Below are 72,089 nucleotides of genomic sequence, written 5' to 3'. Positions count from 1 at the left end.
CAAATTTTTCCCAATTTTTGGCAAATTTCGTATTTTTTTATAAATAAAAATGATTTTTTTTTACTCCATTTTACCAGTGTCATGAAGTACAATATGTGATGAAAAAACAATCCCAGAATGGCCTGGATAAGTCAAAGCGTTTTAAAGTTATCACTACTTAAAGTGACATTGGTCAGATTTGCAAAAAATTGCCTGGTCCTTAAGGAGTTAAAGGGGTTGTCCGAGTTAGGAAAAATAAATATATAGCGCTGTAAATCTGATGGGCAGCAATATATAACTGAGCTAAGCATTTTTTAGGCAAAAAAAGATATATTTCCTAATTTCCCTGGTTCTCTTCTGGCCCTTTGTTTACCTGCAATAACAACAATCTCTGCCCCTACCCCTGCTCTTCTAAGGGAGTGAATACAAGTGCTGCCCTGAGTGACATGTCTGCCTGCTGGGAGACTCTGCAGCATGTTGTATTTATAGGACTACAAGTCCCAGCTGTACAACGACACTGCTGATATACACAGGATCTTCCCTCTACCAGTTCTTGTGCAATGCTCTGCAGAACTCCTCTGTCAGCTCCTGTGCCCATCATTTGTCTCCTCACTTCCTGCAGCTACTCAGTAAAGCCTTCAGCCCTAAGTCTGTGCAGCTGAAGGGGTTAATGTTTTTCCTCAAGAATTCAGGGAGAGAGCAATAAGCAGCAGCTCAGCCAGTGCAGGGGGGCACGGCCAGCCCAGTGACATCTGGTGTACAGACTCATATCTGCTCCGTCAGGCTTGTGCATGAAACATCATCAGAGCAGGGAGTGAGCCTGACATCACAGGTCATGTGACCCTCAGTGAAATCTGAGAAACCAGCAACTGGAGATTAAGTAAGTGAATTGTAAAGTCCTTTAATTTGTCTAGTTAGAAACATACAAAGAACAAAAAAATAACTCAAACAACCCCTTTAAAAGCCAGTGAGAAAAGAAAAGCTACCCAACAACAACGGTGTATTTCACATTTCCCACAGACTTTCAGCTAAGCTGGCCATACCAGCCGAACTGCGTATGAACGATCCCACCAGCATCATGCCAGATTAAACTCGCCGACCAAAACTAATTAACTCCCTGGTCCTTGAGCACAATGGCAAATGACCAGCTGAATTAAAATAATCATGCCATAAACATGCAGTTTTTGCTGACGGCGGCCAAACGTTTCCAGCATGGCAGATTACATTTTCGGTAAACAGGAGTCTCTGTCGGCCATCACGAATGATCGTTCACGCAAGTTTTTCTAAAGAAATGTGCCAACTTTTTTCTCATGTAACAAATTTTCAATAGGTCCAGCACCTTGGAATTTAGAATAAAATCTAACTGTTTATTACATGAAATAAAAAAACTCCATGGTGGCCTCGGGGGGATGAGTTTCGCGCTTCATAAAAAAAAAAAATCCTAACTTTTTACTCATGTACAGTACAGACCAAAAGTTTGGACACACCTTCTCATTCAAAGAGTTTTCTTTATTTTCATGACTATGAAAATTGTAGATTCACACTGAAGGCATCAAAACTATGAATTAACACATGTGGAATTATATACAACTGAAAATATGTCATATTCTAGGTTCTTCAAAGTAGCCACCTTTTGCTTTGATTACTCCTTTGCACACTCTTGGCATTCTCTTGATGAGCTTCAAGAGGTAGTCCCCTGAAATGGTTTTCACTTCACAGGTGTGCCCTGTCAGGTTTAATAAGTGGGATTTCTTGCCTTATAAATGGGGTTGGGACCATCAGTTGCGTTGAGGAGAAGTCAGGTGGATACACAGCTGATAGTCCTACTGAATAGACTGTTAGAATTTGTATTATGGCAAGAGAAAAGCAGCTAAGTAAAGAAAAACGAGTGGCCATCATTACTTTAAGAAATGAAGGTCAGTCAGTCAGCCAAAAAATTAGGAAAACTTTGAAAGTAAGGGCTATTTGACCATGAAAGAGAGTGATGGGGTGCTGCGCCAGATGACCTGGCCTCCACAGTCACCGGACCTGAACCCAATCGAGATGGTTTGGGGTGAGCTGGACTGCAGAGTGAAGGCAAAAGGGCCAACAAGTGCTAAGCATCTCTGGGAACTCCTTCAAGACTGTTGGAAGACCATTTCAGGGGACTACCTCTTGAAGCTCATCAAAAGAATGCCAAGAGTGTGCAAAGCAGTAATCAAAGCAAAAGGTGGATACTTTAAAGAACCTAGAATATGACATATTTTCAGTTGTTTCACACTTGTTTGTTATGTATATAATTCCACATGTGTTAATTCATAGTTTTGATGCCTTCATAGTCATGAAAATAAAGAAAACTCTTTGAATGAGAAGGTGTGTCCAAACTTTTGGTCTGTACTGTATATGGCTAGCATAACAGCTGGCATTTTTTCAGGTGCAAAGAAAAAAATCAAAAGACACCCTCAAAAGGGGGAAACTTGGGAGGTCTGTGTGAAGGTGTGTGTGTGCATGAATGTACAGTTAGAGCTCTTAAATAAATATAACACTGTCATGTGAAGGTCTGTGTGTATGTATAGTTAGAGATATCAGATAGATACAACACACTATGTCATGAAACTCCTACAAAAGCAAAACCAACCCGCGGTAATGTCCAAATAAATCTTTATTGAACAAATATGCACACATACAAGATAAATAATTAAAACCCAGTAGGGAAATGCAGAGAAGTGTGGATAACCCCCCCCCCCCCCCCCCCCCATGCCAGTACGTATGTCAATACATAATAGTTGCACAAAGTTACCGCTGCTTATGTGATACACCAAGAAATATCCAGAAAGGAATGAACCAATCAATATGCTATATGCCAGTCTCATCAATGAATGCATAAATATACCACAGGCCTATATAATTCAAACCAGGGTGGCTTGAAGAGACACACTGTATGAAGTACCACTAACACTCGGTACTAACACATAAGAAGCGATAATAGCATAATAAATCCATAGGAGATAACCAACCTGGCTGGAGGGACGGCCCGACGTCCGTTTCGCTCACTAGCTTTTTCACAGGGCACAATGAACCTGCCAAATGACCCACCCTATATACCCAGCCTACCTACGTAAGCCAATCAGAGATACAGCAATCAGATCACTCCCGTCCTACACCTGGAAAGCGCTACCATCTATCCCATTTCACGTGCAGAGCGGCCGTCATGCGTGATGACAAAACGCGCATGCACACGCGGCCAGACCACGCAATGATGGAACGCCCCAACCGCGCCCCAGGCCCAAGCCACACCAGCTCTCCGCAGCAGACCGGATGTGACATCAGGATCGGAAGCAAGGATGACGCGCCCCCAGCAATCACATGATCCAGCCGCCGGATGTAGCGTTACGGCCGCCTAGCAACAGCAACCACATAACCCGTAAGTATTGGAGATAAAAATTTTGATTTTTCTGAACCTTTTTGTCGGCGCTGAAAACAGGAGGCAGGATTCTTGCGTGATATTTTTAAAAGAAAGTAGATTTTTATTATTTTTGTTTCAAGGGCGCACAGCCCTCTTCATCAGGACAATAAAAGTATATGCTGAGAACTGACATAACATCGTCTTTTAAACAGTATTTTGGCGCGCAGGTCAGTTGTTTTGTGGGCGGGGAGCTAGTATCCATGACGCTACCCGTGATGTCAGGTAGAAACGCCCACATCTGCCTGACTGTCACCGGGAGTGAAGCGCTGATTGTTGTATGATAGCTAATTGCTATCTATACAGTTTGTGTATTTTTGTGGAGCTTTGTCTGTGCGTGCTGGCTATCTTTATGTATCACGGTGTTGTTCTGGCTATCATATTTTATCACGATCTCCTGTTGTATGTTTCTTGTGCTACTGCCAGCACGGTAAAGCAGGGGGGTTCAAGCTTGGGTAGCGCTGCAACCTGCTGCAGGTTGCAGGTTGTAGTCTGCTAGCGGGTCTAGATATGAATCGTATTATCATTTGTGCACCGATCTGGCACTAGCAGGCAGGGGGGGGGGAAAGAAAAGAAAAAGGCGCACCACCGATCGCAGCATTGTATGTGGACGCGGCAATATTCCAGTGCTTATCCTTGAGGGAAAAGAATAATGTATCCTTTGGGTTTGTTTTTTATAATTTATTTGTTTGATTTGGGCAGGGGTTACAGTAGGGGTTGTACATTTTGTCCCGTAGTATAGCGGCCGGCAATGGACTTGTATAGTATTTTCATTGCTGTGCAGATATGGCGCTGACAGATAGCGGGAGGGGGGGGGGGGGACTGCGTACATCAGGTCGCAGTGTTGGGCATGGACGTGACGATGTCCCGATGCTCATATCCTTGAAAGGAATGAAAGATGTATGCCTTGGGATCATTTTGGAGAACTGATAGGTTTTGGCAGAGGTTGTAGTGGCTAATTTGAGTAGGGGTGACATAGTTTTTTCTCTTTTAGCATGGCGCCGGCCTGGATCTCTTTGTAGGTATTAAAGTGGATGCTACCGGAGGGGTCCACGGAGGATGGTTTTGTTACTCGCATTCCGGTTTAACGGCAACAGGTAATGGGCCTGTAGTATACAGGCGGTGTCGATGTATTGCCGTTATTATGTTGCTACTGGGCAGAAGGGTTATATTCTGTTATATTATTCCGGCATTGCAACATTTTAGTTACAGCATGTTAATATGTTTTGATGTTAAATTGGGTGCCCTGTTGGTCTGATCGTAAGATTGAAAGATAAAATAAAATAAGGGAGAATAAAATAGAGAAGAATAAAAAATAATAAATAATAAAATTGACATGAAAAAGATATATATATATAAAACAGAAAAAAAGGCTTGATTAAAATGAGGACAATTGGTAGTTACTAATAATAGGAAATAATAGATGAAAGTTAAAATATGATTAATTGATTAATTAGGTAAAAAATTAATTAGATAAAAAATTTAATAAAATAAAAAGGTTTTTTATATATATTTTATGTTTATTTATATTTGTGGTCGGGGCTATATGTGGAAAGAACCTATCCCTCTAAGGTACGTCCCATCAGAACTAGCGGCTTGAGTTGTGCCATAACCGCTTTCGTCGAGAGTACACCTGAAAGAGGGCATACCCTATGGGAGAGTAAAAGGAAAAGGGCGGGCTGGGAGGGGAACACTGCTGCCGTCCGTCCCCTGGAGAGAGGTGCGTGCAAGATATAGGGCAGAGCGCCCCTCCCACAAATGCAGGCCAATGAATCGGCCTTAATACTTGTGGTCGGGGCTATATGTGGAAAGAACCTATCCCTCTAAGGTACGTCCCATCAGAACTAGCGGCTTGAGTTGTGCCATAACCGCTTTCGTCGAGAGTACACCTGAAAGAGGCCAAAAACCCAGCATGAGAATACAAAGCGTGTTTATTAAACAAATCACAACACCAAATTCTGAAAGGCACAATAAATCTCGCTAACGGGGTTTGGAACATATCGGCTGTAACAAGAGGAGCGCCATCGACCCAACTTACGTATGATGTGCGTGGGCACCTGATTCCTGGAAGCGGCCGAGGCCGCCCCTATCCTGAACGAATGTCCTGACACCGTGAGGGGGTCCAACCCTAGGTTGGCCGCGAGTATACGCGTGTGCGCTATGAATTGGGAGGTGGACAAAGCTGCTGACCCGAAGGGTAACAAGGGGGTATCAGCGCCGCGATCGGCCAGTGCCCCTGATAATTCCTGCAGGACGTGGACCGGACACCATTTGTGAGAAGTGGGGAAGAATTTGATTTGGACGGGGGGACCTGACTGGGAGGCCTTGGTCACAGGCAGGGACAAGACGAAGCCCTCCGGGCTAGGGGTCAGCTGACGGCGGGCTAGGAAGGGGCCACTAAGTGACAGTGACGTGAATTCCCCCGGCCTCATGAATCCATAAAAGGCAAGGTAGATGGCAGTTTTGAGCACTAAGCTTTGTAGACCTCCGAAGGGGCTTAGATCTAACAGATCGGACATGCTTCGGAACACTGGGCCGGAAATGGGCTGTCTACGGGGGCTTACCCCTGGGGTACATTTCTGTAGACCTCTCAGCGTGGCCTTGACCATGTGACTGGAAAATAACGATGTTCTTCCTGGATGGGAGAGGGACAAATGGTGTTGGACCCCCGACAGGTAGGTTTTGACGGTACTGTGAGACAGGTGCATGTGCTCATGACAGTAGCCGATAAATGCTAATATGAAATCAATATGGTCAAGGCCGCCTTGAGGGTGTTCTCGTTGGAATTTGCAGTACAACCGCCAGCCAGTGTTATATGCCCTGGCGGTATTAGCCGAGAGTGACCTGGCAAACAGCCCATGAGCCGTGGCCAAGAATTTGTTCAGCTGAGGATGAGCGCGGACGGATGAGGAGACGGGGTCCTCGACGTATCGGCTTCGGGGCAAACCTGAGAAAACAAAGAGTAATTCTGCTTAGCTAGCGCGTCGACTGCTACTACCTGCGCATCATGTACGAGGGAGCCACAGAACAAGAAATTGTGTAGGAGTGACAGCTGAACCAGACGTCTCATCAAGGACATGGCCAGTTGAGACCTGGATTTGCCGCTGTCAAGGATAGCCACGGTGGAGGGGCCATCCGAGACAAAGACCACGGTACGGCCTGACCAAAGGTTACCCCACACCTGCGCTGCTGCCACCACGGGATACAAGTCCCTGGCCTCTGTTGCCTGGGAAGTTCCAGCGGCTTCACAGAACTCCTCCGGCCACGCCCCATTCAGCCAGTGGGAGCCAAAAATAACAGCGAAACCAGTGCTGACCCCGCTGCTGGAGAATATGACGGGGGAGCTATGCGAGACCGCCGGGACAAACATGGACACGCCGTTCCAATGGCTCAAGAAATGGTCCCACATGCTCAAGTCTGCTTGCGCTTGACTGTCCAGGAATACTGGACTATCCTGACAGGGGGCTGCTGAGAGAAGTGGTAACAATCTGGCTACAAAAGACCTACCCTGAGGGATGACGCGCATCGCAAAATTCAACATGCCTAACAAGGACTGCAGTTCTACCTTGGTGGTGACCCTACCAGTGACGAAACCGTGAATGACTGCCCGGACCCTAACCAACTTATCTTCTGGCAACCTAGCTGACATGCTCTCTGTGTCTAAAACTATGCCCAGAAAGGTGATGGTGGTCGCAGGACCATCCACTTTTTTGGGGGAAACGAGGATCCCTAATTGAGCGAAGCATGCTAACAGGCTCTGGAGATCGCGCCGCGAGCCCTGTGGAGATTCGATCAGCAAAAAATCGTCCAAGTAATGGATGACATGTTCACAACCAAACCTGTTCTCAAGGATCCAATGCAAAGCTTTCGCCAGCTGATCGAAAATCCAAGGGCTGCTACGGGACCCGAAAGTCAGCTTAGTAGCGAAATAATAAAGGGAATTCCACTTGATCCCGTGCCACTGCCATAGCTCTGGCCTGATCGGCATCAACTTGAAAGCGTCGGATATGTCCGCTTTGGATAGGATCGCCCCAGGGCCTGTGGCAAGGATGAGTGCAATAGCCTGATCGATGGAGGCGTATACCATACTGACTTCCTCGGCTGGAATGAGCGAATTCAGACTTGGTGTAACTAACCCATGAGGCGCTGATAGGTCGAAAATCAACCTTTCTTTGTGGCTGAATTTTCCCGTGACTACCCCTATAGGGCTGACCCTCCAGCGTTCGAACGGGGAAGACGAAAAGGGGCCGATGACGTACCCTTTGTCTAACTCCAACTGGAGGAGTCTATCTATGGACCCTGGGTTATGTGATGCAGACTGCAGGTTTCTACACTCATAGGTGTCGTCCGGTAACGCTACAAGACCTGTATGAAAACCATTACTGAAGCCTGACACAAGAAAGTCGCGAAAGGAAGCATCCTCATGCTCCTGCAAGTAAAGTTCAAGGAGATCTACATTTACCACACTCATGTAACGTTTATCGGTTTTTAATGAGCACGCAACCTTCGGGTGGGCTCGGAAGCAGTTAACGCAAATGTGTAACAGACGGCACTGACTATAATTGCAAGTTGCGAAATTAAAGTTATTACAAATTTGTGACCTGCCCAGGTACTTAATTGGGCGGCCGAGTTTGTCTACCGTAGGATTCTGCTGGACGCCAGCCGATGGACCAGGGATAGGGGGAGAAGAGTTGGACCTCGGGGCACTCGCGGCATTATGACACCATTCTCCTGTGTGATAAATAGATTGGCACGAAGAACACGCTGGGGCTTTAAGGCCAGCGAAATGCCTGCAGAAAATTTCGGTGTCAATGTTCGCCCAGTTGGTAGTAAACTGGAACTGACAAAGTGCTGCTGCCGCCTTTGCGGAGAACGAGCAATGGTAGTCATAAAACCCGAAGCCTGCGTACTTGTAGCCCAACTCAGTGACCCTGAACAGATACAGGTCCAACTCCTCTCTCCTATCCGGCCGTACGGAACAGACGATATCTCGGTAGAGACTAAAGGCGAGTACAAACTCTGGAATTGTTAATTTCCTGCTGAGCCTGAGATCGCGTCCCTTCAGGACAACAGAAACATCGCCGCATGCGATGACCCTGTTGTCCGACAGGTCACGAGTGGCAATTAGGAGGGAGGCTAGGTTCACGTCTCTGCCATCGAGGATGTCTTTTTTGATGTTTGCCGGGATGAAATGGGCTGGAGTGACATTGGGCACTGTAACAAAGTTACCTGAGGTACTGGCAACAGGTGCCGTTGCTACCGGTAACAAAGTAGTGGGTGAAGATAAGGCAGTGACCCTAGTCTCAACCGACTCCAACCTGGATTGCACACCAGACATAGAGGAGGTGAGGCTGTTCAGCATGACATGGAGCTGCGTTAGGGAGGTCTGAACCGTGGCCATAGAGACCACCTGATGACTTGGCTCTGCAGGGGTGGACCCCAGGAGTCGGTACAACTCCGCCTTCCGTGCAGCGGCCGGAAAAGGAATGCCTCTTTTGTTTAGTTCAGACATGAGCTTGGGCACAGTCCAATTACGCAGAGATGGCATACTGCCGGATTCCGATGCCCTGGAATCCAAGTCTTCGCCAGAAGCATCCACGATATCTGAGACGTGGGACATGACCAGACTGAAAAACAAGCAAAATGACGGACCGTCACTAACACTGTCTGGCACCAATTAACTAACCCCGTGACTAGACACCACCACCGGTACCGCAGAAACCGTCATGCAAAGGCAACCAAACCTGGTGACCACCTGACAGCGGAGGTAAGGAGAAAGAGGAGACGTGAGAGTAAAATAATAGGAGCCAAAGAAGGAGGACCTTACCGAACCGGACACGATGCTGATACGAGAATAGCAACAAGGAATCAACCGTAGGAAAAGACCTGTTCGCATGAATTAAGCAGAATAAGTATAAAAATATACATATATATATTTTTTTTTTTTTTTTTTTTTTTTTTTTTTTTTTTTTTTTTTTTTTTTTTATATTAAAAACAGTGCTGGCGCTTGCGTTCAAAACGGTCTGAAACTGGACGACGAGACCTGAGAGTCAGATCACCGCGGTGCCGTGGCGTCGGCTGAAGGCTGACGGGCCAACATTCAAATAAAACTCAACTACCTAATTAGCAAGCAAATTGCAACAGGTGTATAGGTAACAAGAAAAAACTGCACACCTGAGACAAAAGCAACTGACGAAATGCCATGCAACGTGAGGGGTCTGGCGCGCCCCTACTAGCCAGACTTAGGGGCGCCTGTTACTGAGGGGCTACCACCACCAATTCCTCACCAACACATTGCATGGCATTACCCCCTACCTATGCGATAGCACGGCGGCCCGTGCCAGACTTTGCCTCATAACACTTATATGTGTATCCCCTAACGACCAGTTTCCCAGGCATCATTATTTCCAGTGAAGTACAATTATAAAAGAAAGGTAACAAACCAAAGAACACACCTCCGGCAGCCACGTGGCCTGCCGTCAAAGTACTATTTGGAGGCTGCGCCTGGTTAAAGCTTGGACTCGGGAAAATACCCCCAGCACCTCTGAGCTCACCGTGCCACCGATGACGTCACTGTCATCGGTGTACCACCTGGAGCATAGAAACTGGTGCGCTACTACTCCGCTGTAACAAAATAGCCCCCCACTCCCCCTTTTCTCATATAACTGCATTCATGAACTTAAACTCCTATTAACCCCCCTTTTGGTCCGATATACAACAATACTCCCCTATGTGACTAACATCATATGTGAATGAAAACGAGAACGGAGTGCCGCTGACTCCTGCTGCCTGCGTGCCAGTCACGTGGGAGCGGGCGTGCTGCCAGACGGTCGAGCCGGTGTGGGGATGTCCCTCTCTCACCTAAGAGAGACCGACCCCACCGACCGGCCTAGCGAGGCGACGTATGGAGAGGCTGAAGTCACTTACCCACCGCACGAGGAGCGAAACCGGACGCCGGAGCACGGACGAAGCGCTTGACCGGAAGTGACGCACTGTTGTCTGGGAAACGCGGACGCCGACAGCCGGAAACAGGAACACTGCTGCCGTCCGTCCCCTGGAGAGAGGTGCGTGCAAGATATAGGGCAGAGCGCCCCTCCCACAAATGCAGGCCAATGAATCGGCCTTAATACATGTAAGATTGTTTTGTATAGGAGGGAGTGTTGGTAGTAGTGAATGCTTGAAAATACCTATGTGAAAATTATGTACATAGAAGAGCGAAAGATAGGCGGGTCTATACATATTTATTGATTTATTGTGATGGAAGTAGTGGTGTGCATGATTTTTTATGTTATCGATGACGATTTATCGGTAATAAATATTGATGGTAGTGGGTGTGATTTGATTTATTTTGTTTATAATATGGTTTCTGAGATTTCGTTAAGCCCATATGGTGCAAGGGTGTCCAGCTGATATATCCAGTACACCTCTCTCTTCTGTAAAGTATTGAATCTATTAAAAGGATTTTCTGGTATAAAATCAATCGGGGTTATGGTTAGAGGATGCTTTTCTTTTTCTATTGTGGACGCACAATGTCTAGAGAGGCTATGTTTGAGATATTGCCTGCGTATATTGTATCTGTGTTGGTTTACACGGTTATGTAGGGCCTGGGTCGTGCGTCCAACGTACTGGAGGCCACATTTACACTCGATGAGGTATATTACATAACACGTTTGGCAGGTCATATGATGTTTAATCATGAAGGTGGACCCATTTCTGTTTGAGGAAAAGTGTGTGCGGCTATTTGTTCCGCATTTGAAACTACCTTTCCGGCCTGGCTTATCTCTTTCTGAGGTTTTTTCGTGTTGTTTTGGTTTGCTGGGGGCTAACATGTTTTTTATAGTAGGGGCTCTTCTGTAAATTATTCTTGGTTGTGTTGGCAGGAACTTGTTGAGGTAGGGGTCTTGTTGTAAGATATGCCAATGTTTGGCTAATATTAAACAAATTACTTTGTTGGATGTGTTATATTGGGTGATTAGGCTTAGATGCTTTTCAGATTTTTGTTCATTTGTGTTCACTTTTTCTAGGCAGGTCTTTTGTGATATATGCGTGTTTTTTTCATATGCATCTTTTATTAATTTCTTAGGGTATCCTTTATCACTGAATCTTTTTTGTATTATTTTGGCCTGTAGGACAAAATCTTCCTTTTGTGTGCAGTTTCGTCTGATTCGTTTGTATTGGCTATAAGGGATATTCTGGAGCCATTTTTTGTGGTGGAAGCTTGTGAAATGTATATAACTGTTTGTGTCCACTGTTTTAAAATATGTTTTGGTTATGAGATGATTGTCTACACTGGTGACTGTGATATCAAGAAAATCTATATGTTTTTTGTTAAAATTTGTGGTAAAGGTGATTCCCCAATCTGTGGCATTTAGCTGAGTGCAGAAATCTTGGGCCTGCTCTTCATTCCCATCCCAGATGAAGAACAGGTCATCTATGTATCTTTTGTAATAGACAATGTGTTCGTTTGGTTTTGATATGTTTGTAATGTATTTCCTTTTGAATTCGTCCATGAATAGATTAGCAAAAGACGGTGCCACTTTCTTCCGCATCGCGGTCCCCCTGCATTGGTGATACGCGGTGTTATTGTAGATGAAAAAGTTATTTTCTAGGATGAATTTCAAGCTTTCTAGGAGGAAAGTTACCTGCGGTGGTTTTAGTTTCTCATCGTTGGATAGGGTTGTATTTATGCATTTTATCCCTAGGTTGTGTTGTATATTGGAGTATAATGCAGTGACATCCATGGTGAAAAAGGCGTATGTGTCCTTATATGGAATTTCGCTCAATTCTCGGATCAATTGGCAAGAATCATGTAAATAGCTGGGGAGTGGGCGGACATATGGTTGCAAGAATAAATCTAGGTAATGGGACAGGTTGCTGGTGGCAGATTTGGTGTTGGATACGATTGGTCTGCCTGGAGGTTTATCAGGATTTTTGTGGATTTTTGGAAGATGATAGAAATATGGGATGCATGGGGATTTTGGTATTAAAATGTTTTTTTCTTTTTTATTTATAAGATGTTCTTCATATGCCCTTTTGATTCGATTTGTCAGCTCTTTATTCAGGGCTGGAAACCCGTAAGTAAGTAGAGAAACTCGCGTATATCTGTATATCTCACATACTATCTCGAATGAACACGAGCAATCAAACACCCACATTAAGAGAGTAGTATAATCTACTCATACATATTAAGAGAGAAGGGCGGACTCCTCATACATCAATTGATAAATGAACCATAATTATAAAAATAATAATAATAATAATATGTAAAGAATAGAAATGATAATAATAAAAGGTGCTAAAAGGAAAAGTGCAAGTGCAAGTGAAAGTGCGCAGTGAAAAAGTGCAAGTGCAAAAAATGATAAACATATGCAGCGAAATTAATACAAAATATTATACATAAGATGTGAAATACAAAACCACAATGCTTCGTATGCAAAATGGGAACAGTAAGCATCAAATACACAGTCTGTACCAATACATTAATGATAACCCAATCCCATTATTGCACATAGTCAAGTGTTACACACTTTGATACATGAAACATGCTCGTGTTCACAAATAATATATACAAAGATGACAATAATAAATTGTATAAAAATACAAAATACAAGATACATGAATTCATAATACGCCCTACATCCAGATGGGTATAAAGTGTCAATGCATAATTGTATCTCCACACAAGACGTCCATTGTTAAAACAACACACCGCCATGTGTGCTACTTGATCAACGCGCTGAATAGTCCACAAAGTCTAGGGGAAACTGAACAAAAGAAGGGTAAGTCATGTCATGTGAAGGTGTGTGTATTGTAGGAAAGCGCAAGGGGCCGTCTTTGACGGAAGATATGTGTCACCGAGGTTCCTGGCCTCGGTGAGGTAAGAGCCGGTAATTTTAAGTGTCAGCAGCAGCTAGTGCTGACTGACACTATTGGTTATTTAGTATGGCTTTAAAGCCGATCCGGGCCGGCTCTTACTGGGAGCAGCCAAAGTGCAGGGTGGGTGGCTGTTCCCCATGTTCCAGGCCGGGTTTTGGTTAGGGATATAAAACCCAGCCAGCAGTCTCAGCTGGGTGTGGATTATCCTCCATTTCACAGTGGACCTGTGGAGTCTCTGTGGGTTGAGATCTGCATGATGTGTGCCATACTAAAGGGCTGAGAGCCGCATTGCTAGGAAGCAGGCCCTAAAGCCTGTTGGGGACTGCTACTGCCAAAACCGCTGACAAGGTGAATGCTTTTTGTTCTGTGGACTTGCCATGGTGTGAATGAACACCAAAACAACAAACTGTCATTTTTGTTTATGTGTGAATAAACACTGCACTGTTTAAGTCAAAGACTTTGTTTTTGCCTCTGTACTGCGTCCGCTAATCTGTCTACCAGAGCGAATCCCCACAATTGGTGTCGGATGCGGGCAAACGCAGTGAGGCAGGCCTGAAGGCTGGAAAAAAATTGTTTTTCCTCGGCACAAGTGCATGTCATACATTAAGCCGGCAAGGTTACGACCCGTGTCCCTTGACAAAATGGAGGCGGTCATGAAAGCCCTTGTGGAGGTTGCAGCTGCTATTACGACATGTAATGGCATTGCAAGCGGCAGGAGCCTCCCAGAATGTCCACGATGCCTGGAAAGCTGTCCGAGCGACAATTCCCAAGATGACGTCGAGATCTATCTGGCGGTCTTCGAAAAAAGGTGGCTGTTAGGGAAAAGGTCCCCAGAGATCAGTGGGCTGAGGTCGTCGCTCCGTTCCTGGCGTCTGGTGCCCAGCAAGTATTTTTTGATCTCCCCGATAATCAAGCGGCTGACTACCCGACAGTAAAAGGTGAGATCCTGGCGAGACTCCGGGTGAATGTATTGGTCCGCGCTCAGCAGGTGCATCAGTGGGAAATTAACCCGGCTCAACCCGCCAGACCACAATATTATGATCTGCTCCCACTGCTATGTTGGATTGGCTGTTGGCGGATGTGTTTTGGAGGGCTTTGTCGTACCCTCTCCAGCACTGGATCGGCCAGGTGTCTCCGGATAATGCCTTGGAGATGGTTCACCTGGTAGAGCGCTACGAGGCCACCAGAAATCTGCAGGGGGGTTCTTTTGGGAGGGGGTCAGTCAAACCCCGGAAATCTCCACTCCTAACCCGGCGGCTGGTGCCAGCCAAACCCGCCTGGCACGTACCCCCTGCAGACCCAGCCCAGGTGGTCTGCTGGCGGTGTCACGAGCCTGGACACATAAGAGCCGACTGTCGCCATCGGGGTGAACCCATGGAAACCAACTATGGCTACCGCCACTCATTGTATGCCAGGAAGCTGTGCACCACAGGTACCTCGGAGACTGTAGACAATAGTCACCTGTGCCAGGTGGAAGTGGGGGACACTCTGGCGGTGGCACTGCTGGATTCAGGGAGCCCGGTGTCCCTGGTAAAAGCTGCCCTGGGGCGGCCAGTCGAGTATACTGGCTGAAAAGTCGGCGTTGTCTGCATTAATGGGGATTTAATAGACTATCCCACCGCCCTGGTCTCTTTGTCAACGGTGGACGGCAGGTGGCCATCACCACAAAATTACTGTATGAGTTAATAATTGGGAGAGACTTCCCCCACTATGGCTGGATACGAAAGTTACCGATACCCGGGAGACAGATGTAACCCTAGCAGAGTGGCCCAGCTCAGGGGGGAGACCAGAACTCTGGGAACTTGAGTCAGAAGGGCCAGCAGTAAGGGTGACCGCCTCTTCGGTGGAAGAGGGGGAGACAACCCCCGCTAAGTGTAATGGTGGGAGATGTGGAGGACTTGCCGCCGGGTCCTGAGCTGGCAGGCCTCAATGTCTCTGGGGATAATTTTGGTACAGCACCAGGACCCGACTCTGTCTCGAGCCTGCAAAAATGTGGCAATAGTTGAGGGTAAGCCGCAACAACCGGGAGCTGAGTCTATGTTCCCCCGTTTTGTGGTTCAACAGGAGATGCTGTACCGGATAAATCAACTACGGGGTGAACATATTGAACAGCTGGTGCCCAAGGCGTATCGCAAGCTCGTGTTGGAGTTAGCCCACCAACATGTTCTTGGGGGACACCTGGGCCGGCAGAAAACACAGGATCGGATTCTACAGCGGTTCTACTGGCCCAGTGTGTTCAGAGAGGTGGAAGAGTATTGCAAGTCTTGCATAACCTGCCAGATAACGAGCCCCCAGCCACATTTCTGTAGTCCCCTGGTCCCTCTCCCGATTATTGAAGTTCCATTCGAGCGGTTCGCTATGGATCTCATAGACCCAGTACCGAAGTCCGCTAGAGGGCACCAACACATCTTGGTCATCCTCAACTACTCCATTCGGTACCCGGAGGTGGTGCCACTGCGTCATACATCAGCCAAATTCATAGCTAAGGAGTTAATGGAAATGTTTTCCCGAGTGGGTCTGCCTAAAGAGGTTCTAACTAACCAAGGGACCCCTTTTATGTCCAAGCTCATGAGAGAACTCTGTAAGTTGCTCCACATAAAACAGTTGCGGACGTCCGTCTATCACCCGCAAACGGACGGCCTGGTGGAGAGGTTTAATCAAACATTAAAAAATATGTTAAAAAGAGTGGTGTCTAAGGATGGGAGGGGCTGGGATCTTCTTCTGCCCTATCTCATGTTCGCAGTGCGAGAGGTGCCCCAAGCCTCTACTGGGTTCTCTCCCTTCGAAATGCTATATGGCAGACACCCTCGCGGTCTGTTGGACGTGGCCAAAGAGGCGTGGGAACAACAACCCACACCGCACAAAAGTGTTGTTGAGTACATCACCCAGATGCAAGGACGGATGGAAACAGTGTTACCTCTGCTTAGGGAGCATATGGAGGCAGCGCAGAGAGCCCAGAGTAGGGTCTATAATCGGCAGGCTCGGGTCCTGAACTTTAACCCGGGTGATCGGGTATTGGTGCTGGTACCAACCGTAGACAGTAAGTTCCTAGCTAGGTGGCAGGGGCCCTACGAGGTACTTGAGAGGTATATTACAAGGTACATCAGCTGGGGAGGCGAAAGCTGGAGCAGGTGTACCATGTGAATCTGCTTAAACCCTGGAAAGATAGGGAAACCTGTACGGAAGACAGCCCACGTCCAGAGTTTCTAGGGGAAGCGGATTCGGTCCCTCTGTTTGGAACAAAGGAAGCGGCTGCCACAGTGAAAATTGCTGACAGCTTCTCTTCTAAACAGGCTCAGGAAGCCAGGGAGTTCATTAGTCGGAACATGGATTTGTTCTCGGACCTTCCTGGATGCACTTCCCTAATCCGACATGACATTATCACTGAGCCTGAGGCAAAAGTCCGGTTAAAACCATACTGGGTACCCGAGGCTCGGCGACAAGCCATCGCGGAGGAAGTGCAGCTAATGCTACGCAAGGTGTCATCGAGGAGTCAAAAAGTGAATGGGCCAGTCCTATAGTCTTAATACCCAAGCCGGATGGGACATTGCGCTTCTGTAACGACTTCCGCAAAATGAATGAAGTGTCCAAGTTTGACGCATATCCCATGCCCCGAGTAGATGAGCTTTTAGAGAAGTTAGGCCAAGCCCGTTATTTTTCTGTGTTGAACCTCACCAGAGGGGCAGGTACCCTTGACGGAGGCTGCCAAGGAAAAAACGGCTTTCATCAACCCAGAGGGGACGTATCAGTACAAGGTATTACCTTTTGGTCTACAAGGTGCTCCCGCCACGTTTCAAAGGCTAATCGAAATTGCACTCCGTCCACATCATCGGTGGACCTGAACGATATTGTTATCCACAGCACCGACTGGGAAAGTCACCTACCTAAAGTACAGGCTGTAGTGGACTCCCTTAGGAAGGCTGGCTTAACCGCTAACCCCCAAAAAATGCGCGATAGGGTTAGAAGAGCCCAATTACCTGGGGTATGTAATTGGTCGTGGAATTATTAAACCTCAGGTAAACAAAATTTAGGCAATACGGAATTGGCCACGACCGGTCACTACTCGGCAAGTAAAATCGTTCCTGGGTATGATGGGGTACTATATGAGGTTTGTCCCCCACTTTGCTACAGTCGCCGCACCATTGACAGGCCTTTTGAAGGGACGCAAGCCAGTGACGGTCCAGTGGAATGAGCAGGCGGAAAAGGCTTTCTTCGCTCTTAAGTCGGCCCTGTGTGGGTCCCCGGTGTTGGTTACGCCCGACTTCAAGAGGGAGTTTGTGGTACAGACCGATGCCTCTGAAGTAGGCCTCAGAGCTGTACTCTCTCAGGACATCAATGGGGAGCAACATCCCGTTGTTTTCCTGAGCCGCAAACTTACCCCAGCCGAGACTAGGTACAGTATAGTGGAGAGAGAGTGCCTGGCCATCAAGTGGGCACTCGAGTCTCTCCGCTATTATCTGTTGGGGAGAAAGTTCCACCTGGTAACCGACCACTCCCCTCTCAAGTGGACGAGCCAAGCTAAACAGAGGAATGCTCAGGTCACCAGGTGGTTTTTGTCTCTACAGAACTTCAAGTTTTCCGTGAAACATAGGACAGGCAGGTTACAGGGAAATGCAGATGCCCTGTCCCGGGTACACTGTCTGGCGGGTGTTCCCCCCCCTCAGGGTTGAACAAAGGGGGGAGGTATGTAGGAAAGCGCAAGGGGCCGTCATTGACGGAAGATATGTGCCTCCGAAGTCCCTGGCCTCGGTGAGGTAAGAGCCGGTAATTTTAAGTGTCAGCGGCAGCTAGTGTTGACTGACACTATTGGTTATTTAGTATGGCTGTAAAGCCGATCCGGGCCAGCTCTTACTGGGAGCAGCCAAAGTGCAGGGTGGGTGGCTGTTCCCCATGTTGCAGGCCGGGTTTTGGTTAGGGATATAAAACCCAGCCAGCAGTCTCAGCTGGGTGTGGATTATCCTCCATTTCACAGTGGATCTGTGGAGTAGCTGTGATTTGAGAACTGCATGATGTGTGCCATATTTTATTATTTTTTTAATTCTGTTTATTTATCAAGACAGATTACACAGAATAAAAGCCGTTGACATTTCGCAACATCAAAATCTTGATATAACATATGTGGCATGTTAGTACAAATGATGTCGAAACCTGATAAATCTTGATACATTTTTATTTAATCCCCAACCCTCCCCCCCATTATCCCCAAACTCCCTTAAAGTAACTCTTTGTAAATCAGCCTGAGCTGCAGTTACAGCAGAATTCACTTCCTGGTTTGAGGCTTCTAAGGCTGGGCAGGCTTAGGCAGTTTGAGTGTAGGCCGGCCACACCTCCTTATGACATCACACTGAGAACTCAGTCCTTGCGTGCTAGTTCATGTGAAGAGTATGAGTCATCAGTCTGGCAGCCTGCATTGTCTGTGAGGCCCCATCCACCCTACTGGGGAATCATCAGAGAGCTGTGATAAGTGAGCTCATTGTACAGGAACATGTGGTTGTTCTGCACAGTTTTAGGGTCCATTCACACGTCCGCAAATGGGTCCACATCCGTTCCGCAATTTTGCGGAACAGGTGCGGACCCATTCATTCTCTATGGGGACGGAATGGATGCGGACAGCACACAGTGTGCTGTCCGCATTTGCGGAGCGCGGCCCCGATCTTCCGGTCCGCAGCTCCGCAAAAGATAGAACATGTCCTATTCTTGTCCGCAGCTGCGGACAAGAATAGGCATTTCCATAGGGGGTGCCGGCCGGGTGTGTTGCGGATCCGCAATTTGCAGGTCCGCAACACACCACGGACGTGTGAATGGACCCTTACACACAAAATCTCTGTCTGATCTCTTACAAACCCATTTTTTTTATCAAAATATATAATTCCATATTATACATTAGCTCAAAAGCTTGTCAGCTAGTAGACTTATAATCTTTGCTTTTGTCTCCCATAAAACATGACCAACCCCCACCCACCAGCACTGATGCAGATATCTTTCCATTACAGCTGTACTCCAGTTGCGTATAAACCTTACACTATGTATCTTTATAGATCCATATACAGCTCAGCTACATGTGTCTACTCCAGTCCCCTAACATCACTTTGGCTGAATGGCTTCCTATACAGATCTGCTACATCTTTATTCTACTCCCCCACTAGCACTGTGTCTGAAAAGCTTCATATACAGCTCTGCTACATCTGTCTGTTTATCTCTTCAACCAGCACTGTGGCTGAACAGTCTCATATACAGCTCTGCTACATCTGTTTCTCTCTTCCATCAGCATTGATGCTGACACACCACATATACAGCTCTGCTACATTTGTCTATTCCATTCCCCATTAGAACATATTCAGCCTGCTACATCTATCAGCCCCCCCATATGCCTCCATCAGCCCCCCCATATGCCTCCATCAGCCCCCCATATGCCTCCATCAGCCCCCCCATATGCCTCTATCAGCCCCCCAAGTGCCTCCATCAGCCCCCCAAGTGCCTCCAACAGCCCCCATATGCCTCCAACAGCCCCCCCAAATGCCTCCAACAGCCCCCCAAATGCCTCCATCAGTCCCCCAAGTGCCTCCATCATCCCCCAAGTGCCTCCATCATCCCCCATGTGCCTCCATCATCCCCATGTGCCTCCATCATCCCCATGTGCTTCCATCATCCCCCATCAGCCCCCATGTGCCTCCATTAGCCCCCATATGCCTCCATCAGCCCCCCAAGTGCCTCCAACAGCCCCCATATGCCTCCAACAGCCCCCCAAATGCCTCCATCAGCCCCCCAAGTGCCTCCATCATCCCTCAAGTGCCTCCATCATCCCCCATGTGCTTTTATCATCCCCCATGTGCCTCCATCATCCCCCATGTGCTTCCATCATCCCCCATGTGCTTCCATCATCCCCCATGTGCTTCCATCATCCCCCATGTGCCTCCATCAGCCCCCATATGCCTCCATTAGCCCCCATATGCCTCCATCAGCCCCCCAAGTGCCTCCATTAGCCCCCCCATATGCCTCCATCAGCCCCCCAAGTGCCTCCATCAGCCCCCCAAGTGCCTCCATCAGACCCCATGTGCCTCTAACAGCCCCCAAATGCCTCCATCAGCCCCCCAAATGCCTCCATCAGTCCCCCAAGTGCCTCCATCATCCCCCAAGTGCCTCCATCATCCCCTATGTGCCTCCATCATCCCCCATGTGCTTCCATCATCCCCCATGTGCCTCCATCCGCCCCCATATGCCTCCATTAGCCTCCATCAACCCCCCAAGTGCCTCCATCAGCCCCCAAGTGCCTCCATCAGCCCCCATGTGCCTCCATCAGCCCCCCAAGTGCCTCCATAAGCCTCCATCAGCCCCCATGTGCCTCCATCAGCCCCCCATATGCCTCCATCAGCCCCCATATGCCTCCATAAGCCCCCCAAGTGCCTCCATAAGCCCCCCAAGTGCCTCCATATACTTACATGCGCTGTGGCCATCCAACACTCCTTCTTCTTGTAACTCACCGGTCTGTGCGGCGCATTGCTTATGCTTATAGCAATGCGCCGCACAGACCTGTGATGAGTTACAAGAAGAAGGAGCGCCGAGCGGCCACAGCGCATGTAATTATATTGCTGCAGAGTAACTGACCATGGCAGTAGCGTCCTGGCTGCCATGGTAACTGATCGGAGCCCCAGCATTACACTGCTGGGACTCCGATCAGAACTGCCGCTGCCACAATGATGGGGGGGGGTGGGGGCGCACCATGGCAGCCAGGACTTCAGTAGCGTCCTGGCTGCCATGGTAACCGATCGGAGCCCCAGCATTACACTGCTGGGACTCCGATCGGAACTGCCACTGCCCACCAATGATTTAGCCACAAGAATTTTATTTATACTCGGCCATCCTGAAGATGAAGGAGGAAGCCGGCACAGTTATACACAGCAGCGCAGCCCCGATCTCCTCACCATTCACTGGGGTGATCCAGGCTGCGCTGCTGAACTATGAAAGCCCGGACAGCTCCTCCTCCGCTAATTCTACACTATTCTCCCGAACTGTTCGGGCGGCCGATGCCGATGCGCTGATCTATAATTATTCATGCTGCGTTTAGAATGGAGCCACGCATGCGCGGCTCTGTTTCAGATGCGGCACAAAGGAATATAGACCTGCGCATGCGCGGCCGCCCGGAGCCGTGCTCGTTTGCGCTTGCAAGGGAGGCCGGCCACTGGCTCCTCGAAGTCCTTCTGCGCAAGCGCGGCCCATGGATGCGGCAGGCGAGCGGTGGCCGTATCCATGGGCAGCGAAAATGAACAATCGAATTGGAGACTTCAAATATAAAGCGAACAGTAGTTTTTTTTTTAAAGCAATATATTTAGCCAAATGTTCCCTGGGGGTTATATAATTAAATAAAATATGATCATTAAGATGGGAATACCCCTTTAACCCAAAAGGTGATTCTGACAGCCCGTATTATGATTTAAGATTTAAGGCGTGAAGACGTGTCAATAGGTTTCGAAAATAATCTCTAATAAACTATATAGAAAGCAAAAAAGTAGATGAGCAGCACACACTATGAAGGTGCAATTCCTTAGAGTATCCAATTCAAATATGTATAGAAAAAATCCAAGGCAGCACACAATAATCTGTGAAAAGCAGGGTGTTTATTCCCCCATGTGAGACAGCAACGTTTCAGCTCTCTCTATGGAGCCTTTGTCAAGCCATGGCACGTTGCTGTCTCACATGGGGGAATAAACACCCTGCTTTTCACGGATTATTGTGTGCTGCCTTGGATTTTTGTATACATAATAAACTAATCTAGATGCTTTTTTTTATATTTTTTTTACATTTTATCCTCCTCAGGCTACTTTCACACCTGCGTTAGGTGCGGATCCGTCTGGTATCTGCACAGACGGATCCGCACCTATAATGCAAACGCTTAGATCCGTTCAGAACGGATCCGTTTGCATTACCATGAACAAAAAAAAAAAAAAAAAAAAAAATTATTATTTTTTTTTTTTGTTCATGATAATGCAAACGGATCCGTTTTGACTTTACATTGAAAGTCAATGGGGGACGGATCCGTTTGAAAATTGAGCCATATTGTGTCAACTTCAAACGGATCCGTCCCCATTGACTTACATTGTAAGTCTGGACGGATCTGTTTGCCTCCGCACGGCCAGGCGGACACCCGAACGCTGCAAGCAGCGTTCAGGTGTCCGTCTGCTGAGCGGAACGGAGGCCAAGCGGAGCCAGACTGATGCATTCTGAGCGGATCCGCATCCACTCAGAATGCATTAGGACTGGACGGATCCGTTCGGGGCCGCTTGTGAGCCCCTTCAAACGGAGCTCACAAGCGGAGCCCCGAACGCTAGTGTGAAAGTGGCCTCAATCTGCTAACCTTCCCAAATTACCACTTAATTAGGAAACAAGGTACCATTTTGTTTGATTAAAAGGAGACCTGTATTTCTTTATCTGATAGCGCGTCTGAAATAAATTTCTTCAAAAATTTTTTTTTCATGAACCTGCCTACTGTCTTTTGCTTATGTCTTTCTATCTCCAATCTTTCCAAATAAAGTATATGCTTCATCGTACCCATGACCTCTTCCCATTCAGGCGCCTCTGGTTGCAGCCATCTTCTCAAGATTGATTTTTTAACAGATGTGTGCCATATTTAAGGGCTGAGAGACGCATTGCTGGGAAGCAGGCCCTAAAGCCTGTTGGGGACTTCTGCGGCCAAAACCGCTGACAAAGTGAATGCTTTTTGTTCTGTGGACTTGCCATGGTGTGAATGAACACCAAGACGACGAACTGTCATTTTTGTTTATGTGTGAATAAACACTGCATTGTTTAAGTCAAAGACTTTGTTTTTGCCTCTGTATTGCGTCCGCTAATCTGTCTACCAGAGCGAATCCCCACAGTATGTATAGTTAGAGATATCAGATAGATATTACACTATGTCATGTGGAGGTCTGTGTGTATGTATAGTTAGAGATATCAGATAGATATTACACTATGTCATGTGGAGGTCTGTGTGTATGTATAGTTAGAGATATCAGATAGATATTACACACTATGTCATGTGGAGGTCTGTGTGTATGTATAGTTAGAGATAACAGATAGATATAACACTATGTCATGTGGAGGTTTGTGTGTATGTATAGTTAGAGATATCAGATAGATATTACACACTATGTCATGTGGAGGTCTGTGTGTATGTATAGTTAGAGATATCAGATAGATATTACACTATGTCATGTGGAGGTCTGTGTGTATGTATAGTTAGAGATATCAGATAGATATTACACTATGTCATGTGGAGGTCTGTGTGTATGTATAGTTAGAGATATCAGATAGATATTACACTATGTCATGTGGAGGTCTGTGTGTATGTATAGTTAGAGATATCAGATAGATATTACACTATGTCATGTGGAGGTCTGTGTGTATGTATAGTTAGAGATATCAGATAGATATTACACTATGTCATGTGGAGGTCTGTGTGTATGTATAGTTAGAGATATCAGATAGATATTACACACTATGTCATGTGGAGGTCTGTGTGTATGTATAGTTAGAGATATCAGATAGATATTACACTATGTCATGTGGAGGTCTGTGTGTATGTATAGTTAGAGATATCAGATAGATATTACACTATGTCATGTGGAGGTCTGTGTGTATGTACAGTTAGAGATAACAGATAGATATAACACTATGTCATGTGGAGGTTTGTGTGTATGTATAGTTAGAGATATCAGATAGATATTACACTATGTCATGTGGAGGTCTGTGTGTATGTATAGTTAGAGATAACAGATAGATATAACACTATGTCATGTGGAGGTTTGTGTGTATGTATAGTTAGAGATATCAGATAGATATTACACACTATGTCATGTGGAGGTCTGTGTGTATGTATAGTTAGAGATATCAGATAGATATTACACTATGTCATGTGGAGGTCTGTGTGTATGTATAGTTAGAGATATCAGATAGATATTACACTATGTCATGTGGAGGTCTGTGTGTATGTATAGTTAGAGATAACAGATAGATATTACACTATGTCATGTGGAGGTCTGTGTGTATGTATAGTTAGAGATATCAGATAGATATTACACTATGTCATGTGGAGGTCTGTGTGTATGTACAGTTAGAGATATCAGATAGATATAACACTATGTCATGTGGAGGTCTGTGTGTATGTATAGTTAGAGATAACAGATAGATATTACACTATGTCATGTGGAGGTCTGTGTGTATGTATAGTTAGAGATAACAGATAGATATTACACACTATGTCATGTAGAGGTCTGTGTGTATGTACAGTTAGAGATAACAGATAGATATTACACTATGTCATGTGGAGGTCTGTGTGTATGTATAGTTAGAGATAACAGATAGATATTACACACTATGTCATGTGGAGGTCTGTGTGTATGTATAGTTAGAGATATCAGATAGATATTACACTATGTCATGTGGAGGTCTGTGTGTATGTATAGTTAGAGATATCAGATAGATATAACACTATGTCATGTGGAGGTCTGTGTGTATGTATAGTTAGAGATATCAGATAGATATTACACTATGTCATGTGGAGGTCTGTGTGTATGTATAGTTAGAGATAACAGATAGATATTACACTATGTCATGTGGAGGTCTGTGTGTATGTATAGTTAGAGATAACAGATAGATATTACACACTATGTCATGTAGAGGTCTGTGTGTATGTACAGTTAGCGATAACAGATAGATATAACACTATGTCATGTGGAGGTCTGTGTGTATGTATAGTTAGAGATATCAGATAGATATTACACGCTATGTCATGTGGAGGTCTGTGTGTATGTATAGTTAGAGATATCAGATAGATATTACACTATGTCATGTGGAGGTCTGTGTGTATGTATAGTTAGAGATATCAGATAGATATTACACTATGTCATGTGGAGGTCTGTGTGTATGTATAGTTAGAGATATCAGATAGATATTACACTATGTCATGTGGAGGTCTGTGTGTATGTATAGTTAGAGACATCAGATAGATATTACACTATGTCAAGTGGAGGTCTTTGTGTATGTATAGTTAGAGACATCAGATAGATATTACACTATGTCATGTGGAGGCCTGTGTGTATGTATAGTTAGAGATATCAGATAGATATTACACACTATGTCATGTGGAGGTCTGTGTGTATGTATAGTTAGAGATATCAGATAGATATAACACTATGTCACGTGGAGGTCTGTGTGTATGTACAGTTAGAGATATCAGATAGATATTACACTATGTCATGTGGAGGTCTGTGTGTATGTATAGTTAGAGATATCAGATAGATATTACACTATGTCATGTGGAGGTCTGTGTGTATGTATAGTTAGAGATATCAGATAGATATTACACTATGTCATGTGAAGGTCTGTGTGTATGTATAGTTAGAAATATCAGATAGATATTACACTATGTCATGTGAAGGTCTGTGTGTATGTATAGTTAGAGATATCAGATAGATATTACACTATGTCATGTGGAGGTTTGTGTGTATGTATAGTTAGAGATATCAGATAGATATAACACTATGTCATGTGGAGGTCTGTGTGTATGTATAGTTAGAGATATCAGATAGATATTACACACTATGTCATGTGGAGGTCTGTGTGTATGTATAGTTAGAGACATCAGATAGATATTACACTATGTCATGTGGAGGTCTGTGTGTATGTATAGTTAGAGATATCAGATAGATATAACACTATGTCATGTGGAGGTCTGTGTGTATGTATAGTTAGAGATATCAGATAGATATTACACACTATGTCATGTGGAGGTCTGTGTGTATGTATAGTTAGAGATATCAGATAGATATTACACACTATGTCATGTGGAGGTCTGTGTGTATGTATAGTTAGAGATATCAGATAGATATTACACTATGTCATGTGGAGGTCTGTGTGTATGTATAGTTAGAGATATCAGATAGATATTACACTATGTCATGTGGAGGTCTGTGTGTATGTATAGTTAGAGATATCAGATAGATATTACACACTATGTCATGTGGAGGTCTGTGTGTATGTATAGTTAGAGATATCAGATAGATATTACACGCTATGTCATGTGGAGGTCTGTGTGTATGTATAGTTAGAGATATCAGATAGATATTACACTATGTCATGTGGAGGTCTGTGTGTATGTATAGTTAGAGATATCAGATAGATATAACACTATGTCATGTGGAGGTCTGTGTGTATGTATAGTTAGAGATATCAGATAGATATTACACACTATGTCATGTGGAGGTCTGTGTGTATGTATAGTTAGAGATATCAGATAGATATTACACTATGTCATGTGGAGGTCTGTGTGTATGTATAGTTAGAGATATCAGATAGATATTACACTATGTCATGTGGAGGTCTGTGTGTATGTATAGTTAGAGATATTATTTTTTTTTTTTTTACAGCGCCATTAATTCCATGGACCTGTACATCCAGCTGGGGTTACACAGAAATAAAAAAAACATAGTAAACAAAAAACTATTAAAAGGGTTGTCTCATCATGGACAATGTGAGGAATATCGCTACGATATGCCCCCATTGTCTGATAGGTGTGGGTCCCACCGCTGGGACCCGCACCTATATCGAGAACAGAGCGCCGCAAGTGAAGGTGGGCGAACCAGGCATGCGCAGCCGCCCTCCATTCATTTTCTATGAGGCCGGCGAAAATAGCCGAGAGCTGGCTCATCTATTTCTGTCGGCCCCATAGAAATAAATGGAAGCGGGGGCTGCACATGCGCAGTATGCTCCCATTCACTTCTATGGGGAACCAGCTTGGTGGTGGCCGGACCGGAGTCCTCCAGCCGCCACCTTGCGGGGCCCCATTCTCAATATAAGTGCGGTGGGACCCGCCCCTAGCGATATGCCCCCATTGTCCATGATGAGACAATCCCTTTAACAGACTGGTACAGAGGGATAGAGGACACTGCCTGCAAGAGCTTACAATCTATAAAATATCACATAGATATACACATACTATGTCATGTGAAGATGTGTGTGTGTGTGTATATAGTTAGCGATATCAGACAGATATGCACACACACACTATGTCATAAGGAGTGTCTGTGTGTGTATATGTATGTATAGTTACTTATAGCACATCATGTGAAGATGTGTGCATGTACAGTGACAGATATCATAGCTATACACACAGTCATGTGAAGGTGTGTGTATGTATAGTTAGAGATATCAGATAGATATACACACACACTATGTCATATGAAGGTGTTATTGTGTGTGTGTGTATATGTATGTATAGTTATATCTTGTCATGTGAAGATGTGTGCATGTATAGTGACAGATATCATAGCTATACACACACTGTCATGTAAAGGTGTGTGTATAGTTAGAGATATCAGACAGATATACACACACACACAATGTCATAAGGAGTGTCTGTGTGTGTATATGTATGTATAGTTACTTATAGCACGTCATGTGAAGGTGTGTGCATGTATAGTGACAGATATCATAGCTATACACACAGTCATGTAAAGGTGTGTGTATAGTTAGAGATATCAGACAGATATACACACACATCATAGCTATACACACAGTCATGTAAAGGTGTGTGTATAGTTAGAGATATCAGACAGATATACACACACATCATAGCTATACACACAGTCATGTAAAGGTGTGTGTATGTGTATGACATGGTACAGAGCAGGAAGCGATGACGTAATCCCATTTCCAGACGCAACCATGCCTGTTACCGTCTCACCACCATAATTGCCTTGTCGTTGACTCCTCCCACACATCGGACTGATCACATGGTGATGACATCATCAAAGGTCCTTTAGCCTACTAGGACGTAGCCTGAGCCGTCAGCCGCACAGTGACCCTCCTAGCGTCATCACCCATGTGACCGTGCATTCACTCCCCCGCCCATTTACTCTACTAGCCCAGCATCCCTCCTGATTGGCTGTAAGTTCTGCTGACAGCACCTTCTCTAGCTGGAGTCTCCCTCACAGCTGAGGCTGCGCCGCTAGGCATGTTGGGTGTTGAAGTCCTAGACAGATGATATGTCTTATAAGGATGACGCTTGCTTTGTGTGAAGAAGACTACAGGTCCCATGAAACAGTGCTGCCGCCGCTCCTGGCTCCACTCCGGAGAGATGACTAGTGCAGCATGTTGTGCGGTGCGCTAGTGCCTGCCCGGGAATCACACATAGTGAGAGAAGAGGAATCTGCTGCCTCCCAGCCTGCCTGATTCAGTGAGTCTAATCTGCGTGCTCCAGCTCCTGCCTCTACACCCTCCATATGGATCCGGGCTTTCCTGGTGACGGGCTCGCAGTAGCGGGCCACAGGTGTTCTACACCCTGACACCCGCAGGCTCTCCTGTACACGTAAAGTTCTCTGGAGTTGTGGAGCATAGTCTTTTTACCACATCAGCCATTTTCTTCCTTTCATTTCTATTGGGGGAAAAAGTTTTGCCACAAGGGAAAATGGATCTAATCAGCTTCTAGCCATAAGAGCCTGAGTGCAGATACCTGTGTGGAGCTCCCCACAATGGCCCCAGGGTTCCCCCCTGCCTCAGAGTAGGGGCTGCTGTAAAAGTAGCCTGTATTCTGTCAGTGAGCACATCCTGCTAGTCTATGGCCGCATTCACCATGGCATCTAGGAAACGGGGACAGTCACCGCTTTCTCCTCCTTAGAAATGTCCCTTTTTGCCCCTTCCGCCGATCAGGGCCTGGTAAATAGATCGCTTGTATAGAAGGATATAGGCTGCTGTAAATTGTGCCTTTAGGGTGCCACCCTGTGGTGTGGCTGGCTGCATGCACCAAGCTATGCCCAACTGTGGCCACCCAATTTTTCTATTAAATAGTGTTGTCATTGGTCACCGTGCATAGGCATGGCTTGGCCACAGGTGGCGAGCTGAACCGCGAGGTCATACTTTTTCTGACGGCACGCCGGATGGATAGGTTGTGGATTTCTTATGATGACATTGCGTGCGGAAAGTCATCCAGTGCCAAATTCAAGCAGTGGGTGTTCCAGCCAGGGGCAGAGTGCTCCCTTTAGGGTAAATGCACACGTTCAGGATTTATGTGCGGACTATCCGCATTGCAACCCGCAGGTGTTCGCAGGGAAATCCGTGCAGTCAATCCGTATCAACTGGTTGCAGATTTGATGCAGATTATCCTCCCTCCATTGAAGTGAATGGAGAAAATCCGGTCAGGAAAATAAATTGAAATCCGCACCATAGGTCAAATCCGCCCGGAAAAAAATCTGCATCGTGTGCATGATAATTTCAAATTCTCATAGAATACATTGTACATGACCTACAGTGCGCATTTACGGCACTCCAATCCGCACGCAATCCTGATCGTGTGCATTTACCCTTGGGCCCCTTTCACACGAGCGAGTTTTCCGTGCGGGTGCAATGTGTGACGTGAACGCATAGCACCTGCACTGAATCCTGACCCATTCATTTCAATGGGTCTGTGTACATCAGCGTTTTGTTTTCACGAATCAGTTCTGCGTTGCGTGAAAAACGCAGCATGTTCTATATTCTGTGTTTTTCACGCAGCCCTGGCCCCATAGGAGTGACTAGGGCTTCAGTGAAAAAACGCATTGCATCCGGAGGCAAGTGCTGATTCAATGCGTTTTTCACTAATGGTTGCTAGGAGATATTATTTGTAAACATTCAGTTTTTTTTATCACGCGCGCGAAAAACGCATTAAAACGCATTGCACCAGCGCGGAAAAAACCTGAACGCAGTTGCAGACAAAACTGACTGAACTTGGTGCGTTTCACTTAACGCACCCTGAACGCATCCGGAGCCAATCCGTATAGTTCGTGTGAAAGAGGCCATAGGGTCAGGTTTCACAATGCAGTTTTGGAAGTCAAAACCAGGAGTGAATTAAAAAAAAGAGTAGACCTTGTATCTGTCCTTCATACGTTCTCTTCTTTAGGCCTCTTTCACACGAGCGTGTCCGGATGCGTCCCGGTGCATTGCGGCAAACCCGCGCGATTAGGTACCCAATTGCAGTCAGTTTTGACTGCGATTGCGTTCCGTTGTTCAGTTTTTATCGCACGGGTGCAATGTGTTTTGCACGCGCGTGATAAAAATCCGACTGTGGTACCCAGAACCGAACTTCTAAACAGAAGTTCAGGTTTGGGTTCAAGGTTGTGTAAATTGTATTGTTTTCCCTTATAACATGGTTATAAGGGAAAATAATAGCATTCTGAATACAGAATGCATAGTACAATAGGGCTGGAGGGGTTAAAAAAAAGAATGTATATCTCTATATCTCTCCTTAATCCACTTGATCGCGCAGCCGGCATCTCTTCTGTCTTCATCTGTGGGGAAAAGGACCTTTTGATGACGTCACTACGCTCATCACATGGTCATTCACATGATCCATCACCATGGTGATGGACCATGTGATGAGCGCAGTGATGTCATCAAAAGGTCCTTTACCCAGGTCCTGAAGAAAGAAGACAGAAGAGATGCCGGCTGCGCGAACAAGTGGATTAAGGTAAGTTAAAAAATATATATATATTCTTTTTTTTAACCCCTCCAGCCCTATTGTACTATGAATTCTGTATTCAGAATGCTATTATTTTCCCTTATAACCATGTTATAAGGGAAAATAATAATGATCGGGTCTCCATCCCGATCGTCACCTAGCAACGGTGCGTGAAAATCGCACCGCATCCGCACTTGCTTGCGATTTTCACGCAACCCCCTTCATTTTTATGAGGCCTGCGTTACGTGAAAAACGCACAAAGAGGAGCATGCTGCGATTTTCACGTAGCGCACAAGTGATGCGTGAAAATCACCGCTCATGTGCACAGCCCCATAGAAATGAATGGGTCCGGATTCTCTGCGGGTGCAATGCGTTCACCTCACGCATCGCATCCGCGCGGAATACTCGCCCGTGTGAAAGGGGCCTTAGGCTAACTGCACAGGGGTGTGAGCTGGCTTCCAGAAAATGAATTTCTGTGCGTTTCCACACATAATCCGTGTGTTACTTGTGGTTTTTTGTGCAGTTTAGATGCAATTTTGCCACGTATTCTGCCCTTCTATTGAAAATTGACGTGCCGCTGATGGAAAAAGATCAAAGCGTACATGAGTGGTCTAATCTCATTCCCTTTTCTGCTACTGTATGACGCTGCAGGTTTTCTGCACAAGAATTTGCATGGAAAAAACTTGCGTAATGCGCAACTTACGCAATTAACCTTTGTGATCTACTCTTGATTTTGGCTTTCAGAATTACATGGAGGAACCTGACGTTGTGGTCGTACCCTTGTAGTTCAGATTGCATAGTATTGGTAACGATGTTCTGCCTTGTCACCATGCAGCATTGCGTAGGGACCCACTTGAAAAAGGTTGCTGGGAATTTGCCAAGTGGGCTTATACAGTTTGATGGGTGAGCGTATAATATGTGGATTTGTGGTCCAGGTCTCTTTGGGGTATTGATAACCATTACTGGTGCACTGTAGATTTCGGGGTTCAAGATCACCGGGGCGGACTGGCCATAGATCTTACAGGGACATTTATTGGTGTGCCAATGCTGCAAGGGGCCACCCAACGCCTTCTCTCTACCCTTGGCCGGGTACATAATAAGCTCTCAACGGTAATAACACAGTGTGATCTGGTACTCATGTACCCGGCCAGCGACCGCACATGTCCTCCTGAATTCAAATCCCCCATTCTCTCACCTTTAATTCCCCGCACTGTAATATATGGTTCTCATGGGACGATATTGTGCACTGTAGTCTAGCTGACCCAGCCCATTCTTCTGTCAATTTGGACCCACCTACAACATGAGGCTACTTTAAGTTCCCTGTTCACCCCTGAAGGTCACTGTTACATACAGTAGTTTTGGGCAGAAGCATATTGATAGAGGTGACAAATTAGATAATTGCAATCCAGACCCTAGGACTCTGTATCCTCTTGGGAAATGGGATGAGTCCTAGTACTGTTGCAATAGCCAGGGCAGCTTTCAGTGTAAGGTTTTTAAATGATGTCACATAAACTGCATGTGACTATTACAGCCAAGAGGTGGAGCTCCATGCGAGCACTACTTCCTCTTCATTACTCTGCATGTTGTCTCAGAAGTGAGTACTTGTAATTACACTATGGCACCCCTACAGTGCTCATATGGAGCGCCACCTCCTTCTCAAACAGCTGATCGGGGGTGCCAGGTGTCGGACCCCCACCCATCAGATATTGATGACCTATCCTGTGGATAGGTCATCAATACACACAGGCTGCACAACCCCTTTAAACATGTTTTTAGAATCTTGGTGATTCCAAGTCCCTATCAATATATTTTTTTTTTTAAATCCTAAAATCATGCAGTTTTTCCACAGGCTTCTAGGCCTAAAATATGTTTAGACTTCCTGTTCTTTGAGAGCCGTCACATGGGCCATTGACACAATGGTTTGGAGGGGATGTCAATGACTTCTACGGGAGAGTTTTCTAAGCAAGCTCTGTGACCTGTGCAGAGGTCAGGAAGGAGTAGATAAGCTGTGATAATACTTATTGTGAATGGCGAATCCTCTGTGATCTAAATAGATGTGATACCTGTCACTGTGATCCTACCTGTAATGATAATAAGATGACTACTAAATAGTTACCTGAACGGAACAGAAAATCTCAACATTATTTTATTTCCCTTTAAGGCTCAAGTGAGCGAACAGTAATAACTGGTAATCGATGGGCATTGACCCAATTAATCACTTGAGATAGCCCAAATATCCCTCACTTACTCCGGGCAGGAGCAAAGAAAGCTCTGATTGCCCAACCGGCGTTTATCATACAGCATGAATGGCCGCTGCTTTTATCATATGTCCCGATGTGTAATGAAGACCATGGCATACTGTATTCATATGTTTTATTAATTTAACATAATGCAAACCACTAAATAAAGCATTTATGGTTCATGCAGGTGGAGTTATAATTTGAAGCTTCTGGTTGAAGCAGAAATCTGTTCTGTAATGCAGGACGGCCAACTGCCGGAGGTAAGTGGATCCTATTGCTGTATTTGCTTATTCTATTACTTTTTCTTTACACATAGGAAGTTCTGTATAAGCCTCATGCACAGGACCGTTAGGTTTTTTTGCGGTCCGCAAACCACGAATCCGCAAAAAACGGAAGCCGCCCGTGTGCCTTCCGCAATTTACGGAACGGGCGGCCCATTGTAGAAATGCCTATTCTTGTCTGCAAAACAGACAAGAATAGGACATGTTCTATTTTTTTTTGCGGGGCCACGGAACGGAGCAATGGATGCGGACAACACACGGAGTGCTGTCCGCATCTTTTGCTGCCCCATTGAAGTGAAGGGGTCCGCATCCGAGCCGCCAAAACAGCGGCACGGTTGCGGACCCAAACAACGGCCGTGTGCATGAGGCCTAAGGGTGATGCCACATGTAGCGGGTGTGCTGTGGATTCTCTGCAGTGGTTTGGCGTGGAAATGCTGTGGGTTTGCCGCAGATTTCATCCTCTGCATTGCAAAGGATGACATTTCTGGCAGCGATCTGCAACATGGACATGCTATGGATAGAAAATCTGCACCGTTTATCAATTTGTGGATGAAATTTGTGAGAATCTCATCCACTTTGCTGCTACTGTAAATGCTGCAGGTTTTCCGCATGCAGTTCTGCTGTGTAGGGCTGCAGTAAACGATTATTTTAGAAATCCAGTATTCTATCATTTTTTTTACGATTAATTGAGAATCTAATAAGAAACCATTAATAGACTGTTTTCCTTTATAAAAACTCATCAGACCCCCTGCCCTCAGTCCCCAACACCCTTCCTTTCCCCCCGTGCGATCAGCCCAAGGGCATCAGTTCCCCCCCCCCCCAGGGCCACCAGCTGCCACTATCCCCCAGTGCCTTCAGCTCTTCCTCACCCCAGTGCCACCAGCTGCCCCTCCAGTGCCACCAGCTTGCCCCCTAGTGCCAACTGCCACCATCTCCCCCTTCTAGCCATGTCCCCAGCGACAATACTTACATTTCCTGTAGGGGCGCCGCTCCACAGCTCCTCCATCTTCTCTGCGCACTCACGTCACACGACCACTCGTGTAGTAAATGCTCTGAAGACTTTAGCAGCAGACGTGCAGTGACTGTCACATGTCGGCTGTACACTTGGCAAAATCAACCACCTACTTTATAACCTAAAGCCAAAGCGCCCCTAATGAGCTTTTCATAGGGCTCTATGCGAAGTATATGCCACATGATCATACTTTTCTACCAATTAATTGGAAATAAGGTTCTACAAATGCAAGCTGGTTTTGCCAAAATACAATTTTGCAGGATTTTAACGCATCTGAAAATGTTGCTCAGAAAGAAATCTGCCCCCCAAAAAAGTGCTTGGATTTCAGAGACTGATTGATTTATTTTTCAGCTTCAAAACTGTGGCGTGTGAACATGGGCTGAAGCGTTTCCTAGATTTTATAGGCACTTGCATATGCAATACCAAAAAAGACATGCCTAAATATGTCCCGATGGTAATAACCCTTTAATGTTTGGAGCATGGCACTTTGACCTTAATTCTGGAAGAAAAGGGTTTAAAAAAAAACTGTCACTATGATCGTAGTAAAAAATAAATAAAAATGAGCTGAGTGCAAACTCCACTATTTCCAGCAGTCCCATAGTACTGAAGGTAGAGGTGGTGTGCCCTCCCATTGTGGAGATAGGAGTGGGTGTCAGGTACCTATCTGACATTAATGGCTTATCCTAGCGATATGTCTTCAATATCTAAGATGGGAATACCCCTATATATTTTTAACCTCTCTGATACACCCATATCCTATTTTCTGAAAGGAAGCCCCTAAAACCTGTGTGCATTTAGAATACTAAGCATCCGCCTTCTCAAAGCAATTTGCATTCCGCAACATGGTCGTGTGAATGAGCCCTCACTGGCACATCTCCTGTTGCAAGCTCCGCACCCAACTCATATTTCCTAATGCCGAAACCACTAATCAGATTTGTAAAGCTTTTTCATAGTGCTAGTACTAGAAAAAGGTCATCTACATTCTCCCCTAGTGCTAAGGGTTATTGCTATGATAAACATATGTGTTGCATTTTCCAGGCTGTTGCAGACGCCATGGCATCATCGGAAACGGCAGAAGATGGACCAGCTCCTGCATCGGCTTTACCGCACAACATCTGTCAGTATACAGTAGAATTGAGAAGTCGCTGGATGTTTTTGTTCTTTGTGTCCCTTGCTTTTCATCCTGCCAGAGTCTGTAATTTCACTTGCATTTTCAGTGGGTAAACGGCTGATGGGGTGCAGGTTGGGGTGAATTTTTGCGTTCTAGTTTAGATTAAACATTGGGGGAAATATCCCTTTGCAGAATAGTGTGTATGTGTAGAGGAGGGGGGTGGAAGAATGGCTGATCTTCTGGAACATGTAACTTCTCAGTTTTCAATAGCAAAACAAGACCACATCGAAGAAATGGATTTCTTTCTTTTAACAGTTAACCCCTTAAATACCCTGGGATTTTCCATTTTTGCGTTTTTGTGTTTCACCCCCCGCCTTCCCATAGTCATAACTTTATTTTTATTTTTTTCATTCACATAGCCTTATGAGGGCTTATTTTTTTGCAGGACAAGTTGTACTTTCTAATGGCATCATTTAGTTGCATACCATGTGGTAGGGAGCGGGAAAAAATTCCAAATGGGGTAGAATTAGGAAAAAATGCAATTCTGATAAAGGATTTTATTAAATTGTTTCTCCTGTACACTATGTGGTAAAATTGACCTGTTATCTTCATTCTCCAGGTCAGTACGGTTCCAACGATACCACACTTGTATAATTTTTCTTGCGTTTTAATACTGAATAATTATTATTTTTTCATAACCATGTTCTGACCCCTATTACTTCTGTGTAGCTATGTGTACAGGGCTGTATGAGGGCTCATTTTTTGCGGGACGATCTGTTCTTTTCAGTGATACCAATTTTAAGTGTGTGCGGCTATTTGATAACTTTTTATTATATTATTGGGTAGTTGGAGTGACAAAAAATGGCAAATTGGCGGTTTTTATTTTTTTTTGCGCTATGCCATTTGCCGTATGACATTAATATTATATTTTAATAGTATTGGCATTTTCGCACATGGCGATGCCCATGATGTGTATATTTTTTATTTTTATTGGTTAAGTATTTTTATTTTAAGGAAAGGGGGGTGATTTTAACTTTTTTTTTTTTTTTTTTTTTGTTATATTTGTAAACTTCTTTCTTTTACTTATTTTAAGTCCCCTTGGGTGACAATAACTGGCAATCATTTGATTGCCCATAGTATTCAGTGATGGCTAAATAGCCATCATGGAAGACTTCATTTGCACTATATCAATACAAGGCTGCCACCTAGTGGCCTGTATTGATATATACATCTAATTGACTCTGAAGCCTGCTTGAAGCTTCGGTCAATTAGCGCAAGGTAACAGATTCCCCGATCTCAGCCGGGGAAAGCTGTTACCGGACGCGCACGACTTCTGTTTCTGGTCTGCGTAGATGCTGTGATAGCAGAGACCCCGCGGCTAAGACGCACGAGCGGGCGCCATGTTTAGGGATCAGACCCATGACGTACAGCTATGTCATGGGTCCTTAAGGGGTTAAACTAAGAATAGTGATTTAGAATATTTCACACAAGGAGCAACTCAAGAAGTATGATCTTTAGGTGCGTTTTGTTTGTTTCCAGATCCTTTACTCATAAATGGGGGATTTTTCAGCATTAAAATATGCATGGACAATCTGCTTGTGTAGTCATACCATTATGGGCTTTTTATTTTTTTCTTGGGCTTCTGAAAAACACCTGGTAAAAACACAAAAAAGACACCATTTCAAAACCTCTGGTAAAACTGCTTGCTTCAAACAAAGTGCTATTGTAGGAGTTTTGAAACTCCAGTGTGAACATGCCCCACTCGCCATTCAGTTCCCCTGCCTTTCTTTATACAAAGCTGCAGCATTGACATGTCGTGTCAACGTGGGACCAACAAAGCCAGTCGCAGGACACGGTAGACAGCGAGCAGATGTCAGATGAGCTAAAAAAAAATTATTTTAACCTGTAAACGGCTGATTGGAAGATTTGGTTAAAAGCTTGGAAAGCCCCTTTAAAGGTCCTCCATCACCGGTGTTATGATAATGAAGGCAGCATAAACTAGTGACCTCTCGCTAGCAAAATGCAGGGTCCCTCACTTGAATTGACCCATCTGTTCTGCTAATATCTCGTAGTAAAGAGGACCTTTCACCTCTCCTGACCAGTCTGTTGTAGTATCTACTTGCATTCCCCATGTAGTAACTATTCTTGAGCATCTATTGTTATGGTTCTATGTTGTACCATTCCTCTGTTATGTCTACTAGAAGTTATGAATGGTCAGCAGCTTGCAGTAAAGGTACAGACGGGTATTACCAGATCACCAGCAGCACTGATCAGATTAATACACACCCATAACTGCTAATACCTTTACTGCAGACTGCTGGCAATTTGTAAACTTCTAACCGGAATAATACAGGAATGGTACGACATAGTTATAAGAATAGATGCTCCAGAATTATTATATGGATATGCAAGCACTAAATCTGACATGTCAGGAGAGGTGACAGCTCCTCTTTAAGCAGCTTCAGTACACACAGCACATGCCAATCAATCCTGATATTCATGAGGTTCTGGCTCTCGCCACCCCTCATCTATGATCAGCCTGAAAAAAATAATCAGCATATTAGGAATTCTATGTATTGAACAGCTTTACCACTGGAGCTGTTCAGTACAAGATCCTAGCAGATCAGCTGGGTCAGTTCAAGTAAGTGACCCAGCATTTTGCTAAGGGTACATGTTACTATTTTATGCTGCTCTTTGTCAGGACAGAAGAAAACTGCTGACAGACTCCGTTCGGTAGACTTTTCCTGCTAAATAATTTCGGTCATTGTGGGCTGTTGACACCCGCAGAGATTTGGATGATGACCTTCTGCTGGAAGTATAAATAATTCCCTTTCATTCACACTGCACACGCTGTCTTCAGCTTCCCACATAGGTCGTGGCCCTTTCTCTTATGTATGTTTGTATTGTTTGTTTAGCGGATGCTGATGCTTTCCGGATCCTTTGGGAGATGAAAATGAAGAAAAGACAGAAATGCCCATCCCTTCCAGAAACGGTCACTGAACTGAGTACCGAGGATGGAAGTAAAGTGTACATCGTGGGCACGGCTCACTTCAGCGACAGCAGTAAGCAAGATGTGGTAAAGGTAATGGCCAAACCAGCTCTGACAGAGGAAGTACGGCTTCTCCATTTCATGGTTTCTTTCTGAAGCTTAAAGGGTCTGTCCAGTCAGAAGATTGAAAATGCAAGTCAGTACCTACAGGGGATGTTTTCCTCAGATCTTGTTCCTTGGCTGCTTTTTATTTCAGCTCCATTAGGGCAAAGCTGTGATCTGTGAGTACATTTCGGCTACATGACCCCTTATGTCATCATTGGTTCAGAATGCTGTAGCATGAGCCAGTGATGAGATAGGGGGTGTGTCTGACTACACACTGTAGTCACAGGTGTGATCTGAGGACAACAAATAGCAGGTGATTCTCCAATGTACTGACTTATATATCATTTTTGAGCTCCTGACTGGTGAGTCGCTTTAAGCCTCTTACTGATTTTAAATTTTCATATTTTTATTTTTTTTCCCCCCAAAGGAGTTCGGATCATCTTATGGCGACTTTCACGGTCAGTATTGCTTCAGTATTTGTAAGCCAAAACCCGGAGTGGAACCTACAGAGAACAAGTAAAATGGAAAGAATTGTGCTTCTTCTGTGTTTTGGTCCCACTCCTGGTTTTGACTTACAAATACTGATGAAAGATACTAACCGTGTGACGGTTGCCTGTATCAGATTATGTGACAAAGTTAAAGGGGTTATCCGACCCCTATAATGCCCAGGCCCCTGCTCCCCGTCACCTGCTTCTCTTCTGATGCCGACACGGCCGCTGATGCATCTCCCTGTCGTGGGATGTTTTGATCCGCGCAACAGGAGATGCATTGGTGGCTGTGAGGGCATCAGAAGTGACGTGGGTGCCGGGGAGCAGGGTAAGTACAACCTGTGTGAGGGGCCGGGCATTATAGGGGTTGGAGAACCTCTTTAAATGTGACTTCTTTTATAATGTATCACTGACTATTACTAATGGAAGAATGTTGTGCGTTACATGTATTTGTGAGACCTTTCTCTGTATCATACTCCAATTACTTTCTTTAGACCATACAAGAAGTTCAGCCGGATGTGGTGGTTGTTGAACTGTGTCAGTACAGAGTGTCCATGTTAAAGATGGATGAAGAGACTTTACTCAAAGAAGCCAAAGAGATAAACCTGGAAAAACTCCATCAAGCTATTAAACAGGTATTTTCAGAAGATTCACTATCCTGTATATCCATGTGATATACGGAGGATTGTGCCCTTTAAGCCTGAAATAGTTTGCCTAAAATCCCAGAGATGTAGAAGCTGTTGAGATTTGTCTTGGGCTCTGGTCACATCCCCCTTTTGGTCTCCATTTAACATATACACCGGCACATTTACATTAAATGGATTCCCCCGATGGATGCCATAGCTTGCATCTGTCATTCAAAGGATCCCATTGTTAGTTTGTGTTTTACAAGATACCTTTGTATTGAACACTACACTATTCAATCACTTAAACTTTTTATTTTTTTGTGGTATACTGACAAATACTAGCCAGAAGGAGGCTAAAAGGACGCGGTTTTAAATGTATTCAAATGTCTCTCTGGACTACACACTGTAGGCCTGTATGTAACAAAAATGCTATGTTCATTCAATGGTCTACACAGCCTGATTCATTTGGGTTTCTCCCCCCCCTCCTCCTCCTCCTCCAAACCTCATTTTTACCAGAATGGAGTCATGTCGGGCCTTATGCAAATGCTTCTACTCAAGGTGTCTGCTCACATCACTGAACAGCTAGGAATGGCTCCTGGTGGGGAGTTCAGGGAGGCTTTCAAAGAGGTGAGACCCATAATACTTAGATTCTAAAAGTTCTTCTTGAATTGTGTTTTACGGGTTGGTCTTTTTCTCTGTGCACCCTTGCTTCTTCTGCAGGCCTACCCTCTTCTTCTTGATTTGATAGGGCCAGGTTCCTGCTTAGTCATCTCACCTGGCCCTGTCAGTCAAGATGGAGAGGGAGTGGCAGAGGAGCAAGGGTGCACGGAATGGCTTGGGCCCACCATTAGTGCACTTAACTGCTCATTTGCATATAGATTAAGTACTTTTTTTCCATTGAATCACTAAGTAAAAGACATCATTACATTCAGCTGAGCTAGCTCTACAAGGCGTTGTCTGGTTTAACAGTGATTTTAATCTGGTTACTAAAATCTTTATTATGTAATGTTGCAGGCCAGCAAAGTGCCTTTCTGCAAATTTCACCTTGGAGACAGACCGATTCCAGTAACATTCAAGAGAGCCATTGCTGCACTTTCCTTCTGGCAGAAAGTCAAGCTTGCCTGGGGCCTGTGCTCATTATCCGACCCAATCAGGTAGAAAAGCCCGGGTAATTTTGAAGATATTAGGTTGTGTATACCTATACGTGTTAGGCTACATGCACACGACCGTTCAGTTTGCATTACGCAATTTGCGGAACGGCACAGACGGCCTTTAATATAACTGCCTATTCTTGTCCGCAAAGCGCGGACAAGAATAGGACATGTTATATATTTTTTTTTGCGGACCACGGAACGGAGCAGCGGATGCAGACAGCACACGGAGTGCTGTCCGCATCTTTTGCGGCCCCATTGAAGTGAAAGGGTCCGCACCTGAGCCGCCAAAACTGTGGCTCAGATGTGGACCAAAACAACTGCCGTGTGCATGAGGCCTTATCAGGAGGTCTACCACATGTATGACCGGATTCTAGTTCATTATCTGGCTTGAAATTCTTGTTCCAGCGAGGATGACGTGGAGAAGTGTAAACAGAAGGATTTGTTGGAGCAGATGATGGCCGAAATGATTGGTGAATTTCCGGATCTCCACCGCACTATCGTCTCCGAGAGAGATATTTATCTCACCTACATGTTGAAGCAAGCGGCTAGAAAAACTGAACTACCTCGTGCCTCCGAATGTAATGATCACTTTGTATTGTTCTCTTTGGCAATGAACTTAGGCTACTTTCACACTGGCGTTTCTGGGTCCGCCTGTGAGATCCGTTCAGGGCTCTCACAAGCGGCCCAAAATGGATCAGTTCAGCCCCAATGCATTCTGAATAGATAAGGATCCGTTCAGAATGCATCAATTTGGCTGCGTTTGATCTCCATTCCACTCTAGAGGCGGACACCAAAACGCTGCTTGCAGCGTTTTGATGTCCGCCGGACGATGCGGAGCCAAACGGATCCGTCCTGACTTACAATGTAAGTCAATGGGGACGGATCCGTTTTCACTGACACAATATGGTGCAATTGAAAACGGATCCGCCTCCCATTGACTTTCAGTGTAAGTCAAAACGGATCCGTTTGCATTATCATGAACAAATGCAAACTGATCCGTTCTGAACGGATACAAGCATTTGCATTATAGGTGCGGATCCGTCTGTGCAGACGGATCCGCATGTAACGTAGGTGTGAAAGTAGCCTTAGCTGTGTTTGTGGCTTCATAGGCATGTAAAGAATTCAGTGGTATCCATATAAATGTGCATTCACCATGCGTCCACTAGCATTGGCCACCATCATTATTTTACGTTTAGCTCTACTGTCCTTTGAGTGGCGCCACAATTAAATCTCAAATTTCTCGCCCATTTCCTTGGGGGACACAGGAAACCTTGGGTATAGCTCAACTCCCTAGAAGGCGTGACACTAAGTGAAAACTGTTAAGCCCCTCCTCCAACAGCTATACCCTCAGCCTGGAGAGAGAGACTGACAGTTTTTTGCTTAGTGTCCAAGGAGGCAAGACACTCCCTTAACCGCAGGGCTGTTTTTTCTCAATTTTTATCAAAATTTATATTTTTGATTTTTAATATTCACAGGGACAACAGAGACGCCTCTCTGTTTCTCCCGCGGTTGAGCTGCGCCAGTGCGGCATCTGCACTGCTGCCTCCCCCACAGAAGACAAGGAGGACCAGGGCAGCCCAGCTCCCCTGCATCCCGCCAGCGCAAGGGTTGCCCACACGTCAAGCCCCTCTCCAGCTTCCTGCCACTGCGGTGCCAGTAGCTGAAGGGGTGACCCTGCTGGAATAGACAGAGGGTGAAGACTTCAGGATGGTGAGAGTGGCTGTTCCAGCCACCCCCTCCCCTCCCCTCCTCTCCCGGACTTCGCTTTGGCCACCTGTTTAAGCCTTTCAGGGCCGCCTCCACCTTCTCAGGCCGCCCCTCCAGGAGGGCATCCAGGCTGGGACCTTGGGACATTACAGGCGCCCTACTACAGGCCAAGAGCCTTTACTTCAGGAGGGCATCCAGGCTAGGATTGCAGACTGGTGCCTGCCGCAGCAGCAAGCAGCCGGCGCACCCCTTCACTGCCGGCAGGCATCACGACGCTCCACGCGCAGGGAGAATCGTGGCGGTCGCTCTATTATCTATTGGCATATTCAGTGCGCTATGGGTGTCGCGGCCTTTCATTTACAGCGCCGCAGGCCGCCCCCTCCCCCTTCCTCTCTTTTTCTCTAAGTTTGAATCGCGCGTGCGAACGAAGCATCGGATGGGGGGGCGGGGCTTTGAGTCCCGCTCCCGCCTTCCAAGCCACCGCAAGAGCCTGTTGCCACCGCTGCTGCCTCTTCTCCCTGCGGCTTGACGCTCTGGATCTAGACTTCTGGACGTTCCTCCTGCCACTGTTGCTACTGCTGCTGTTACCTTCCTCACTCCCTGAGGTCCCTGGGTCTGGTAGGACTGTTAACCCCTTCCTAGCACCAGTGGCCCCTAGGCTGGACAGCCCCCTCTTCCTGCTTATTTTTCTCATCACCAACATGTCTGACCCCTCAGGGGCCTCTAGACCCAGGTACCACGCCTGCACCGCCTGTGAAGCACCCTTTCCATGGGGGCAATCTGACCCGCATTGCTCTGCATGCCAGGCCCCAATACAGGGTCCGCCACTTGCTGTGCCGCCCCCTTTTTCCTCGGATCCACCTGACTGGGCAAGATCTTACTCATGTTGTGGGCCGCCTTGTAGACACACAGCCTGCCACGCAGCCTGCTACACCCCCTGTAGTACCCTCCGGGTCTGCTGCTTCTGCTGACCCGTCGGGGGTCCCTCTCTCCCAGTGATGCCTCCAGGGCCCGACACCTCCAGAATCGCTCCAGGGCGGAGTGCGCATCTTCCTCGGATGCGTCCCTATCTCCTCCGCGGACTCAGTCGGGTCACTCCTCCTCACAGGACATGCGCTCTGAGGGAGAATTGGTGGATTCAGATTGGGACATGGACTCGGCATTGCCGTCCAAGCTAGCCTCTGCTGTGGGTCATCTCATCGCTAATATTCGCGACACCTTTAAAATTCACGACTACCCTCCCAGCACTGACAAGACCGGTATCCTATTTCCGCCCCAAACAGGCGTCCACGGTTTTCCCTCTCCACGCCGACTTCTCTTCGGTGGTCTCTAAGGCTTGGGCTCGCCCTGATGCCCGTTTTACCCCCCCCCCCCCCCCCCCCAAGAAGTTGGATATCGGTTATCCCTTCCAGCGGATTGCATCTCCACTTGGGCGTCTCCACCAAAGATCGACCCTCCCGTGGCCCGCCTGTCTAAGAGCACGGCCATTCCTGTGGCGGATGGCTCCTCTCTTCAGTCCACTGAAGACCGTCGCATGGAATCCCTTACGAAAGCCATTTTTGCTGCCTCCGGATCAGCCCTCAGACCGGTCTTTGCTTCCGCCTGGGCCGGGAAGGCGGTCTCGGAATGGGCTTCCCAACTTGACCAGGAACTTGATTTGGACGTCTCTCTTCTGGACCTCCGTTCTTTAGCCCAGCTCATTGTTCAGGCAGGGAAATTCATTTGTGAGGCCTCCCTTGATGCAGGTGCCCTCCATAGCCCGTTCCTCTGCTCTGGCTGTCTCAGTCAGGATAGAACTTTGGCTGAAAGTTTGTGCGGCGGATGCCGCTTCCAAACGGTCTCTTGCTGGACTCCCCTTCGCGGGTTCCCGTTTATTCGGGACCCGCTTGGACGAGAGAATTTCTGAAGCCACAGGTGGAAAGAGCACCCATCTTCCCCAGTCCAGGACCAAGAGCGCCACTCAAGGCCGTCCTGGGTTCTCTAGTTTTCGGTCCTCCCGCAGGTCCTCCTGCCCTCAGCCCGCGACCGGTCCATCCTCTAGTTCCTCCCAGGATAGGCGTAAGAAGCCTTTTTTTCGGACCCAGCCCTCCTGGCGTAAGTTCCAACCTGCTCGCCCCTCCACGGCCAAGCAGACCTCTGCCTGAAGGTGCTCCCCCACCCACCCGGGTGGGGGGCCGCCTCCTCCTTTTCAGGGACATCTGGCAGGCACACGTCTCCGATGCCTGGGCACTCGAGATTGTGTCATCCGGATACAAAATCGAGTTCGCGTCCCTCCCTCCGGATAGTTTCTTTCGGTCCCGTTCTCCGCGAGACCCCAAGTGTGCGGCCGCCTTCTCCGAAGCCATTCGCGCCCTTCTGGACAAGGTAATTATTACTCCCGTTCCTCCAAATGACAGATTCAAGGGGTTCTACTCGAACCTCTTTGTGGTTCCCAAACAGGAAGGCTTGGTGAGACCGATCTTGGACCTCAAACGGTAAACCGTTTTCTCAGTCTTCGCCGGATCAGGATGGGGAGTCCCTTCGATCACTCGGTGTCACCAGCGTTTCCTTCGCTTTGCGGTGGGGAATGACCACTATAAATTTTTCGCCCTCCCCTTCGGCCTGGCGACGGCTCCTCGGGTGTCCACCAAGATCCTAGCACCTGTCCTGGCCTTGCTCTGCTCCAGGGGTGTTTTTCTGCTTCCTTACTTGGACGACCTCCTCATCAAGGCGCCCTCCTTTTTCCAGATGTCCGCCAGAGTGCAGACCGTGGAGCGGTTCGGTTGGATTATCAACCTTCCCAAGTCTTCCCTTATCCCCTCCAGACAACTCGTCTTCCTGGGGATGCTGCTGGATACGGAAGCGGCGGAGGTTTGTCTCCCACCGGAAAAGCGTCTGACCCTTCACCGTTCGGTTCGGACCCTTCTTCTCCACCGCCGTCCGTCCTTCCGGTCCAGCATGCGGGTATTTGGACAGATGGTGTCCTGCTTCGAAGCGATTCCGTTCGCGCAATTTCACTCCCGCATCCTCCAGACGGCGATCCTGTCTGCCTGGGACAAGTCCCCAGAGAGTCTGGACCGGACCTTCCTTCTACCTCCCCATGTTCGGACCTCCCTCCTCTGGTGGTTACGGACCCCTCTCCAAGGAAAATCCTTTCTGCCGATGACCTGGTTGGTGGTCACCACCAACACCAGTCTGCAGGGTTGGGGATGGGTGTTTCCTCCCCCGGTCCGTCCAGGTTGCCGATAAACATACTGGAGTTGAGGGCGATTCTTCTATCGCTCCGGCAATGGCCGTGTCCAATCGGATAACACCACGGCCGTGGCGTACGTAAATCACCAGGGGGGCACTCGCAGTGCAGCGGCTATGCTGGTAGTGTCCCACATCATCCTCTGGGCGGAAGCTCATGTTCCGGCCCTGTCAGCGATTTACATCCCAGGGGTGGAGAACTGGGTGGCGGACTTCCTCAGCCGGACCACAGTCGACCCGGGCGAGTGGTCTCTACACCCCAACGTGTTCGAGTCCATTTGCCTCCGTTGGGGTCGTCCGGATGTGGATCTCATGGCCTCCAGGTTCAACCACAAGCTCCCTACCTTCCTGTCCAGGGCCAAGGACCCGAGGGCGTACGGTGCCGACGCTCTCGTTCTTCCGTGGACGGAATTTTCCCTCCTGTATGTGTTTCCGCCCCTCCCCCTTCTGCCTCGGGTTCTCCAGAAGATCGCAACAGAAGGCGTTCCTACGATCCTGGTAGCTCCAGATTGGCCTCGCCGGCCTTGGTACGCCGACCTGATGCTGCTCCTGGGAGACGCGCCTTGGCCACTGCCTCTAAGAGAAGACCTTCTCTCTCAAGGGCCGATCTTCCACCAGCATTTAAGGTCGCTACGTTTAATGGCGTGGCTGTTGAGACCGCAGTTTTGACGCGACAGGGTTTTTCGGCGGATGTGGTTCGCACCATGATCAGCACATGGAAGCCGGCCTCGTCCAGGATTTATTACCGGACTTGGCGGTCTTACCTAGGATTCTGTAAGAATCTGGATATTCATCCTCTTCATTTTTCCCTCCCCATGGTCCTGTCCTTTTTACAGTCTGGCCTGGACCTGGGTCTGCGCCTCAGTTCCTTAAAGGGTCAGGTCTCAGCGCTGTCCATCCTCTTCCAGCATCCTTTGGCCCCTCTTGGGCCTGTCAAAACCTTCATCCAGGGAGTTGATCACTCTGTTCCTCTGTATCGCTCTCCCATTCCGCCCTGGGACCTTAATGTTGTGCTCTCGGCGCTCCAAGCCTCCCCCTTCGAGCCGTTACGAAAGGTCTCCATTCGCCTTTTGTCCTGCAAGGTCATGTTCCTTGTGGCCATCACGTTTCTCCAACGGGTGTCCGAAATGGCGGCGCTTTCTTGTGTTGAGCCCCTTCTGGTCTTCCACCAAGATAAGGCTGTTCTCCGTCCCGTCCCTTCCTTCCTCCCGAAGGTGGTCTCCACCTTTCATCTCAACGAGGACATCGTCCTCCCTTCCCTTTGTCCGTCTCCTTCTCACCCTCGAGAACGGGAGTTGCACCGCCTGGATGTCGTTAGGGCCCTGAAGATTTACCTGGAGATCACCGGCCCCTTTCGGCGCACGGACTCTCTTTTTGTGGTTCTGGAAGGGTCCGCGCAAGGGGTTGGCAGCGTCCAGGGTGTCTATTGCCCGCTTCATCAAGATGGCTATTGCCGAGGCTTACCGCGCCAAGGGCAAGGAGCCGCCTTTTGGTGTTACCGCTCATTCTACCAGAGCGGTCGGTGCCTCTTGGGCCCAAAGGCATCGGGCTTCGGCGGAACAACTGTGCAAGGCGGTCACCTGGTCTTCCTTGCACACCTTCACCAAGTTCTACAGGGTGAACACCTATGCATCGGCGGATGCTGCTTTGGGTTTCTTGATACCTCCGGTGGTTCGCTTTGGGCTGTGGTCCCTCCCCTCTTGGACTGCTCTCGAACGTCCCAAGGTTTCCTGTGTCCCCCAAGGAAATGGGTGAGAAAACAAGATTTTTGTATAACTTGACAGTAAAATCTCTTTCTCGCTCTTCCTTGGGGGACACAGCACCCACCCATTGTTGTTCTACAGGTTACGGTTTAGTTGCCCCTGTCTGGTAGTTGACTTGTTTGGTTCCACATGGTTGGTCATTGCCTTTTTCCATTTCATCCACCATGACGGCCCACATTGAGATTGACCCTTGACCTCTGTAGGGGCAGGAACACATAGAGAGTTTAAATTCCCCCCACCCCTCCACCTCCTCAGTGCTTTCCTGCCCCTACAGGGGCCAACATGTAGAGAGAGCCCTCCTTCCTGGAGGGTAGCAAGCTTTATTCTTTTACAGGAATCTCCTGCTGGCCTCCCACGGCAGGGGCTAAGGCTGGCCAGCTTGGAGCAACGAGGACCCTCGTCTTAGCTTATGCTGAGGCCTGCGGTCCTTCCCTACCTCAGACTTCCTTCCCTCTTCTGGGTAATAGTCGGGGGTGCCGGCTTCACAAGGCGCCTCGCGCGCGGCGCTTGGCGTCCTTCCTTACAGGTGACCGGCAGCAGGAGTGGTGCGGCGCATGAAGCGCATTATGGGCAGGCCGGGCGGCGCACGTACCTTTCTATAAGCCGGTGCGGCGCAGGCTTACACTATCAGTCGAGGGCGCTGCTTCATGACGTCAGACGCCGGGACAGAATTTAAAAAGACCGCGGTATCAGCCTTTGACTGCTGCACCGCGATGTCTGAAGCACCTACTCCTCGCCAGGAAGGCTCTGACCCTTCGGCCATCAGTACAGTGAGTCCCCTCTGGGGGGAAATTGTATTTTTAAATTTCTGCTTCTGTTACAATTCTGAATACGGTATATCTGGTTGCTTCCTCCAGGGCAGCAAAGATTCTAAAACTAAAGCAAAGCTCTTAAAGTGCTGTGCATGCTCAAGAAGATTACCTGAAAATTACAAAAAGAGGCTGTGCAAGCCTTGCACTGCTGAAATATGGAAGGAAGAGCAACCAGATATCCTGTCCGAAATGAAAACTTTTATTACGGACGAAATCAAATCTTCTTTGGCCTCTATGTCTGTTCCTACTAGTGTCCCTAACCCTCCCAAGAAACGCAAACTGTCGGTCGTCTCCTCATCTGAGGGCGAGGATGTAGAGGAAGCTTCCGTCACATCCAGACAGATTCCTGCTGAGGACCCCTTGTCCGAGGGGGAAATTTTGGAGGAGGACAAAAAATATTTTTTCTCCACAGACGAGATGGAAGATTTACTCAGAGCAGTCAGGTCCACAATGGGAATCGAGGATACCCCTAGACCCCGGACCGTTTAAGATGAAATGTTTGGCGGCCTTAGATCCAAGACTTCCATCGTCTTCCCTATAAACGAGAATATACAGGAAATGATAATGGAGGAGTGGGCAGATCCTGAGAAGAGATTAGGTGTCCCCAAGGAGTTCAGGAACCGACTCTGCTTTGACCCAGCAGAAAGCAAAATATATAATCAGACCCCCAAGGTCGACATACAGGTTGCGAAGGTTGTAAAGAAAACCGCTCTTCCTTTTGAGGATTCTTCCCAATTGGGTGATCCAATGGACAGAAAAGCAGACGGGCTCCTAAAAAGATCCTGGGAATCAGCAATGTTTGGGGTAAAGGCAAACATTGCAGCAACTTCAGTAGCCAGGGCTATGTATATATGGTTGGGGGAGTTGGACGAACACCTAAAAAATAAGACCCCTAGAGAAGAAATCAGGGAGTCTATTCCACTCCTCCGTTCCGCCACAGCATTCTTAGCGGATGCCTCCGCGGAATCCATCCGCTTCTCAGCCAAAGACGCTGCTCTCTCTAACGCAGCCAGGCGAGCATTATGGATGAAAGCATGGTCAGGGGACAAGGCATCCAAAGCCAAACTCTGTTCTATCCCATTTTCTGGGGAGTTTGTCTTTGGGCCCACTCTAGATAAAATTCTAGAGGGAGCGGCGGATAAGAAAAAGGGATTTCCGGAGGACAAGGAGTCTAGAAAGAAGCCCTTTCGTCAGTTCCAGCCCCAGCAAAGATCCTATAGGGGGAAAGGAAAAACGGGCAGATGGAGCTATCCCAAAGGGGGAAGAGGGAGAGGCTTCATCCTCAATCCCCAAAACCGACAAAATAAACAGCAATGACGCCAGAGTAGGGGGGAGACTGAGGGGGTTTTTTCCATCTTGGGAGCAGATCACCTCAAATCCCTGGGTTCTAAACGTAGTCTCTCAAGGCTACAAAATAGAATTCACTTCAATCCCCCCAAGAAGATTCTGCATCTCATCCCAGAGCAAAACAGAACTTCCAAAAATATGGCAGGGCGTCCGAGACCTCTTAGATCTAGGGGTAATTCAGAGGGTCCCGCAACTAGAACAAAGGAAAGGCTTCTACTCCACCCTCTTCCTAGTAAAAAAACCAGACCAATCCCTGCGAACCATCATAAACCTAAAACCTCTAAACAGATCCATCTTATACAGGAAATTCAGGATGGAAACCATCACATCCACTATTCCCCTAATACAGAAAGGAGCGTTTATGTCGTCAATCGACCTCAAAGACGCAAACTACCATATCCCTATCCATCATCTTTCTCAAAAGTACTTAAGATTCTCCCTAAAAGGGCCGGACGGCTTGATCCACCATTTTCAGTATGTCGCCCTCCCCTTCGGCATCTCCTCGGCCCCCAGGGTCTTCACAAAGGTGGTAGTGGAAATGGTGGCCTATCTTCGTCAGGAAGGCATAACAATTATCCCATACCTAGACGACTTCCTTATTCTTGGCAATACAGAAGCCGAAAATCTGTCTGCAACTCGGAGATTCTCAGAGTTCCTAGAAAGTCTGGGTTGGATCATAAATATAAAAAAATCCACGCTGATTCCATCCAGAAGAATAAGATTCCTGGGCGTAGAACTGGACTCAGCCCTGTTAAAGACCTTTCTCCCCCAGGACAAAACCGTAGCATTAATAGAGAAGATCCGAATATTTCAGAGTTCTCACAGATGCTCCATCAGACGGTCCATGAGTCTTCTCGGAAGTCTAACTGCCTGCATCCCCTCGGTTGCCTGGTGCCAAAGCCACACAAGGGTAATCCAAAATTGGATCCTAAGTGTATGGGATGGAAGACAGATAAACCTAGACAAAGCTGTATGGATTCCTCAGTCCGTAAAATCAGATCTAAGCTGGTGGAAAGAAAGAAGAAGGCTGCTTGGAGGTCTACAGTGGCGAAACTATCCGGCCGTTCAGGTAATAACAGACGCAAGTCTCGAAGGCTGGGGAGCAAAAATAGGAGACCACCTTCTACAGGGTGCTTGGCCAGAAGACATAAGGAGAAGATCCTCCAATTACAGAGAGCTGTACGCTGTCCTCGAAGCTTTAACAAAAGGAGAGGACCTACTGAGGGGTCATCATCTAAAGATTCTATCCGACAATACCACAGCTGTGGCATACCTACGACACCAAGGAGGGACAAGGTCACGCCTGCTGGGTGCTGTAGCAATGAGAATCTTCTCCTGGGCAGAAGAGAACACCATGTCGCTCTCCGCCATCCATTTAAAGGGCTGCGAAAACACAGTAGCAGACTACCTGAGCAGAGAAAAAATAGATCCAGGGGAATGGTCCCTGAACCGAAAAATCTTCCAGAGGATCTCAAAAAGATGGGGTCATCCGGAAGTAGACTTATTCGCTTCAAGAAAGAATACGCAGGTAGAATGCTTTTGCTCCCTAAACCAAGAGGACGGTCCATGGGCAATAGACGCCCTATCTATTCAGTGGAGTTGGAGACTAGCTTATGCATTTCCCCCGATACCACTACTACCGCGAGTCATCCAGAAGCTTCGAGGAGAACCAACTACTCTCATCCTAATAGCCCCCCTGTGGCCAAAGAGGAGCTGGTTCTCTACTCTAAGACAGCTATCGCTGGAGGATCCCTGGGAAATTCCTTTTCAGAGAGACATCTTAGTCCAGGGCCCACTTCTGCATCCAGACCCAGGAATCTTCAGACTGGCAGCCTGGATCCTGAGAGCGAAACCTTAAAGAACAGAGGCCTGTCAGATAAGGTGATTCTCACGCTCAAGGCCAGTAGAAAAAAAGTGACATCTTCCATCTACTTAAAAATATGGAAAAGATACTGTTCTTGGTTAGGAATTGATCGCCCGGACACCTCCTCTCCCCCCATAAACAAGATTCTGGACTTCCTCCAGAGCGGACTGGAATTAGGTCTGAGACCTAGTACTCTGAAAGTACAAATATCAGCCCTCAGTACCTTCTACGACTGCAGCTTAGCCAATCACAGATGGGTCAGGAGATTTATTAGAGCAGCTTCAAGGTTAAGACCCACCCTTAAATCTAGAGCTCCAACTTGGGACTTGAACATCGTCCTAGAAGGCCTAACAAAGCCTCCGTTCGTACCGTTATCAGAGATCTCCTTAAAACACCTTTCTCTGAAAACTGCTTTCCTGATAGCAATTACTTCAGCAAGACGTATTGGAGAACTTCAGGCCCTATCCTGCAGGGAACCATATCTCCAAATTTGTAATGATCACATCCGCCTAACGCTCGACCCTGGTTTCCTCCCTAAAGTAGTCTCCTCCTTCCACCAGGAACAGGAAATTTTTCTACCTTCTATCACTAGGTCCGAAGTTGCAGGGTCTGATGATAACTTGTATCTCTTAGATGTTAAGGATACGGTAATTCAATACCTGGAGGCTACCAGGGCTCTTAGAATAGACAATAATCTACTAGTTCAATTCTCTGGGAAAAATAAAGGGAAGAAGCTAGCCAAATCCTCCATAGCTAGATGGATCAAGTCCACCATCGAGTGTTGCTACAGGATACAGGGCAGGCCCAGTCCCGGCAATATTAAAGCCCACTCCACTAGGGCCACTGCCTCCTCTTGGGCTGAAAAAAGAGGCGTCTCACTAGACCAGATTTGTAGGGCTGCAACCTGGGCTAGCACAAACACCTTCGTAAGACACTATCGCCTTAATCTTCCGGACTCGAATGAGTCTCTTTTTGGTCGGAAGATTATACAGGCCATATCCCCACCCATGTAGTCATTTGATACGTCTCAATGTGGGCCGTCATGGTGGATGAAATGGAAAAACCGCAATTAGACTTACCGGTAATTCCGTTTCCTTGAATCCACCATGACGGCCCCGTACTATTCCCATCCCAAAAAAAAAAAAAAAAAACACACATATTATATATGTAGAAAAAAAAAAATATATATAAATATATATATAAAATACGAGTTTAAGGGTATGAATCAATATCTTTTTACTCTTTTCAACCTTTCGGATAATTTGTAAAGCACTGAGGAGGTGGAGGGGTGGGGGGAATTTAAACTCTCTGTGTTCCTGCCCCTACAGAGGTCAAGGGTCAATCTCAATGTGGGCCGTCATGGTGGATTCAAGGAAACGGAATTACCGGTAAGTCTAATTGCGGTTTTTTTCACTACTTGGACACGCAACTGGTAGTCTCTCTCTCCAGGCTGAGGGTATAGCTCCTGGAGGAGGGGCTTAACAGTTTTCACTTAGTGTCACGCCTCCTAGGGAGTTGGGCTATACTCAAGGTTTCCTGTGTCCCCCCAAGGAAAAGCGAGAAAGAGATTTTACTGGTAAGTTATACAAAAATCTCGTTTTTGTCTTTTGGCTTATGTAGCGCATAGCAATCTTTCAACTGAAATAACTGCGCCTGCGTCTAGATATTACTGTTATATACTTGTTATGGAGCCACCCTGCTGTTCCTTTGATTTCTTCTCAAAACATCTGCCTAATGTGTCCAGTGTCATACAGGCCCAGTCCCACCACCTTTTTAAAGGCGATGAACTCATTTCTGCTATTGTACAAGCAAGCTTATAAGAAATTATGGGCCAAATGGCTGTTCAGCAGGGAGGGGATTGATCAAAAGAATACCAGGGGCGGTATAAAAGTACATAACGCAGAGCAGCATTTATTTTTAAATGATTGGAAGTAAAAATAAATAAATGTAATACAGTACTTTGTCATTTGCTTGTATTGTTTTCTACATCCTTAAAGGGTTTTTCCATCTTTCAGACAGACCCATACCCCCACATGGCTGGACATGCGGAGAGAAGCATACTTGCCTCTTCCCCCTCCACTGGGTTCTGGCTCCTCTGCCACTGCTGCAGTACTCCTGCCCGCATGTGTCAACATCCAGTTTGATAGCTGCTGCAGTGGTGGCATGTCCCCTTTGCCTCAAGTGACCCATTAACATGACACAATTGGCACGTGTCATCACTGTGGCTAGTAATTGAGTGAAGGAGCCAGAGCTGGCAAGTATGCTTCCCTCCACAGGTCTGGTCACTTGGTTTTCTGCCCAAAAGGCCCCTGTAGATGGCAAACCCTTGGCTGTAGATTACTGATGCTCATGTATTAACCTTTGTCCCTTTACTGTACTTAGCTGAGCCTAGAAAAAGTGTCCCATCTATTGTTGTTGGAGTTGTCGGGATGGGACATGTACCTGGTATTGAGAAGAACTGGAATACTGATGTAAATATACAAGAAATCATGAGGTAACGCTAAGCCTGCAAATATGTTTATATGTAGGTACACCTAGCTAAGCCATAAGTTGTAAATGACATTGGTCAGCTTTTTATGGAAGAGCAGAAACTTTACACCAGTGGAGTTATCTTCTTCCCTTTCTCTAGATGTGTTTCTTCCTGCATCCCCATCATTTCTTCCATAGAAATGAGCAGACATAAGTTGGTACCTGCACAAAGAAACCATTGCTATAGCTGTAGTTGGGTGGATAGTCATGCAGTGATAGAAGTATTGCAACTGTTCACTTCTGTGTCATGACTTAATGATTTATAGAATCTGCAATGCAGTGTCGGATGCTGCACACCGAAGGACCCTGTTGACTTGAATGGGGCCCCCGTCATGCCACAGTCAATAGCAACCATGGCATCTAAATAGATTACAAAATAAAGGGATTGGGCTCCCTCTGTACCCCATCAGGCCCCCTATGACGTGATCACAGGATCTTGATGTTGGCCATAGCAACTGTAGACCTAATAAATGCCCCCAAGGTTATCATGTACAGAAAAAGGGTAGCCCTTGCCAGAGGCATGGTTTAATAGGTGAACTGCCCAGTGTAAAACAGGTTTCATTCACCGTGTTAGATAACTATTGCAGTGTATTAGTGGAAGGTGAAGTCCCTTACGGAACTTTAAAAAAAAAATATATATATATATATGTTTATGGCTCCTTTAAATATGGCAATGCAAAATACAAATGATTTTTTTTTATCGCTTTTTTTTTTATGGTCCAAAAGTAATAAAACACATATATATAAATAATATATAAATTTGATATTGCCATAATCGTATCAACCCAGAGCAGAGTATGAAATTGTGGCATTCACATCATGTTTTATGCCTCCACGGGAATTTTCATCGCGATTACCGGTATACGTCTGAATAGCTGAAAACATTATTCAGAAGTATACCGCAATGGATTAAACAGAGTTCATCTTTGGACTCCATTTGACCTGCTTTCTGTTCTTTTCCTGCATTTTTGCTGGACAGAATAGCAGTCTACCACGCTATTCAGACCATTGAAAATGCCAGAAACCAAGTCAAACGGTTGTTTACCACAACCAAAATTCACTAACCTGAGGTACTCTGCATCATGGGAAAAAAAAACAGAATGGCTTGGATAAGTAAAAACATTTAAAAGTCATCACCTCCTAAAGTGACACAACAGATTTGAAAAATGGAGCCGTGGCGTTAATGCTAAAACTGTCTCCTTGAGGGGTTAAACTGCGCAGATTTTATACAGTGACTGCTGCATTTCAGACAGTCTATTTGTTTGCTAATTGTCACCCCCCCCCCCCTTCCACATTCTCACACAACCCCATTAAGCAAACAAACTCCCCTAAATAGCCGGACCTGTAAAGGGAAGCTTACCTAGCTGCTTTGACATGGCTGCAACCAATTGCTGGCTGTGGGAGTGACCAGATCCCCTTGCATCATGTGACCAGTTGTCATGATGTAAGGGACTGATCACCACTGCGGCCAGTGATTGGTTGCAGCCATTTCAAGCTAGATGTTTTTAGCAAGGGAGCAAAGCAGAGCATCGTAGTCCGGGAGGAGACTGAGTAGGAAGCAAGTACACTTCCTGTTACAGGTCCTGCTAAGTGCGTGTGCGCAATTTGTTTGGTGCAATTTGCTCCACGTTTCAATATAAAATCTGCCCCGTTGGGTCACTTGAGGGAGCATTTCAACGCTTACAGATAACCTGTCACCTCTCCTGACAGGCCTTTTTTTAATAGCTTCATGCATTCCCTTTTGTAATAACGTTTCTGGAGCATCTATTCTTTATGGCTCTATGTTGTGCCATTCCTTTTATTACTCCTGCTAGAAGTTATGAATGAATTGCTAGCAGTTTGCAGTAAGGGTACAGAGGGGAGGTAACCAGTTGGGGGTGTGTCCCTGCATAGTCTCTCTATCCAGTCAGAGCTTCTGTGCAGAGACACACCCCCAACTATTTACCTTCCCTCTGTACCCTTACTGCAGACTGCTAGCAATTCATTCATAACTTCTAGTAGAAATAATATGGCACAACCTATAGCCATAAGAATAGATGTTCCAGAATTATTACATGGGGAATGCATGAAGCTATTAAAACGGGCATGTCAGGAGCTATGACAGGTCCTCTTTAACCCCTTTAGTGACGCCTTTTTACTGTGGTCACTAACCTTGGCTTGAACATAACGTTCCTGATCGTTGCACACTCTGTTGGCCTATGTAATGGGTCCTAACAGGAAAGCCAAGCAACTTTAACACTATTAAACCTAACAGGCCTGGATTCTGGTGACAGTGGGGCAGTCCTTCCCATTGATGCATGTATACAGTAGGTTACTCCACAGCCTACAATGTATTGGCCCAGATTTCCTAATCTTGTAGATGGCAGAAGCTTAGGCAGGCCGTGTAGACCTGCACCAGATTTATCATGGGCTCAGGCTGAAGGATAAATGTGCTCCAGGGATACACACTTTTACTCTATACCAGCTATTGGTTGGCTTATTTTCAGACATACATTTATGCCAGAATTGCACTGAACTTTTGGCGCAAAATGGTGCATGTTAGGCTCTGTCCCCTTGTTGAGCATGTCAGAAAAAAGTGTAAAAACTCTAAATGCGTGACATTTTTAGATAGCTTTTTGGTGCAGACACATTAGTAAATCTGGGTCATTGTGTAAAAATGTACACTCACCTAAAGAATTATTAGGAACACCTGTTCTATTTCTCATTAATGCAATTATCTAGTCAACCAATCACATGGCAGTTGCTTCAATGCATTTAGGGGGGTGGTCCTGGTCAAGACAATCTCCTGAACTCCAAACTGAATGTCAGAATGGGAAAGAAAGGTGATTTAAGCAATTTTGAGCGTGGCATGGTTGTTGGTGCCAGACGGGCCTGAGTATTTCACAATCTGCTCAGTTACTGGGATTCTCACGCACAACCATTTCTAGGGTTTACAAAGAATGGTGTGAAAAGGGAAAAGCATCCAGTATGCACCAGTCCTGTGGGCAAAAATGCCTTGTGGATGCTAGAGGTCAGAGGAGAATGGGCCGACTGATTCAAGCTGATAGAAGAGCAACGTTGACTGAAATAACCACTCGTTACAACCGAGGTATGCAGCAAAGCATTTGTGAAGCCACAACACGCACAACCTTGAGGCGGATGGGCTACAACAGCAGAAGACCCCACCGGGTACCACTCATCTCCACTACAAATAGGAAAAAGATGCTACAATTTGCACGAGCTCACCAAAATTGGACTGTTGAAGACTGGAAAAACGTTGCCTGGTCTGATGAGTCTCGATTTCTGTTGAGACATTCAAATGGTAGAGTCTGAATTTGGCGTAAACAGAATGAGAACATGTATCCATCCTCTGATGGCTACTTCCAGCAGGATAATGCACCATGTCACAAAGCTCGAATCATTTCAAATTGTTTTCTTGAACAGGACAATGAGTTCACTGTACTAAAATGGCCCCCACAGTCACCAGATCTCAACCCAATAGAGCATCTTTGGGATGTGGTGGAACGGGAGCTTTGTGCCCTGGATGTGCATCCCTCAAATCTCCATCAACTGCAAGATGCTATCCTATCAATATGGGCCAACATTTCTAAAGAATGCTATCAGCACCTTGTTGAATCAATGCCACGTAGAATTAAGGCAGTTCTGAAGGCAAAAGGTGGTCCAACACCGTATTAGTATGGTGTTCCTAATAATTCTTTAGGTGAGTGTATGTCTATGGGTTGGTGCAAGTCTTCCAAGTTACTAAAACCTGTATACCTATAGGTTCCGGCAATGTACACTCACTTTGAATATCTGGATTAGATGCTCAGTGATTTTTTTTAACTTTTCTGCTAATAAGCCCCACACCAGCTATTCCCAGAATGAAGTAGTATAAAGTGTGTATATATGTAAGTGAAGTGTACACCTTGTATAAAGGCAATGGAGGAGACTTATCAAAACTGGTGTAAAGGAAAACTGGTTTAGTTACCAATGGCAGCCAAACAGATTCCACCTTTCATTTTCCAAAGGAGCTTGAAAAAATAAAAGGTGGAATCTGATTGATTTCTATGGGCAACTAAGCCAGTTCTACTTTACACCGCTTTTGATAAACCTCCCATAATGTCCTGTAGGCACTTACTGTGTGATCTTTTCTTTCAGCGTGCCTCCTCCCTCCACACTGAACAGGATTATTACATTCACGGCAAAGGTGACATTTTTTGGACTTTTCGGTTACGGATGTTTTTGTGTTAGTAAAAGGACTGTCCGGTTTATCCTCTCGGTGCCAGCCACACGGTATTGCCTTCAAAGACTGAACCAAATGAGAACCTGGAATTTTTAGATTGCAGCTCACGGATGCTCGTTCTTCTTTCTACGCTATGAATGACGCCGCCTGCCCTGGGTTCATAATCCAACAAATCTCAGAGAAACAGCAATGTCCTCTGGATAAGTGGCAGCTACTGTACGTTCTGTAGAAGCTGTATTGCTCTGAGGGTAAGAGCCTTGAATCTAGGGGAGATTTGACCCTAAAAAGGGGTCTGTTGCCCATAGCAACCAATCCATGGTACAGCTTTTGTTTCTTCTCGTGCTTTTGAGACATGAAAGCTGCGCTGTGATTGGTTGCTATGACCTTTTCTTGTAGACCGCTGCATAAATCTTAATAGTGTCTCAAAGACAAAACTGTAATTATGATATAGAAAACAAATCCTATCTGGTCATTACCGAGGGCTATTCCTTTTTTTAAAAACTAGGTCACAAATGGCTTTTTATGGTGCAGTGCTTCCACCGTTCTTTACCAGAACCATGTCATCCATGACTGTATGGAGTAACCCCACCGTTTATACGTCCGCTTTATAACTAGACCTATGGCACAGGCACATGAGCTGAATTTAGTCAGTCAGGGATGTCCAGCAGATTATTCTTCACATGTACTATAAAGTGTGTCCACCTGTCACCACATTTTATCTTAATATGTAATACGCCCAGATATATATATATATATATATATATATATATATATATATATATATTATTGAAGAACCTTTCACTTCCAACAATGAGCACCAAGCAGACCTTTTCCATAGATTCCCCACAGAATGTATCACTGACTTTCTATAGCTACACTTTCTATTAAATAATGACTGACTTTTTTGGGGCTACTAGTTACTGATTTGAATTAACAATTCACCTTATTTTGATGATAGTCTTTTTGGACCAAATGGACCCCCTGTGAGACCTTTTAACCAAGTAGCTTTGTACATAGCGGATGCTGCATATCCAGGTATCTAGTAAATTAGCACTGTTAAGGCACTTTGTGGCATAGGATTATTTGTAAAATCCGATTACAGCAGAAAAAAAATTGGGCACGTTAGACTGTGAGAAATGGTATAAGCGGGCGCATGAGAATCGTCCTGTGGAGCTATTTCTTCACTGCTTTTCACAGAAGGTTGTCTTGACTACATCGAGCCATTACCAGAATGTAAAGAGGAGCTGTCACGTCTCTTTTAGCAACTACTTACATTCCCCATGTAATAATACTAGACGGTCTATTACTAAGCCTTTCCTTTAGAATTCCTGCTAGTAATTTGCAATGAAGGTCCAAAAGGGTGTTACCAGTTTGGGAGTGAGTCCCTGAACAGCCTGACCCCATCCAATCAGTTCTGCCAGTGTCAGACCTTGCAGGGACACACCTTGACTGGTAACGCCCTTCTGGACCTTCATTGCAAACTGCGATCAATTATTTCATCCCTTCGAGCAGGAATAATAAAGGATTGTCACAACATATTGTTATAAGAATAGATGCTCAAGGAGAGGTGACGGGTTACCGCCAAGCTCTCCTGGAAAGCAAATTTGCCCAGGTATGTCATGACAAATCCTCTTTTTTTTCCTTTGGATATGTTGACATCACATTTATGGCCATACAGTGACACCAGTCAGCCATAGGGTTCCAATATAGAAGTAAAAAAGTATGTATTTAATGCATACTTTTAATGAGTGCCTTTGCATGGAATAGTGCAGTCTGTGTGGTAGATTTATCAAACTGGTGTAAAGTAGAACTGGCTTAGGCTGAGTTCACACGGGCGAGATTTTCGCGCGGGAGGTGATCGCATTGCACCCGCACTGAATCCGGACCTATTCATCTCTATGGGGCTGTGCACATGAGCTGTGATTTTCACGCAACGCAGGCCCCATAGAAGTGAATGGGGCTGAGTGAAAATCGCAAGCAAGTGCGGATACGGTGCGATTTTTCACGCACGGTTGCTAGGAGACTATCGGGAGGGAGACCCGATCATTATTATTTTCCCTTATAACATGGTTATAAGGGAAAATAATAGCATTCTTAATACAGAATGCATAGTACAATAGGGCTGGAGGGGTTAAAAAATAATTTAACTCGCCTTAATCCACTTGCTCGGCATCTCTTCTGTCTTCTTTGCTGTGTACAGGAAAAGGACCTGTGGTGACGTCACTCCGGTCATCACATGGTCCATCACCATGGTAAAAGATCATGTGATGACTGGAGTGACGTCACCACAGGTCCTTTTCCTGTACACAGCAAAGAAGACAGAAGAGAAGCCGGCTGCGCGAGCAAGTGGATTAAGGTGAGTTAAATTATTATTATTTTTTTTTTTTAACTCCTCCAGCCCTATTGTACTAAGCACTCTGTATTTAAGAATGTATTATTTTCCCTTATAACCATGTTATAAGGGAAAATAATACAATCTACACAACCCCAATCCCAAACCCGAACTTCTGTGAAGAAGTTCGGGTTTGGGTACCAAACATGCCGATTTTTCTCACGCGTGTGCAAAACGCATTACAATGTTTTGCACTCGCGTGGAAAAATCGTGCATGTTCCCGCAATGCACCCGCACCTTTTCCCGCAACGCCCGTGTGAACCCAGCCTTAGGTGCCCATAGCAACCAATCAGATTCCACCTTTCATTTATCAGAGCTACTTTGGAAAATGAAAGGTGGAATCTGATTGGTTCAGCAGTTTGATAAATCTCCCCCTATGTCAGCATGTTGCATAAAACACATACCAGCCAGGTTTTCTGTCTGGTAATGTAACCCTATGGACCCGTCTGGAGCCTTCCTGGTAGACATTGCATTTTTGATGCATATTAAGTCAGATTTGCCTTGTTGACAACCCATGTAAGAGCTGTCACCCAGGTTGTCACAAAAAGAGCAGCTCAAGAACACAATAAGATTATTGTTATTGTAGAGATAATGGTCATTGGTAAAAATCTGGCAACATAGGAATACCCTGTCGCTTTTCTGCCCTCGACACTGCTCAGTCATGATGTGACAGGAAAGTATGTCCTTTTTAGCACCATGGGCAGATTTATGAATGCTGGCTTTGTTGCCCGTAGCAACCAGTCACAGCTCAGTTTCCTGTAAGAAATGCAGTGTGCACTGGGATAGGTTGCCGAGGTAAGTTTGTTTCTCTTAGATCATTTTATAAACCATGTAGTTTTTTTTAATGTACACCATTTAAAAGGGTTCTCTAAAAATTCTTTAAAATGGCTGCCAGCAACCTGTCCCAGAATATGAGCAGGACTGGTTGGCACCACTTACCTACGGGGGTGCATCATTCCTATCTATTGTAGAGTAGGACAGTGAGGTCCCACCACCTCACCGGCAAGGCGACCAGTCCTACTCACATTCTAAAACCGGTTGCTGGAAGCCATTTAAATGGGTTACCCCAGGACTAATGTAAAAAATTTAAATCGGACATCGTAAGGTACATGACAATCTCTAACAAAGCCAGGACCAGCCCTGTACCTCACCTGGATCCAGAGATCTCCCCATTCATACTGACAGCTCAAGGGGCGTGTCTCAGCTCTCCCTATCACAGCTCAGGAGGAAGTTAAAGGACGAAACTGAGCATGTGCGGCCATCTCAGTGAGCAGGTTAAAGAAATAAAAAGAACAAAGAGCAGGTGGCGCCATACAGATACATTTTATTAAATAACTCGGAGGCTATGCTAAATTTTAATTTAAATACAATTACAAAAGTATTCAGATCCAGGCACCTGTTAGAAAACTGTAGGATATTTTTCGTGGGACAACCCCTTTAAAAATCATTCTTGGAGAACCCCTTTAAGTTTCTGTGGCAGTATGTGCAGTATAAATTCACAAAAATGCAATGAGAGCTAGGTGTCAAAAGGGAACCTGTCACCATGAAAATGAAGGCCAGCCTGCAGACCGCATGTTACAGAGCAGGAGGAGCTGAGCTACCTGATATAGTATTGTGGGAAAGGATTCGGCAAAACATGTATGTTGCTCATTCTGGGCCTAGGAGTCCAGTGGGCGGTCCTACTCGGCGATTGACAGTATTTTGTAGATATTGTGCACACAGATAGCTGTCAGTGAATACAATTTCTTAACACTGTGTGAATGAAGGGTGCCCCATGTGCTGTTTTCCTTCCTTTGTAATATCGGGCATTGAGTAGGACCGCCCACTTGACTCCTAAGTGCAGAATATATAAAATTAAAAAGAATACAAGTTATAGTATATCTTTTCCAACAAAGCTTTAAATCTGTCTACTCCACTCCATCGGTACTATACCATGCTGCCTGCCGATCGGACTGCGTGTGCTGTATGCATGTTATTGATGATCTTTTGTGAAATCCATGAATGAATTAATGTCCCTTTTTAGTTTCTTGTATTATCAGACTGTACGAAGTATCATTGTAAGGTGAAAAAAATCTGCATAAAAGCGCAGCTGGTAATTTTATTTCTATGGCAGTAGATGTATGCTTGACTGTGGTCTGTGGCGTCCCAAACGGCTTTTGCCGCAGACCAAATTTTTTACTGTATCTTTTGGAGCAGTGTCTGGTTATTTGGAATATCTCAACTTTTACATAATACTTTTTTCTACCTCAGGAATTTCTTAACACTGTGTGAATGAGGGGTGCCCTGTGTGCGGTTTTTGCTTTGTAATATCGGGCATTGTAGGGTTTTATAGCTATACCCAACAATAAAAAAGCTGTAGGTTGATAAGCGAATCTGTATAGCTGCAAGGTGTGCTGTGTCTTCCAGTTCATTCATACTCCTCCTTAGTGGTATTACCACTTAAAAGGGTATTCCGGGCTTTATTTATTTTTTTGTTTAATTTATTGGTTTATATAATGGGAAATTTATACAATTTTTAAATATACATGTATTTAAAGTTTTGCTTACATATCTATCTTATATGGGCAGCACGGTGGCTCAGTGGTTAGCACTGGTGTCTTGCAGCGCTGGGGTCCTAGGTTTGAATCCGACCAAAGACAACACCTGCATGAAGTTTGATGTTTCCTCCGAGTACTCCGGTTTCCTTTCACACTCCAGAGATATACTGATAGGGACCTTAGATTGTGACCCCATAGGGGACAGAGTGATGATAATATCTGTAAAGGGCTGCAGAATATGTCAGCACTATATAAGTGAGTACAATAAATAGGTTGCTTTCCCCTATCGGCACAGTAAAATGGTGTAGCCCATGGATCATTCAGTCCCGTGTAATGCACACATAGACCAAATGAAATATGGCATCAGTCATGGGACACCTCACTGACATCCATTAAGCAACGGTGTTACATGACATACATACATAGGAATAATGGAAATCATTGTGGCCATTACAACAACTACGTCGCTGTATATGTGTTTATGGCTGCCTGTTTCTAGGTGGTGATGTTAATAAATGTAACTGTAAAAAGAATGCAACCATAAAACATAAAGGGAAAATATGGAGAACAATGTCAGATGTGCTTCTACAGAGACACTGATGGACATAATGAGATGCTGCTGCAGGCAGTAATATACTAGTAATGTGTGTGTATGTGTGTGTGTATATATATATATATATATATATATATATATATATACGAATGCGAGCGGTCACATGACGGGATTGACACCATGTTTAGTCCTATTCAGATCTCGTACGAAGGCTCATTTTAAATACATGTACATTAGAAAATTATATAACTGCCTATTCTCTAAGCAAATAAACGTAATCATTAAAATCGGAATACCTCTTTAAATGGTTTGGAGGCTCTATACAAATGTGCAGGTGCACATAAAGCCACTTATTACTATAATTCCGTAAGGGTACTTTCACACTTGCGTTAAAGTTTTCCGGTATTGAGTTCCGTCACAGGGGCTCAATACCGGAATGCATTCTGAATGGAGAGCAATCCGTTCAGGATGTCTTCAGTTCAGTCACTCTTACAGTATTTGGCCGGAGAAAACACCGCAGCATAGTAACATAGTACATTAGGCCGAAAAAAGACATTTGTCCATCCAGTTCGGCCGGTTATCCTGCAAGTTGATCCAGAGGAAGGCAAAAAAAAAAAGAGGTAGAAGCCAATTTTCCCCACTTTAGGGGAATAAAAATTCCTTCCCGACTCCAATCAGGCAATCAGAATAACTCCCTGGATCAACGACCCCTCTCTAGTAGCTATAGCCTGTAATATTATTACACTCCAGAAATACGTCCAGGCCCCTCTTGAATTCCTTTATTGTACTCACCATCACCACCTCCTCAGGCAGAGAGTTTGATAGTCTCACTGCTCTTACCGTAAAGAATCCTCTTCTAGGTTTGTGTACAAACCTTCTTTCCTCCAGACGCAGAGGATGTCCCCTCGTCACAGTCCTGGGGATAAATAGATGATGGGATAGATCTCTGTACTGACCCCTGATATATTTATACATATAATAAATAATTAGATCTCCCCTCAGTCGTCTTTTTTCTAAAGTGAATAACCCTAATTTTGATAATCTTTCAGGGCACTGTAGTTGCCCCATTCCAGTTATTACTTTAGTTGCCCTCCTCTGGACCCTCTCCAGCTCTGCTATGTCTGCCTTCTTTACAGGAGCCTAGAACTGTACACAGTACTCCATGTGTGGTCTGACTAGTGATTTGTAAAGTAGTAGGAATATGTTCTCATCACAGGCATCTATGCCCCTTTTGATGCAACCCATTATCTTATTGGCCTTGGCAGCAGCTGCCTGACACTGGTTTCTACAGCTTAGTTTGCTGTTTATTAAAATTCCTAGATCCTTTTCCATGTCAGTGTTACCGAGTGTTTTACCATTTAGTATGTACGGGTGACTTGCATTATTCCTTCCCATGTGTATAACTTTACATTTGTCAGTGTTAAACCTCATCTGCCACTTATCTGAGTGTGTACCATTAATAACCACCCTCTGTTTTCTATCATTGAGCCAGTTACTTACCCACTTACAGACGTTTTCTCCCAGTCCGAGCATTCTCATTTTATATACTAACCTTTTATGTGGTACAGTGTCAAATGCTTTGGAGAAGTCCAGATACACGACATCCATTGATTCGCCGCTGTCAAGTCTAGAACTTACCTCCTCCATAGAAACTGATTAAATTAGTTTGGCATGATCGATCCCTCACGAAGCCATGCTGATATGGCGTTATTTGCTTATTTCCGTTGAGATGCTCTAAAATAGCATCTCTCAGAAAACCTTCAAACAGTTTACCCACAACAGATGTTACAACTTACCGGCCTAGAGTTTCCAGGCTCTGTTTTTGGACCCTTTTTGAATATTGGCACCACATTTGCCATGCGCTAATCCTGTGGGACATTCCCTGTCAGCATAGAGTCCGCAAATATCAGAAATAAGGGTCTGGCTATGACATTACTTAATTCCCTTAGGATACGGGGGTGTATGCCATCCGGTCCTGGCGATTTGTCTATTTTAATCTTTTTAAGTCGCTGATGTACTTCTTCCTGGGTCAGACAGGACACTTTTAATGGGGAATTTATTTTTACATTCTGAGTGTCATCTGACAGTTTATTTTCCTCAGTGAATACATTGGAGAAAAAAATATTTAACAGCTTTGCTTTCTCCTCGTCGCTCTCTGCGAATCCCCCCTCATTACTCTTTAAAGGGCCGACACCTTCAGATTTATACTTTTTAACATTTATATAATTGAAGAACATTTTAGGGTTAGTTTTACACTCTTTGGCAATTAATCTCTTGGTCTCTAGTTTGGTCGCTTTTATTTGTTTTTTACATGTTCTATTTTTTTCCTTTATAGTTTTTCAGTGCTTTCGTGCTACCCTCCTGTTTTAGTGATTTATAAGCTTTCTTTTTGTCATTTATTGCTTTCTTTACAGTTCTATTTATCCACATTGGTTTATTTTTGTTCCTTAACCTTTTATTCCCATACGGTATGTACCTCTAACAATGAGATTTTAGGATGTTTTTAAAGATATCCCATTTTGTGGCTGTATTTTTATTTTTGAGGACTTTGTCCCAGTTAGTTAGGCCTATGGCCTCTCTCTTAGTTGGCTAAATTTTAGCTTTTTTGAAGTTTGGTATTTTTGTTCCTCCCTGTAGAAACGCTCTTTTGAATAATAATTGGAAGGTTATTACTTTATGGTCACTATTTCCCAGGTGTCCCCCAACCTGCACGTCTGTTGTTCTGTCAGGTCTATTGGTTAATACTAAGTCCAGTATGGCCGTCCCTCTAGTCGGGTCCTGAACCAGTTGGGAGAGATAATTGTCTTTGGTTATTGCCAAGAACCTGTTTCCCTTATGAGATATACAAGTTTCAGTTTCCCAGTCTATATCTGGGTAGTTGAAGTCCCCCATAATAACCACCTCATTATGATATGCCGCCTCGTCTATCTCGTTTAGTAGTAGATTTTCTGTGGACTCTGGTATATTAGGTGGTTTATAGTAAACTCCTATTAGTAATTTATTGTTGTTTTTAGCTCCATGTATCTCTACCCACAGTGACTCCGCATGTTCATGACCCTCACTTATATCTTCACGGAGTGTTAGCTTTAGACAAGACTTTACATGAAGGCAGACCCCTCCCCCTCTCCGGTTTTGGCGATCTTTTCTAAACAGACTGTAACCTTGTACATTAACTGCCCAGTCATAGTTATCATCCAGCCATGTCTCAGTTATTCCCACTATGTCCTAGTCCTCCTCACACATTTTTAATTCCAGCTCCCCAGTTTTATTAGTCAGGCTTCTGGCATTAATATACATGCATTTAAGAGGTTTATGTATATTTTTTACCCTACACCTTTACTTCTGAACTGTTCTAGTCCCTCCTTCCATTCCTCCCCCAGTCCCACTACCTTGCCCCCGGTCTCTATCTGCACTATCTTCCCCTCCTATAATGTAATTTCCCTCCCCCCCCCCAGTCCCTAGTTTAAACACTCCTCCAACCTTCTAGCCATCTTTCTCCCCCGCACAGCTGCCCCTTCCCCATTGAAGTGCAATCCGTCCCTACGATAGAGCCTGTAGCCGATAGAGAAGTCGTCCCAGTTCTCCAGGAACCCAAACCCCTCCTTCCTACACCAGTTTTTGAGCCACTTGTTAATCTCCCGCTGCCTTTCTTGTGTGGCCCGTGGTACAGGCAGTATTTCGGAAAATACTACCTTTGAGGTCCTTGCCCTAAGCTTTTGACCTAAATCCCTGAAATCATTTTTAAGGACTCTCCACCTACCCCTAACTTTGTCATTGGTTCCGATATGGACCATGACCGCTGGATCTTCTCCAGCCCCTCCCAGTAATCTGTCAACCCGATCCGCGATGTGTCTAACTCTAGCGCCAGGAAGACAGCACACTGTTCGGCGATCCCGGTCTTTGTGACAGATTTCCCTATCTGTACCCCTAATAATTGAGTCTCCCACTACCAGCACCTGTCTGGTCTGCCCTGCTCTCCTGCTTACTGGAGCTGACATTCCCCTGACTGGCAGAGGAAGTGTCCGGCTGCGGCAGTGCCGTCCCTGGACTGACATCCCCCTCATCTGCCAAACGTGCAAACTTGTTGGGGTGTGTCAGATCAGGGCATGCTTCCCTGGCACTCTTCCCTCTACCCCGCTTTCTAACTGTTACCCAGCTAGCTACCTCACTTTCCTCCTCTCTGTCACCCTCCCTCTCATCTACCCCAAAGAGTGCTTGCTCGGTGAGAAGCAAACTCTTTTGCAAATTGTCAATGCCTCTCAGTGTTGCAACTTGCCCGTTTAGAGACTCTATTTGCGATTCCAAACGTGTAATTTGCTCACATCTTGAACAAAGATTTACACCCTCGAACGGCTGTTCCAGGGCTGCATACATCATGCAAGATGTGCACTGGACTGCGTTGTCAATTGTGCAACACATACTAAATGGGGATTACAACAGTAAAAAAAGTAAAACCGTAAATATGATTTAGAATTAGACCCTGTCTGCTGTAGTTGGAGGACTACCTAGAATCAAGCCGACAACACACAAGGAAATTATATCCAACCTTAGTTTCCTGCTCTTTGTCTTAAACTCCTTGTCTTAAATATGCGTAAAAAATAAATACCGGATCCGTTTTTCTGGGTGACACCGGAGAGACTGATCCAGTGTTTCAATGCATTTGTCAGTCGGATCCGGATCCAAATGCTATCGGTTTGCATACAGATTTACGGATTCGTTGCCGGAACTGCCTGCCAGAATCCAACAACATAAGTGTGAAAGTACCCTTAGAAGATCTGTGCAGTTGTCCTGATGTGTATACTGCAGTCTGCATCACTGCTGCTGGAGGGGCACATTACCAGAACCATCCATCAGTGGTCCCCATTGAATAACAATGCAGAGTGCGCATGGCGCGGTTGACTAGCACATGCACAGTGATGGGTTTTCTGCACATTTGTGAAAGTAAGACAATGGCAAACCAGTGGTCCCAGTCTGAGTAGCACTGGTTTGATAATTTTTTTTCTTTTTTTTTTTTTCTTTTGAAGATTTCATTCATATTACTAGCATGCTGCATCGTGTGCTGTGAGGGATGCCACATCTGCTCGATTAACAATCTGTCCAGAAATTCTATCAACGGATCTCTCTGTGATTTCTCTTAAAGGGAACCTGTTACATTGAACATGGTGTCCAATCTGATGGCAGCATGGTTATAGACCAGAAGGGGCTGAGCAGACTAAAAGGGTTTTCCAACATTTTAATACTGATGACCTATCCTCAGGATAGGCCATCAGTATCTGATCGGCGGGGATGTGACACCTGGGACCCCTGCCGATCAACAGTTTTGAAACATCACTCTGCCTAGGAAAAGCAGCGAGAAGACTACGGCACTCACATGGTGCCTCTGCCTTCTCAAACAGCTGATCGGCGGGGTCCCAGGTGTCGGACCCCCCCACCAATCAGATACTGATGACTTATCCTGAGGATAGGTGATCGGTAAAGAAAATAAACATCTTGGAAAACCCCTTTTTAATGCATTTTTGCTTATGTAGTTTTGTGGCAATACATTCAGTATAACTTGCATCTTATTTTTAATCCCTACCCTCTCTATGTTTAGGAGTCCAGTAGGTGGCTATATCTCTGTGTAGTCACTGGAATCCAAATCCTAGAAGGAGCAGGGATTTCAATTAAAGGGCTTATCCCACAAACCTAAAACTAATCTTTTTACTCACACCTGGAGGACTTTCACCAACGATACATATAGCATGTATGCCCCCCTCCACCAATTTCCTTTTCTATTTTCTAGAGAGAGCTTTTCAGGCCGCATCTCAATGGAATCCCTATGCCAGGGAAGCTACTCTGCATATTGGTGAATGCAGGAGAAGGTGGGCCAGAAGGATAAACAGCCGGGGGTGCTATCGGAGAGGAGAATGTTCTTATTGCATGTATATTGCAATAATACTTTTAAAAGGCTGTCTTGGTGGCACATGAATACTTTTTTGGGATAATGCCTTAAATAAAATAGTGCTTATTCTGAACGCTTTCCCACAAAGCTATATATAAATCTGCTTAGCTCTTTACAATGCTGCCCACAGCTTGATCCGCTAAATGTTATGCTCAAAGCTGTACTGATTTTTGAGCATTATATTTTACATGTGGTGCATTTTTCATTGGGGGGGGGGGGGGGGGTCAAACCCCCACTAATTTCATAATGATGACCTATCCTGAAGACAGGTCATCAGTAGTGATGAGCGAAGCAAGCTTTGGATGCTGCATCCGATGTCATTTTGTTCAAAATGAATGCTAATTAATACGGAGATCAGTCTCCGTCCAGTACTAAAATGTATGGGCTCCGATGAGGTGCGAGACTTAGTTGAATAACTTCTGTAGTTGATTTTTACAGTGGATAATCACTTTAAAACTTGGAACCGAACTCTGCTTCGGTTCTGACTGGTACCTCTGACCTCATCTCATCTGAGCCCATCCGTTATAATACTGAACGGAGACCGATCTCCATACACTGCTAATCTCAAGTTCTGAACAAAGCGACTTCGGAGGTAGCATCTGAAGCTTGCTTCGCTCCTTACTAGTCATCGGTAACATCCTGATTCTTGGCTTCAAAAACTGCTGCAAAAAAAATATTAATTTGTGCCAGTGCCCTCTGAAGAAGTGTCTGGAAGGTTAAGGCTAATCTCACATCTGCGGCAGTTATTCCAGAAGGCTGTAATTCTCCGCGTCCAGCATTGCCGGATGCAACTGGAATGCCCCGCCTGTCCCTTTAACTATAAAGGGGTCTGGCAGAGATCCAGCAAATATGCAGAGAAATTGCCAGGCACAAATCCTGCCTGACCACAGATCTACTCTACTAAACTGAAATGACTCCTTGAGTACAGTACAGTGGAGCCATAGTCAGGCAGGAGCACTCGGCATCGTTAATCATTATGATGCTGTAAGTTTGGGTCACAGAAGCATTGTTCGGTCCAGGAAATGCGACCATCGCATGGAGCGTGTATCCTGGACCTAAGGCCTCATCATGCACACGACTTTATTTTTGGATACGGGCGTGTGCCGGAGGCCTATAAGAGTGAGTTCGCACATCAAATGCTTGTTGCAGAATATGCGCTGAAATTCCGTAACAGTCCAATGTTGTTGAACGCCATGCAATGGGTGAAAACTGCAACTGAGTCTGGACTAAAAGCCGCAATGATAACAGTCGGATTTGATGCAGATTTTAATGCACATTTGGGCTTCATTTACACACAGTCACATGGCTGTTTTCAGAGCCAATTAAAGACCATGGGACTATTCACATGACCATTTAACGGTCATTAAAAATGGGTATGCTGTTAAAAAAAAAAAACTCATCCACTTTGTTTTTTTTTGTTTTTTTGTATAAGGGGCTATAATTGGAGTTGAGCGAATTTCAGGTTATGAAATTCGTTCACGCTTCGTTTACTGGTAAAAGGTGAATTGCGTTATGGACCATAACGCAATTGTATGACTGAATGCCTTTAGAGGCATTCCGTTATTCATTCCGTCATAATAGAAGTCTATGGGCTGCAAATTCGGATCCGTCCCTTTTTCGTTATGCAGTAGAGGAAACTGAATAGATCCATTTTGCAGCCCATAGACTTCTATTATGACGGAATGAATAACGGAATGCCTCTAAAGGCATTCCATCATGCAATTGCCTTATGGTCCGTGGCAACTGAATCCATACGCAATTCACCTTTTACCAGCCAACGAAGCGTGAATGAATTTCAAAATATGAAATTCGCTCATCTCTAGCTATGATGGATACTTTGGGCACTATGGGTGCTATTATAGATACTGAGAGCAGTAAGGGAGTCATTATACTGTATATATGCAGGGGACACTACAGAGAGACATTATATATATACACTGCGGGTACTGCAGGGGGACGGGATTAAAAAAAAAATAAATCCTGTGAAATTCACTTTTTTTTTTTTTTTTTTTTTTTTTATAATGTCCATCGTTAACACCTGTTAGAAAATGATTGACGGACAGAAAATAGATGCGCGCACACACTGATGCAAAATGGCCAAAAAAAACCTAAGTGTGTCCGGTCTTAACGGCCATTATTTTTCACTGTTGTGTGAATGTAGCCTTAGTTCGGGAAAACCTACTCTGAACGCCTCCTGAACTTCACCTTGAACCTCTTTAATTTAAAGGATATATTTTGTCATTTTCCTCTGCAAAGTAAAGAGCAATAATTGTGTCTAATTGAAAGTTGTAAATGGGGGCACATGTTTATTCTGACCAGGTATTGGTTTTTGGCATTTGGCCAAGACCCACCTCTACCAGAATCGGGTGAAGCACATGGCACAACCACCAGCGGTGCGGCCAAAAA

General features: G+C 45.6%; 1 protein-coding gene and 1 long non-coding RNA gene across 2 annotated transcripts; one reads left to right on the top strand and one right to left on the bottom strand.

The window, feature by feature from the left end:
- The first annotated feature begins 28,379 nt into the window (after positions 1–28,379).
- TRABD (TraB domain containing) lies at positions 28,380–59,000 on the top strand. The gene is made up of 10 exons (XM_040412068.1): positions 28,380–28,526; positions 33,210–33,282; positions 35,354–35,432; positions 38,342–38,508; positions 39,503–39,643; positions 40,151–40,261; positions 40,649–40,788; positions 41,194–41,366; positions 53,892–54,003; positions 58,176–59,000. Exons 2-10 carry the CDS (start codon positions 33,259–33,261, stop codon positions 58,354–58,356), a joined length of 1,128 nt encoding a protein of 375 aa, XP_040268002.1. The 5' UTR covers positions 28,380–28,526; positions 33,210–33,258; the 3' UTR covers positions 58,357–59,000.
- Positions 59,001–69,444: 10,444 nt separating this feature from the next.
- LOC120982125 lies at positions 69,445–71,113 on the bottom strand. Its single transcript, XR_005774848.1, has 2 exons — positions 69,623–71,113; positions 69,445–69,575 (listed from the first exon to the last, which is right to left on the bottom strand). It is a non-coding gene; the product is annotated as an uncharacterized LOC120982125 (long non-coding RNA).
- Positions 71,114–72,089: the final 976 nt, after the last annotated feature.

The sequence above is a fragment of the Bufo bufo genome, chromosome 1 (assembly GCF_905171765.1).
Source record: "Bufo bufo chromosome 1, aBufBuf1.1, whole genome shotgun sequence".
Lineage (NCBI taxonomy): Eukaryota > Metazoa > Chordata > Amphibia > Anura > Bufonidae > Bufo > Bufo bufo.
The sequence above is the reverse complement of the archived record's forward strand: the minus strand, read 5'-3'. Positions and strand labels throughout refer to the sequence as shown.

What these genes read in the sequence shown, in the direction of transcription:
- TRABD (XM_040412068.1), top strand. Translation starts at nt 33,259, where the DNA reads ATGCAGGACGGCCAACTGCCGGAG. An exon ending in GGCTTTACCGCACAACATCT is followed by an intron (nt 35,433 to 38,341) that starts GTCAGTATACAG and finishes TTGTTTGTTTAG; the next exon opens with CGGATGCTGATGCTTTCCGG. An exon ending in ACTACCTCGTGCCTCCGAAT is followed by an intron (nt 41,367 to 53,891) that starts GTAATGATCACT and finishes TACTGTACTTAG; the next exon opens with CTGAGCCTAGAAAAAGTGTC.